The sequence below is a fragment of the Lepeophtheirus salmonis genome, chromosome 11 (genome assembly GCF_016086655.4).
Source record: "Lepeophtheirus salmonis chromosome 11, UVic_Lsal_1.4, whole genome shotgun sequence".
Taxonomy (NCBI): domain Eukaryota; kingdom Metazoa; phylum Arthropoda; class Copepoda; order Siphonostomatoida; family Caligidae; genus Lepeophtheirus; species Lepeophtheirus salmonis.
Window position 1 is genome coordinate 3,360,979 of NC_052141.2, and position 72,089 is coordinate 3,433,067.

The 72,089-nt window shown below is 33.6% G+C and overlaps 1 protein-coding gene, 1 long non-coding RNA gene and 4 other non-coding genes across 6 annotated transcripts; 2 read left to right on the plus strand and 4 right to left on the minus strand.

The window, feature by feature from the left end:
* Window positions 1-22,833: 22,833 nt before the first annotated feature.
* Window positions 22,834-24,564, minus strand: LOC139906565 (uncharacterized). Its single transcript, XR_011782191.1, has 2 exons — window positions 24,092-24,564; window positions 22,834-24,022 (listed from the first exon to the last, which is right to left on the minus strand). It is a non-coding gene; the product is annotated as an uncharacterized lncRNA (long non-coding RNA).
* A 15,960-nt stretch (window positions 24,565-40,524) lies between these two features.
* On the plus strand, window positions 40,525-40,597 carry TRNAR-UCG (transfer RNA arginine (anticodon UCG)). Its single transcript has one exon. It is a non-coding gene; the product is annotated as a tRNA-Arg (tRNA).
* Window positions 40,598-43,533: 2,936 nt separating this feature from the next.
* Window positions 43,534-43,606, minus strand: TRNAR-UCG (transfer RNA arginine (anticodon UCG)). The gene has a single exon. It is a non-coding gene; the product is annotated as a tRNA-Arg (tRNA).
* A 5,179-nt stretch (window positions 43,607-48,785) lies between these two features.
* Window positions 48,786-48,858, minus strand: TRNAR-UCG (transfer RNA arginine (anticodon UCG)). Its single transcript has one exon. It is a non-coding gene; the product is annotated as a tRNA-Arg (tRNA).
* A 6,278-nt stretch (window positions 48,859-55,136) lies between these two features.
* On the minus strand, window positions 55,137-55,209 carry TRNAR-UCG (transfer RNA arginine (anticodon UCG)). Its single transcript has one exon. It is a non-coding gene; the product is annotated as a tRNA-Arg (tRNA).
* A 9,687-nt stretch (window positions 55,210-64,896) lies between these two features.
* LOC121126066 (uncharacterized) lies at window positions 64,897-68,272 on the plus strand. The gene is made up of 4 exons (XM_040721352.2): window positions 64,897-65,440; window positions 66,194-66,807; window positions 66,873-67,409; window positions 67,469-68,272. The coding sequence occupies exons 1-4, from the start codon at window positions 64,963-64,965 to the stop codon at window positions 68,066-68,068; spliced, it is 2,229 nt and encodes a 742-aa protein (XP_040577286.1). The 5' UTR covers window positions 64,897-64,962; the 3' UTR covers window positions 68,069-68,272.
* The last annotated feature ends 3,817 nt before the right edge of the window (window positions 68,273-72,089 follow it).

The following is a 72,089-nucleotide window of genomic DNA, read 5'->3' on the forward strand; positions in this document are numbered from 1 at the left end:
GAAAAATATTTTGGCGACAATTTGATCCCCGCTCCCTTTATATTAGCTCAGATTTGCCCTTTCAAATGCATAAAATCATTCAATTTCTCATACATTTACTACACCAATCAATTTTGGGAACATTACACCCAAAGGGTTAATAAGGATAATTTGTAAATATACAGGGTGAGTGGACAAAATATGCCGCTTCAAAAAACAACAACTACAAGCTTATTTTATAATATTTATAGATAAAATAAAAACGAATATCTTTATTAGGATATAGAGCAGCTATCTATTCAATGTAGCCGCCTTCTGTGGCCAAAACCCGCTCAATGCGGCTACGAACCCGAGAACAAGCATTTTAGATCTGCGCTGCTTCTATCTCACTGAATTTCTCCTTGATGCAGGTCATGAGAGACTGCTTGGTGTCATAGGAGGAGCGGTTGGTCATGTTCTCCGAGAACCAGACAAAGTAGTCCAACGGGTTCAAATCCGGTGATGAAGGCCAAGAGGAGAAGGGTCCATTGCTTTTCAACCATTCTTGCGTCCGCTTAGCTTTGTGTCCTACTGCCCCATCCACGGCCTGTCGCTGACAACAGACTTGCCATGGTTCTCATGGAACGCTGGGGGTCCTCATTGATGATGTCCCTGACCTTGTTGATGAAGGTGACGTCCCGAACAATCCTGGTGCTCTTCTCCTCCTTCTTCTTCCTGTCAACAACGTCCATCGGATCCGATGACTCCTCCAGCTGCTTCCTGAGACTTCTGACCGTTCTAATTGGCATTGACAGAAGGCCAGAGATGTGAACATTGCTTAATTTCATGTGATCACTAAGCATAATCTGAATAGCAGCGCACCTACGATCTTTCTCATTGAACATAATGACTTTTCTTGGGCACTTAAAATGATACTATCGCTACAAGTGGTATACAATAACTAAAGCCTATGATCGGGAACAAATTTTAACACCAAAAACAGACGGATCAGACATCAGCTGATGGAGTTATGTCGTCTTTAATATGTGGCAGATTTTGCCAACGCACCCTTTAAAGTTAAAATAATTCGTTCAAGAATATAAATGTACCAGGTCCACTGTAATTATGTACCCATTTTAACACACAAAGTTGTTGAAATCCATGGCAGAATCCTGGATGAATTAGGAAACAACTTCATTAACTTTTAATTATTAATTGAAACCCAAAGAACATATTTTAGTCAATGAATCCACCCTCAGAATTGATTGTGAGCTCCAAGGAGTGACGGAAGCTTCTGCAGACCCTCTGCTGTACTCAGCGCTCATTGAGGCCCAGGTCTGGTAGACAGCGGTGTTTAGGGCGTAATTCTTGTGGCGTTTTCTGCAGGACTTAAACTACATGTGTGCACACCTAGCTGTAATAGTCTAGGCGGTTGATGTTCCAGAACTGCATGTTGGGCCAGAGCTATTCAAAATATCGTGTGGATTACGTTTATTTTCTTGATCGTGTGGTTCATTTTAGGATACAGGCTGAAGGCTAATCAGTACGTCAAATTCTGGACACCAAAGTTTCTCCCATGGATCAAATCTTTCGTCGGCAATTCTACCAGGATGTTTCAACAAGACAGAGGAGCTGTCCACACCGCAAAAAAAAACACATGAGTGGCTCCGGGACAACATGCAGTTCTTGGAGAAGGACATCTGGTTGCCGTAGAGCCCTGACCTCAATCCCTGACGCCAAGGCTGTTAATTTTTGTTACTGCAATAAATAGTCGCACAGATACATATATTTTCAATTTTAGCAATACCTAAAAATATCTGTCTCTAATGCCTTAGGTTCATATGGGTATATAATTATAGAAACCATAATACTAACAACTTCCTTTTTTATAATGCGTAACAATCAGCAGTAGTGAGGTGAGCGTGGTTTAATTTTCTAGAACTGAGATTCTAGAGTTTTCTTGGAAATACAGTCAGTTGTTATGATGCGTTTGAGCAGTTCGGAACCCACATTTGTCGTTGAAAATAAATATTGCTCAAAAAGGATTTGACATAATACGAGTTGGTTCATTGAAACATTATGAAGATATATGATCACTTTTTTGACAAAGTAATACCATTACAAAGTTACTCGTTACAAAGTAAATATTACTCTAACATAGATATGACAAAGTAACAGAATACTACTACCTAACACTGATAAGTAATGAATGCATGGTCAGGTCATCCATCAATTTCCCCCAATTTTAAATGATTAGCCAGTAACAAACTTTCCAATGTTATTTTTTCCGTTTGCAAATGAATGATTATATGATTTTGGAATCTTATTTTGTAGCATTTATGCAATGATTTATCCGGTAAATGATCAATCCAAGCATTAATTGAAAGTAAGCTGTAGAATAGGTAGTCATACAGGGTATTTTCATTCAGAGAAAATATATACATTGCACGTGCTTGTACCGAGTGGTCCATTAAAATCTGAACCCTTTGAATTTTAAACATCAACAAGATGTAATTTATTAGTTAAAAGCTTAATTTCAACATAATTAATACAATAAATAGATGTATTAATCTGAACTATCTTAATCATTAATGTAGACGCCCTTAGTGAGAAAATTGGTCTCCCACCCCCAGAAGGCTCTTTCCAACCACTTTTTTGATAGCTCTCTGTACAGTCTGGTGTGAAACCCCGATATCTCTTGCATTGGTCCTCATGGATTTGAGGGGATTTCCTTCAGCCGTTTTCTTTAACTCCTCTGGATCCACTCTGGACTTTTTGATACAGCCCTTCTTCCTCTCCAACATTTCAGAGTTGCTGACAGCGTAGATGGGGGTCCTGGAGACGCCCAAATGCTTGGAGTGTGCGAATGGTAATTTGTCCGTTACGTTCAATTGTCCTTTTCTCGACTTGTACGTAAGGTGGAGAGCTCAGGTTTGATCAGGATGTTTTCTTTAACTCATTCGAGTCCTGTTTGACCTTTTTGAGAGAGCCCCTATTCCTCTCCAACATTTCAGTCTAGCTGACGCTGTACACAGTGGTCCTGGAGACGTCCAACTACTTGGAGTGCGTGATTGGAAAGTTGTCAAACATGTTCAAGTATCTTTTTCTCAACTGTAATGTACGCTAGAGAGCTTAAATTTGTTTTGTTGGGTAACTAATTGTTTATGATGCAATATATTGGAAATTGAATTAATTTTAATCACTCAAACTTCATTAATTATTGAATTAGTAAGTATTCAGATCTAAATGTACCACTCTGGAGAGTGAAGTGTAGGATGACTGGTACTTTTGCCTTTAACTAATTTGGTTCATGACATTTTGCCTTAAACTATTTCGCCTTGGGGCATTTTGCCTTAAAACTACATATTTTGCCTCAAGTATATTTCACCTTTTTGGTTGAAATTGATGTTCCCTTTGAATTTTCTAAATCAAAAGACGTAATATTTATTACTATAAATGCATTAAATGTTCATTTTCTGTTGGAATAACAATGGAATTATGCTGTTGCCTTATATTATGTTTTTTAGTCGATCTATGAGTCTATGAGTAATCCATCATGTCCAGTATTAATATCTATTGGAGAAGTGATTAGCAATTATTCTCTTTGAATCCTTGCCGTGTTTATTTAGTTTTGTATTTCTTATTATATAATTTAATTACCTCCTTTGCTTCTAGTTCAAATCCATAACATCGTGAGATTTTGTTGGTGGATGCATTAACATTTTAGAACATGACTCCATCTTTTTCCCTACCAAAAATAACAATTTGATGCATTTTATAGAAAAATATATTACATATTTTGATTAAAAAATTGTAAGGGACATCAACTTTAACCAATCATAACAAAAATGTATTGTAAATCTCATGTATATTTTGACGAAATATCCTTGAGGCAAAATGGGTTAAGCAAAATGTCACAAGGCAAAATTAAATAGTATCGATTGTAGTGGGCACTTCTATTGCTTTCTAAAAAACGTCATTCGAAAAAAAAAAATGAAAGAGGTTTCTTTTCAAAAAAAATAAATTAAATTCAAATTTTCAATTTTTTTTTTAAATCTTTGATCTAGGGCCACTCATGCTAAAACCGGTCCTGGTCCAAGTTATTAATTATCAGATATGAAAAATATGATAATCTAAGGGCAGCGTCTTTTTTAATCGCAACATGAAAATATAGGTACTTTATATTTCAAAAGCTGTTATTTTTTTATTGTTGAAGAGTGAACTTACGAATATAAAGTAATCACTATTGTGTAAAAGACAAAGAGTAATACTGAACATTTTGTTTGAGACTCAAATTGTAAGTCAATATTTGAAATTGGAGTAATGATCTTGTTCAATACGGTATCCGGAAAATTCCCCCCTAAATAAACCAATTTCAAATAAACAGATAAAGTAATTCGATTTTTTTGCATCTTCTTTGAACAGGCGGAGGATGACCTAAATTATCTTGTCCGATTAATATACTTGTAATTGGGAGGATTTTCCTCTTAGTTGCTTCATGCCATCCAGTTCACTGGACGTTTCTGGAACTTTTAAAGGATGAAGAAAACTAAATCCACATGGAGATCATTCAACAACTTGCAGGTCATCCTTCGCCTGTTCAAAGAAGACGATTTCAGGATTGTAACCAACATATTGTGACGATTTTAAATGATTTTGAGTATCATGAAAAACTTAATTATTTACATGTTAGTGCTCATATTTTCAAATTGTATTTTGAATATTTATTTCTTTTAAAATCGACCCTTGAATATTTTTCTATTATCTCATGTTTATATTTACTGTTAATTTAGAAAATATATCGAAAATACAAAGTTTTATAGAAAATGGATAAGCAAAAAAATCGACTTACTTTAATTTTTGTCTTTTTATTTGAAATTGGTTTATTTATATAGGTGGGAATTCACCGGGGGGAATCTTCCAGGAATCGTTGATTACAGAGTGGGGCTTGTGTTTATTGCTTTCATCTCATAGTTGGTCGCAGCTAATTTAATTAATCATCCTGACAGCTTAGCTGATCTTTTGCCAAACATTCTTCAAATTGTCAAGGTGATCACGTTAATTTTCGATTTTTTTTTTAATATATACTGCAAGGTATTATTATTTGCATCACTTTTAATTAATATCCTTATACCCACTTGCATTGCACTTTTAACTCCCCCCTCAATCTATTGAATATAAATTCCTGTAGTAGCTAAGGCTGACCCGTGACTAGAAGTAAAGGTGTAGTGAGGAAAATTGAGTGTATTTTATTAATCGCCCGGTTTTTTTTTGTTTTTTTTAGAGTTTGGTAATCTGAAGATATAATTTTTTGTGATGATGTTAAGAGTCGTAGCATCAACTGGATACAAGATGCCCACCAGGTTGGTTTCCAAAGGGACTCCATGCTGACAGGTGCAGACTACTTGGACATTTTAGAGACTAGGGTCAAGTCATAGGTATTGAAGATCACCAAGTAGTTCCAATACCTCTTCCAAGAAGATGAGAAGCCTGCCCACACACTGCAGTAGGTACAGTCCTTTTGACCCAAGAACTTCTGGCCCAGAGACGAGACCTTTACTCTCTGGATTACATCACTTATTACTATGTAGAGTCCAATCCCTGTATAAATCGTCACAGCAATATTGATGACCTCAAAGTATCTCTGAACAAATTTTGGATGTCCTTGAGTAAGAAATGCATAATCAACGTGTGTAAGGCCGCATGTAACGTGTCGTTGAAGCCAATGAGACTGACAATGATTAAATTCTATTTAAATGTATTCAATTACAGTAAGTATTCCTAACAAACCCGTCAACCTGCATCAAAATCTCTCTCCTGGGCATACATAATTTGTTATGCCATAAAAACTGCAAACACTTTTGGAAAGTCAGGTATAAGTGTGGGTCCTTGTGTTGGACACGGAGTAATTCTTACGAATGTGCATCTTTATTTCTTTCTTCCATTCCTCCCTCGTCACAACTGTTTGTAGCTGATCTAATGAAACGTCATCAAAGCTAAGCTGCTCTCCTTCAATACATTCTTCAAATTGTCATGGTTATCGTATTGATTTTCGGTTTCTTTTTTAACATACCCAAAATACACGCGATTTTCATCACTAGTATGGTGCTACATCCGTAACTAAAAGATTATTGTCAAATTTGTCCAATAAAGAAAGTTTTTGTATATCACTTTTTGTTGACGTCATAATTTTGAAATGAACAATTTCCTGTATTCAATACCATTCTTTTTTGTTTGTTCGTTTTTTTATAACAATTGTAACTCTCAAATCTTTGTAAAAAAGTTATTTTTCTTCATTAATACAGATATTTTTTAAACTGGCTATTATTAAAAATAAAACTTTCTGCCAAAATGGTCAAAGATTTGGCAAAAAGCCTCCCCACCCCTGGAATAAAAATCCTAATCACTACCCTGCTAATAGAGGCCTACAAAAAAACCTTTATTTTTCTTAGATTTGTAATGTAAAAAAAAATTAGTGAGATTATACTCGCAGAATGGGGATTAACTGTAATTTTATAGGATTCTCCTTTCCAAAAAATTGAAAGTATTATGATTGCAATTCATTATATATATATATTAATAATATATAAGACTTCTCTGATATTCATTCGTAGATTATAACAGGAATATGCAAATTAACATATATTAAATGTATAATATATTCTTATCATTTCTTTGCAAGTTATTTTTTGCAGATCGAACACTACCTCTCTATAATATGAATATATATTGACAAAAAAAAAATAGAGTTCTTAAAGACCAAGTGCAGAGATATGGATGGCTATAATTGCGGAGCAATTATACTCTAAAAAAAAGAGTTGGAAATATTCATATAGTATATAATGTGCTGCTTCTATTTGAGAAGGGAATCTTCTCTATGGAACCATTCGACCATACTAAATACCATTCCAATTATAATATACATATATAAACGTTTTTTAATGCAGTGTGAAAATATCTATTATCTGAATCACTCTCTTTTTAATATAATTTATCTTGGGAAAGTGTTCATATAATGTTGCTTATGCGTCCGCTGGGGCTGGGCGGAGGGGATGTAGCCAAATTAAGGAACTTTTGCTTATAAAAACATTTTTTTATGTCATTCGGACATATTTTGTAGCAGAGGAAAAAAATTAAAATTTGAATTTTTTTTCCAAAAAAATTAATTTTTTGTTAAACGGTATAGATTATTGCAATTTTTTGCAAAAAAAAAAATAAGTTTTCGTAAATAGCTGTGGTTTTTGATTATTATTTTTTTTTATATTTAATATTTGAAATTTCATTTTTGAAGTAACTTTCCAAAAATTCAATTTTCTTTGAATAACAATGGATTTTAGATTTTTTTTCCAAACTATTTTATATTTGAATGTTTTTCCGAAACAATTTAATATTTGAAGTTTTTTTCCAAAAGATTTAATTATTATGTAGATAGCTGTGATTTTTTGTATTTTCTTTTTCAGAAAATTTAAAATTTCATTTTTGAAATGATTTACGCCCAATTTTTTTTTTTTTTTGCAATAAATTTCAATTTTCTTTTAATAGCTGTAGATTTTTGGGTTGTTTTTTTCCAAAAAATTTCATATTTGAATTTTTTTATGCAAAAAAGATTAATTTTTTGTGGATAGTTATGGATTTTTGAACTCTTTTCAAAAAAAAAATAATTCAAAAACCAAGCGTGCGTACTTTAGACATAGGCATTTTTTCTTTTTTTTACCCAAAAATCAACATGATTTAAAGAATGTTTTGGAGAGAGCAAATTGGTGGTATGGCATTTCATTAGATCAGGCACAATCAGCTGTGACGAACGGGAAGAGAAGAAGGAAATAAACAAAGCCATTGGGAAGAATTACTCCGATTTCAACCCCTAATTCTTCTCCAAGTATAACAACTATAACTCTCCAAAAAATCCTCAAGGTTACACTCTGTCTTTTATGGGCACACTCAAAGTTTCAGTCAGATTTGAATATAATTGAATGTAGGAGGACAAGAAGTTCACTACTCAGCTGTTAAATAATAAGGACAATAGTTAAGGAAAAGATAATTCATTCTGCAGATTACCAATGACGATTTAAATTATTACTTATGTATAAAGACGGCAAAGATTCACATTATTTTTGTATGTGGGTCGTTTCGGATCTTTGGACATAAATCTTCGAGTAAATTTTATATCCAGATCCAAAATCAAAATTAGATGGATGCTTCAGGGCTATACAGTAACCCTTATCCGACCGTCCGGACTGGCAAATTGTTTTATAGGACGGGTTAATACATGTTATATACTGTCCAAACGGACAGGTGGTCATAATTCCTGTAAACTAAGTTCTTTTTGAGATATGAGACAGTTGTATTATAGTATAATCATTGGATTCGGCTTTATTTTAACAAATTTTTCCTGCAATTATTTCCTGCTGCAGTCAGCCTGACTGCCCCTGCTGGGTCTGTCCTCCAGATCCCCCTGAAAATAGGATCTGGACGGGTTGTTTCAACCATAAGGTATATGGACAAAACTTGAACCAGTATATAATACTATATCAGGATATCATAAAAAACCAAGACTGACAAAAAAATTCTGTCAGAAACTTGGGTCCCCCCCCACAGGCTACAATAAAAAACTGGAAATTTACATTTTTTTCAACCCAAAAGGTACATGGACAAAACTTGCATCAATATATAGTACTATGTCAGGAAATCATATAAAACTAAGATTCACAAAAAAAAATCTATCCGAAAAGTGGGGTCAGACACCCCCCAAGTCGCCCCAAAAAACCTTGATTTTATAGTTAATTTTAATACATAAAGTACATAGACAAAACTTGCATCAATGTATAGTACTACTTTAGGGCATTATAAAAAACAAAACCGTGTCAGCTTTTTCCATTGTACCTTTGTCTGACCTCATGTTTCCAACCGATTTTTTTTTGTGAATCTTGGGTTTTTATGATGTCCTGAGATAGTAATATACAGTGTTACAAGTTTTGTCGATGTACCTTATGGTTAAAAAAACCGTCAGAGGCTATTTTCAGCGGGGTCTGGAGGCCAAACGCAGCAGGCGGTCAGGCTGACAAAAAAAATCAATGTTCATGGGGACATAAGAAATGTCAGGGGATCAAACCTTCTGTATCTTATGGGGTGAAATCTTCCGTGCCAGGCTCCCAGACTATGAGGAAATTTATTTACCTGTCCTAGAATTTGAAGATGATCTAAAAACTTCTGTAACACATTGTGTATGTGCACGATTCGTGCATTGTGCTTAAGCAGGAAATAATGGCTGTCGATGTAAATTTGTTAAAAGAAAGCCGAATGTCTCATATCTCAAAAAGAACTTAGTTTACAGGCTGACAAAAAAAAAATTCAATGTTCTAGGTGTAATGTCAGGGGATCAAACCTTCTGTATCTTTTGGGCTTAAATCTTCCGTGGCAGGCTCTCGGACTACCACATGAAAAAAAAAAATATCACATTAGAAAAAAATGAATGAAAGGCCCTTTAATTGTATTGAGCTTCAGGAATATTTTACCTAAAGTTCAAACCTAAATAAAATAGGATCCAGATGAAGGTACCACTTTAGCTTAGCTGTCATGTCGTTTTATTAAATCAGCTGCAAGGAGTCGTGAGAGGAAGGCAATATACACAAATTATCATCCTTATAACTCGGATATAAATCCTCTCAATTCTACTACGTGTTGAAAAAGGGTTTACGTTTATAACTCACGAGCAAACTCTTATTGTTTCTCTTCATCTTGTATATGTACTAGTCATTACTTTATACTTACAGTTCTCTCTTTGAGAATTAAATAATAATGAGAATAGCTTGGGAACATAAAAAAAAGTGAAGTTTCGGTTGCCAAGTACAAGCAATCGTATAATATTTAAAAAAAAAAATAAAATTAGGGATGGGGTTTTTGTAGAGAAAATAAGCATTTTATTATTAGAAAAAGAAAAACGGTTGTTATTTACTATTATTATTATTTTATTTTTTTTGGAAACGGTGGTCATTCTTTATTTTATCGTCGTGGTGTTCACATCTCCCTCAAAAAGAAAAGCTAGCCCTTCTTTTATTGTAACTTGTTAAAACTGCATAATATTTAAAATTATAATATATATTTGCAAATATAATGATATTAATATACTATCTGCAGTAATACTATTTTAAATGAAAAGATTATCCTTTCTGTTGCAGTAGTATATTTTCTCTCCACTCCTGCAAGTTATATAACTGGCAGATTATGTTATTAAGGGCTTTGATTCTGCATTACCATACAGCTATCTCCATATGAAATTATAAGCTATAGTGAGGCTTCTGACCATGTGCAGAGTTTGGGAAGATGTCATGTACAAGGTAGCACAAGCTATCGGTGCAGCGAAAAAGATTTTATTTCAACCATAATTTTCTCTCCGAGCAGTTATCAAATTAAAAGAATTCGGAAAGCCGTATGGATTCTGACTGGTTCTATATAATAAAATCACCTCTAGTCTGAATTACAGTCTCTATACGAGACCAAAAGCGCAAGCAGGGCTTCGCCACTTGCTCCCTTGGAAAATCCTCGAATTCCTTCTTGATCCAACTGATAAGTTCGTCATTGGCGTTACAGGGGATTAGGTTGATATGTCGTTCGATTGTGCGAGTCAAAAAAATCAAGCAAATTTAGATCTACTGAGTTTGGAGTCCAAAATTCCGGCGAAGATGAAGTCGTCAAAAAAAATTGCCCAACATTTAATACTTTTTTTTGGGAGTATGCCTGGGAGCCGAGTCGCCCTGCCACATGTAATACCTCCCATTGTTAACCATGTCTATTCAGGGCTCCACATCAGTCTCTATCACGTATAAGTTGTTACTCTTTGGTAGGATTCCAAGAAGGGTTCCACACACCAAATTGGCGGCATTGATAGTTTACGCACCATGGAGACAAGATATATAATCTGCAGTGATGCATAATACCCTATGTCCTGCTGGTATGTAAAAATAAAAGAAATGTGGTCAGTCCGACAATTGGAAGAATGTTGTAGAGGAGAGACGCTTAGCTGCCACGACATTTTATGGGATCCGCTGCGCTCAACCGTGGGAGGAAGAAAATAAACACAAATCTCACACCTTATTTAGAAAGGTTGTGGTGTGGTCCCAGTACACTACTATAAGCTGCCTTAGTGGCATTGCTCTTTTGGTCGGCACTCTAAGAAGAAAGAAAAAGCAACAAAAGGGAATAAAAGAAGGTCATAAAAAAGGTGATCAGAGAGACAGACAAACAGAGAGAGAGAAAGCGTGACAGTGACCTACTTTTTGACCGGCAGAATGGTCAACACAGTCAACAAGTGAAAGAGAAGCACAGTACATGAAATGGCTTCATTCATAATGGCGATAAGATAGAGAGAATGATAAATGAACACCTGTCCTTGTTCCATGGACTCTGTTATCCAATAAATGATTACAAACAAGCAAACATAATTAATTATTTGCTTGTTTTAATCATAGAAACAGCAATAGTTAGTTCTGATGTATACAACTTACGGCTAATGGAAGAGGTGTGCAGCAACAAATTCTGGCAGAGAAGGATGCCGGATTGATCCGGCAGGGAAAAGCCATAAAAGGCCGGATACTGGGTTGAAATTAAATCTAGTTGCCGAAACTCCTTGTTATATAGAAAAGGCATAAGTAAGAATTACTTTGATGCTGATTTAATGTTTACAAATCAAGATGAAGTTCCTTCATTTTAAGTGCTAATTCTTTTTTTATCAAACATTTGAGAATGTTGCTAATCGGAGGAAAGTAGAGTGGTTCTGATCGTTTGAGTATCCAAGGTATTTCGTTGGGCTACAACTTCTTTTTGACCATAATGAAAAATAAAGATTATATTCTGATGTATAGCTTGAGAGAAGGAACTCTAGTACAACTTTTGAAATTCAACAACATAACTTTAAAATTGAAACTTCTGGATCCCTTTAGAATGTTGTTAAAAAAAGTTATTTCGAATAACTATGGAGGTCAAAAGCGCCCTATGAAGACTGGAACTTTACAAACATAATATTTCATTCAAATACAACAGAAAATTGAATTAATAGCTCAACTAAAATCGGTCACCCTATTACACACGCTAAGATAAACTTTTTGAGAAGTTGACCTTTATGGTGACCTTGACCTTTTTATATGAAGGTCAAAAACGCCTTAAGTAGACTGAACTTTACAAACATAATTTTTTGATTAAAATACAAGAAAAAATTCAGTTAACAGGTCACCCTAAAGAAGTTGACCTTTTTCGTGACCTTTGACCTATTTATATGACCTTAAAAATGTACTTTATAAACTTAAAATTTCATATGTACATATATTGTTTTAAGAATCAAAAGTCTTTAATTATAAACAGTTAAAAAAAAAAGTTAAAGGTATTTTAAATCTACAGAAGTATATAGCATTATATTGTTAAAAGCTACAGCTATTTAATGTTGTATTAATTATTAATCTTTTTTTTTTTTTTTTTTTTTTTCTATTTTTTATAAAAAGTGGCAGGATATTATTTAAATCAGGAATGACCAACACGTGGGCCGCGGCTGCATTGCGCCCCACTTAGTATTTAAGTGTGGTCCACTACTTATTCTCGCTTCAAGTCGTTTTTTTTTGAAAAATTATCGATCTGGAAAAAAAAATTATTACATAACAGAGAACATTTTTTTAAAGGATTTTTTTCCTTTCAAAAGTTGATCATTCGATCAAATTATGCAGCGGAGGACATTTTTTTAAAATGCTTCGGACACTCATAAACAGGTTTGCTGGAATAGGTTTTTTTATATAGTTTGCCTTTGAAAAATTAGATTTGGCCTAAATTTGAGATAAATATGTTTGTTTTATAAACCCGTTTTTCATGAAATATAATTTAATAGGTTCTTAGGCCCATTAAAATAATTGCAGTGGCAATGCAGCCCATTATATTAAAAGGTTGGGCATCCCTGATTTAGATCTTCATGAAAGTCGTAAGTAAAAAAAAAATTCAAATTAATTATTTTCCATGGAGATATTTAATGTTTAAACTAGTTTAAAGTCAGAGGTGTTTAACCACTCCATCGGAACTAATGGCCATGGATTAAGGCAGGGTATTATGTTGACAAACGGGCTATATACAGGACACTCCGCACTAGCTGGACTAGTCATTTACTAGCCACGGACTAGTGTGGCTGTCAAGCCTTGACCATACGTGTTGTAACAATAATTGAATATTCAGAGGCGTCCACATGGGGTTGGCTGGAGGGGCTGTAACCTTCCCAAAATTAAGAATTTTTGTTTTATTCCGAAAAATTTAATCTTACAACCATTTTATAAAAAAATTCTCTGAGGATTTGGAATTTTTTTTTTTTAAATTTAATTTATGTATTTTTTTTCCAAAAAATTTGATATTTGAGATTTTATTTTTACTAAATTTACAATAATATATATAATTTATATTATATAATAATTTCAAAAAAAATAATATAGATAACTTCAAAATGACGTCAATTGAAGTGGATTGAAATTTAGCTCATGACCATTTTTTATTTATTTAGCATGTCACGACCAAACTATTAGACTGATAAATATGAAACTTTACAATTATGTTTAATTTAAACTAAATTCCACGAAAAAGTTTAAATTTTTAGTTACCACGACCTTAGTGACCTTTTTATAAGCTTTTCAAGGAAAGGCATCTTTTTAATTCAATTTTATCTCATAAAATCAGCAATAAAAATCTATGGCATCCGAGTCGAAGTTTTTTATAATTTGGATAAAAAAGCTACTATATTTGTTTTACTTAAGCCAAAATGGAAATAAAAGGTTGCCAGATGTCGTAAATTGATATGGTACGGCGTTACTTTGCAAACAAAAAAATCCACTATGTATTTTGTTGCCAGCTGTTGATTCATTCATCTCACATGTCCAGCACCGATTTTTTTTTTTTTTAGTTCAGTTTAAAGTGATTTTTTATAGACAGATTTTTCAGTCCAGACCGAAGTCTCATACCGTGGACCAATTTTTTTCGGGTTCACTTTATCGACCGATTTTTTTAGATCTCAATTTATGAATCAACTTTTTTGGTCTTACCATTCTGAACCTAAGAAAAAAACCAAAGCATACTAAGCATCATAAGACAGTGGAGTCGACTCCTTCCTTGAGTGGGAACTGGGAATCTATTCATCCTATTCCAGCCCTAAGACAATTCTCAATTCATTAAGGCCGATAGAAGTGAAAAATTACATTCTTCAAGAATTATGAGCAAAGGAAGAGAGAATCAAAGGATGCTACTTCTAACTTGATTATCCATCTCAAAAGATGCTTGAATTCAGAATTCCAGAAGAAACGACATCATCTGAACTATATCTGTTTAAAGTTTGTAGGACGTAATTGTTCTTGAAAACACAAATGTTTGAATGTTATAAATAATTTATCTGTAAAATCGGTCAAGACCGATTTTCTTATGACCGACCCCGACCAAATTTTTCCTTTGGACCGATTTAGACCGAATTTTCTATGAGACTGGTCCAGCCAAAGCTTTTTTGTAGGACTGAATTACTTCGGAACAGCAAAAAATATAACGGTCTAGGATATCCAGACCGAGACACAACACTACTTTGTACGTCATGGCTATTTCATAATTTATTATTTTTGAAAAATAAACGAAGTAATAAGCAATTTTATAATATGCTCCGTATTCCAAAAGGATAGGAATTCAATTTCTTGTTGATCTCTTGGCCATTTTATTATTTCCCTGAAGAAATTTTGGCTAACATATGTATGCAAATGCAACTATACAGCTACGCTTCTAATAAAATATTATTAAGCTATATTATAATACAGTAACAAATTAAATCAAATTGAAAAAATAGCAGTTGGTATGATTGACTTTATTTACAAACTACCAGATGATTTCGGGCCTTTTTTCTGTTTCTTATTAAAAGAAAAGCTGCGTGATACAATAAAGGTAACGACGTGTTCAAAGTCATTTAAGTTTATTTCCAACCACTCAACAATACTCCGCTGATTTCGACAACTTTCCCATCCCTAACTTAAATGTTTCGAGTTATGACCCAGAAACATGACTAAAAATGGGGGATGGGGTAAATATCTCCGCCCATGACGAAGATGAAATAGAGTGGATACAAATTTTGGATATTTAGATGAAAGGATTGTGATCCTCTTTTGTGAACCCCCTTTGTCTACTACTTCTTAATAATGTATTCCTCATTGTATATTTTTGATTACCATAGTAATGTTTGTAGTCTCTATGTGAAAGTACCGGGTGGTCCATTCAAATTTGAACACTTACTAATACAATAATTAATGAAGATTAAGTGATTGAAATTAGTTTGTATTTCCATATTTTAAAGTATAAACAATTAATTACACAACAAAGCATGATATTAAACAATAACTTTATTCAACATGTCCTCCCTCAGCAGCCACCATCTTCTACATCCTGCCCCTAAAGGATTTGCATGCCCTGATGACTTCCACAGAATCGACAGCATTCCACTCCCTCGTAATGGAGCCCGGGAACTTTGTGGTGAAGACCGCAGGGACCTCTTCTCTCTCCTTGGTAAGCCACCTGTCATTCTGGACGTTGTAGCTTCTGTCGACAGTCCAGTTCTTCTCGTCGGAGAAGAAGATGATTCTTCCTCCATGGCTCTTCAGGTCATTCAGGAGACGCTTACACTTTGGTGAGACTGGTGGCCTTCATGGATGCCGTGAGGATGTGTTGTTTGGTCATTCGGTATGACCTGTCCTCATTGACAGCCTTGGAGACCAGCTGCTTACTCACTCCACGGTTCTTGGGCAACCTGGACAAGGAAGTCCCCGGCGAAGCCTTGATGGACTTCCGGAGGCCTTCAAGGAAGCGGGGAGTGCGGATTCGGTCACTTCTCATGTTGTGGGCATTGCAGCAGACCTTCCCCTTAACCACTCAGGCATTGAAGACCTGGTACACCATGTCTTGGGGTAGTTAATAAGCTTGTAGATAGCAGAGGACTTGTGTCCCGCGCAAGCCAATTAGAGGATGGCGTCTCTCCTTGCTTGTTCCATGATGACTATTGTTTGTTGTCAAAACAATTGTGGTGGAAGTTATAGTGTATTGTTCAAGCAACCTTTTATATTAGTATGATTTAACCCCGAATATCCACATTATGGATCTGGATGAAGTTTAAAGTAGTTCCAATTTATCGTGGACACCCTGTACATACAAGTCGGGAAATAACACTTGAACATGATTGACGAATTTCCAATCGGGGACTCCAAGCAGTTGGGCGTCTCCAGGACCACCGTACACAATCAGCAAGTCCGAAACGTTGGAGAGGAAGAAGGGCTGTATCAAAAAGTCCAAAGTGGATCCAGATTAGTTAAAGAAAACGGCTTAGGAAATCCCCTCAAGTCCATGAGGACCAATGCAAGAGATATCAGGATTTCACACGAGACTGTACAGAGAGCTATCAAAAAAGTGTTTTGAAAGAGCCTTGTGGGAGTGGCCACTTTTGACACCAGTAATGAAAGGAACTAATCTCCTCCGTTACAAGATTCTTTTGAATGAGTCTTTTGAACTCTTTTCAGACACTTTTGGCCTCCCTAAGGCCCTGATACCAACTCCTCGAGTACACCTTTTAGGTGCATGTTGAGAGACAGGCCTGCAGTGCTCGTCATCCAAACACATAGGCCCTCAGAGCCACTGTCAGCCAGAACTTCTACGCCATGACAGAGGAATACATCTGCATCGCCGCCTGGAAGCCATCATTGTCACTCAGGAGGGTTACATTCATGATTAAGAGAGCACATCTATTAATAGAATTAATTTTGTTGAAATTCTATTGTTAATTAATAAATTATATGTTATTGAAGTTTAAGGTTCAAAGTGTGTGGATATTAATGGAACCACCCGGTAGTAGGATTTCCACAGCCACAAAGAAAACGAGAAAAAGAAAATCTACTATTGAAGGGAAGAGTAGTAAAAACAAATATTCTATTCCCTGAATTGATTGATATATTTATATTTAATGTAGTTATTATTATTTTTTTTCCAACTTTTCTTTCTTTACTCCTGATTGATTTTCGTCTAAAGCAAACAGCCAAAATAACAAATGGGAAGAAGAATCATAAAAGATGCTTCAGAAATGATCTGAAAAAAATATCTTGGGAAAAAATAAACAAATAAATATAACGGGAATGATGATTGAGGTGCTCTTCTTCAACAGGGTTTTATTATTTTTTGTTTTTTTTTGTTTTTTGCAGGAAAAAATAATAATTGAACATGTCAAATAATAATTTTTAATTATCACCATTATTTTAGTATATGATATAAGTCCATTTATAATTACCGGGTGCAGGGTTTGAAGTGGGGATTTTGTGAATTCTTTGGAAATTCAATCTTTTTGAAAAAATTAATTTGTAGGAAATAAATTTTTAGGAAAAAAAATTCAAAAATCCGCCACTATTAAAAAAAAAAAAAATTTAGGAAATAATTTCAAAAATTCACAAATTGTCACAAAAAAAAGTTCAAAAGTTCACAACTATTCACAAAAAAATTCAAAAATTACATTTCTGATTCTAAATTTTTTGGAAAAAAATTTCAAAAATACTCTCAAAAAATTAAACTTTATGAAAAAACAACTCAAAATTCACAGCTGTTGACAAAAAAAAAAAATTCAAAAACCCATAGCTATTCAGAGAAAAATAAATTTTTGGAAAAAAATTTACAAAATTAAATTTAATTATTTAAAAAAAAATTCAAATATTAAATTTTATTGTCAAATCAAAAATTCCTTAATTTGGGGCTGGAGGGCAACAGCCCACCCCTTGTGGACACTCTTGGGGTGTATCAAAACTATTTCCTTCTTTGGACCACCGTACTTAATCAAGAAATGTGTACTCTATGAGTCTTCTGTTGTTAGAGGTTGTCCCTTGCGCCTTTTCATCAAACTCGTTTAAAGAAAAAGGATATTCTCCTAAACTAATCATCCCATTTTAATAAAAAACCAATACCCAATGAAAGCCGAATAACTAAAAAATTATTCTTAGTCAATATTATAATCGCCTTTGGCGTTAATAAATCCCTCGGCTCGACCTCAGAAACGGGCGCAGTTCTTAATGAACCTAGACATAATCCCTCAGATTTTGTGTTGCTCAACTGGTGAACTGGACTCCGCACACAAAAATGAGCTCTGCGGCCAAACAACGGGTCCAACAAAGTAAAAAAAATAGTACATGTGATCAGCACCCTTTACTGTTGATTCAGAATCACCACCAGACTCTTCCAGTTCCTACCTGACTCTCCAGACCCAAGATCTATTATTTTGTAGTAGATGTATCTCCATCCGTCTGTCTGCTCATAAAATCATAGCAGGACTTTGGACATAAAATCAAAGTTGTTTAAATTTTTGATTTTTGTACCTAGGGCTATGGTTCATTCATGTAAGGGTATTTTGTATTTCCTTCCCCCTTGTTCTTCTTCTTATCGTCTTGTATTTTCTTATATTATGTATTAAAGTACTGTCTTTTACCTTGTATAAATAGTCTTGTATTTTATGTATTAATTAGAGTAGGTTTTTGTATTATAAAGAATACAGATGTTCCTTTAATAAGTATTGTATTATTCCTCCACGTGATTTCTTCTCATTTGTCTCACGGTCGTCCTGGATCTCTCCACCTATAAATAAGTTTGTGTCTCCTCTCCCTCGTCAAGACACAACAATTCAGATTGGACCAAATTCCTGGTCGATTCCCCGTGCCTCAAAGTTATTGTCTTTAAGATATTGGTTGTAGATTCGAAAATACACAGACAATCAAAATTAAATATCCGAAATAGGGAGAAATTATGTACATATATTCTTAAAAACATTGAGTACTCCTTGCTGGGAAATATATTTGAACTTTCAAGTGAACTTATTACGCTCTAACCAAAGGAATTGGATTTGGCATTGGGAATCTGTAATATAATCAGGGTTTTGTTGTTTTTTTAGAATTGTCCATTACTAATAAAAATGATAACATGATTTATATCACTTAAATATTGTAATTTAGCATCTGTCAGTTTAAGGATGGTGAATGTAAGCCGTGACAGACTCCCATTAAAATGTAAAATATTATAATATCATAGAAATCTCGAGTTGCATCGACAAATGAATTATATTTAACTTTTACATTCCACTCTACTTCGAAATATGCATCCCTGAAAATTCCATATCTAATTAAGTGTCCTTCCTAGAGTATAAGACTTCCTTAGGTCTTAATCATTTGAGTCGTTTAAACAATCAAGAAATAACTTCAGTACTCTTCCATTAATTATGGGAATTTAAAATACACAATATCGAAAGTCCGATATAGACCCAGATTTGCTGCTCAACAGGACATACAATATTGAAAACGGAGCTTTAAAGTGCATCATTAATTATTAGTATTACTCTGTTAAATTGGAATCATGTCTTAATGAAAAGAAGACTAATCAGTTCGATTTATTGCCGCTAGAGCGAGTATGAATCGCTCTACATTTTGCTTTCTATATTGTACATTTTTAAGATCTTATTATAATGTCAGAATACTGAAATTGTTTCTTCATTTTTTAACAGACTCGAAGGAATATAATCTTAGCAAGTCTGAGTTTGTAAAAAAAACCTTTAATGATGGTTCAAAGCTTCATTAATAGCTCGAAGCAGAATAGACCTAAAAATGATTTCAAATAAAACTGTTCACTTGCTACTCATTATAAAATATTGAAATGAATATGATATTCTAGTTTAATATGAAAATAATTTGTTAGAGCGTCAGCGAAAATTAAAATTTTCATAAATACCATGATTCGTGAAGGTAATGACCGCCTCAATTTAATGTTTTTCTGCTATAAAAGAAAACAACGTCACATTGACTATATAGTACTGAACGGTTACCAAAGTCTACATTCATGAAAGAGTGACCGCTTAATGTTTTAGGATTTAATCTAAACAGTATATAAATACCATCACCGTTTGTGGAAGTTACTGAAAAAAAAGAGGATTTTAAAAATTAAGACGAAGTACTTTTATATTCTGTAGTAATACAGATTGAGGTGCTAATGTCGGGGTAAAATTGAAGCACGTTGCAAGAACAGATTTTTTAGAAACTTTACAAGGTACTAGTTGAATAAATGTTCTGAGGACCATTATAATTTTTATTTGATCCATTACATTATATCCGTGGTTTTGAAGGCTACCTTGAGATTCCATAGGTTCCAGCGAATGGTCCGATTAATAAAAACAACGGATTGAAAAAAATAATCGATTGAGTGACAATTGAAGATATTAATTTAAATAAAACTGCAGTCAAAATCAATTCCACACATCAAGTAGTCAACCTATAGAATCATTAATAAATTCACTTTATATTAAATATTGCAATATGGACGACAATTAAGATATATACATTACCTTAACATAATGATGACCTAACATATTTATAAATTACTTAACTGAAAATTATAAATAGTTAATCAAGGAGTAACATTGTATACCATAATTACTCCTCCACAAAAAATAGTTAAGCATTTAGCAAAATCAAAGTATATAGAGTTAAGTATCTGTATTTAATTTAATACCTTTTCATATTGTGTACTACTTCGAAATATTGAGGAAGCTTCCATACAAATTGAAGGCCCTTTCTATAAAATGAGACTTAATAAGATCCTATTTAATTGAGTCTTTTAAAGAACAGAAATAGAAAAGTTTGAGTACTTTATCATTATGGGATCGTTAAAATATAGAATTTAGAAAGTGAGTTATGGAGCGATGCATACTCCATCTAGTGGGAAGATGTATCAAATAATAAGTACAATATGAAATTTATACTTTTAACGTGCATAAGCAGATTGCACAAGTTGCAATTCAAAATGAGATGAAGAATTACTCAATATAATTTCAGTGATAATAGTGGAATATTTGCGAATGATGGTCCATATATTAATAAAATAATCATTAAGTCTTTATACAATTAATTATTAATAGATTGGTATACATTTTGCACATATTACAATAATTTGAAAATACTCATTCAAGTATAGCGTGCGGAATAGGTAATACAAATTAAATTTAGAAATCATCATTATGAGTAAGTAATTAACTAAACAATTTCTCTTTATCGTTATTCCCGCAACGTAAATGCTTTAGACACTTATCTTTATAAATAATTTCAACGTCATGACGAATACGTATCTTTAATCCTTAGAAAAGGTGCAATCCAGGTTTGTGTCCTTTTTTTCCTTCATTGGGAATGGATCAGTGCTACTAAATGACGGATTTTTATCAGGTACAGTTAACCTTAAAACCCGCGGCTCCTAAGGACTTTATCACTTTTTGAATTGATATAAATTATAATACTCACCTCAACGGATATGTTTATTATTATACTATTGCAATATTGAGAAAAAGTATCCCAACTTGCTTTTATGTGATCGACACACGTATATCGGTTCTATACTTCTAAAGTTACATTGATATATATATATATAATTAAAACTATAATTTGTTTGATTTTATTAATTCTTTTCTAGCATGATTGAAACACTAATATATTAAAAAAAAATTATTAGAATTGCACGTTTAATATAAATTTACTCAATGTAAATCAAAATAGATGCTAGTAGAAAAATATGTACCAACCCAATAATTAAAAGACATTTAAAAAAAGCAAACTGAGACAATATTGCATTAAAGGAATTCTTTCAATAAGATTATTCTATCTAATTATGAAACTGAGTAAATTATTTTTATTTTAAGATTTAAAAAATCCTGCAAAATCCATGGCTATTTTCAGAAACTTAAATTTTTTGAAAACAAGTTTCAAATAATTAATTTTTTTACTAAAAAGCAAAATTTTCTTAATTTCCCGGGGGTGGGGAGGTACAGCCCCTCAAACCCACACCCTGCGGACAACCCCGATATAATAGTTTTGTTTTTTAAAGCCATTTTTCATGAAATAAAATTTAATAGGTTCTTTGGCCCAAAAAATATTTCATGTGTACATGCAGCCCATTATATTAAAAGGTGGCACATCCCTGATTTAGATCTTCATGAGAGTTGTAAGCAAATAAAAACTCTAATGAATTATTTGTCATCGATATATTTAATATTTAAACAAGATTGAAGTCTGAGGTGTTTAACCACCAAATCGGCAATTAAGGTACGGTATTATGTAGACAAACATCTTGGATAATAGCTCGACTAGTTGTTTACTAGCCACGTTAGTGTGGCTGTCGACCAATACATATACGTGTTAGATAACTTTACATTTAAATTTATTGGAGGTGTATCATGTCCCCTCAGTAGCAAGTATCCTCATTCTCCCCTATAGTAAAAACAATGGCAGAAATTACTTCGAAGTCGATCCCGATCCTAGTCTTAGCACCAACATAGACGTTCTATCCTAAACATAATCTTAACTTCCCAACCAATGTTGTATAGTTCAGAATGATTACAATATTAATTCATTATCTTCCTCAGTTTTTATCGTTGTTGAATGACGTAACTAATTTTCAAATTAAAAGAAAATGATGCAGTCCTTGATCATTTGCGTACTAAAAAGGTATTGCTACCAATAAAGACATGGAAAGAGTTGCCGATATGGATCTTTGATATTACAATATTAAATTGCCATGCCCTCTAAACATTAAAATCATATTAGCCTTTTAATTGCAAAATTGTTATTGCCAGCAATCACATTCAATATTATGGAGGACGTTCAAAAACAAAAGACAACCAATACTGTTTAAAGTATAATTATGATGGAAATTTCGGAAGTTTGAAAATTAAATAAAAATGATGTGGAATTTGAAATCAAAAAAATAAATTAATTTTATAACTCGTAAAAAAAAATATTTCCATTAGTAGTATAAAATATAATGCGTATATTATATAGGTAGATTAATTTTTTAAATATATTCATTCTAAGACTTTTGTACTTACAATTTTAATATTACATATTACATTTCTTATGATGAATTCTAACACGTTTTAAACAAAATATTATGCATGTATCAAGAACAAATAAATATAACAATTACATTTATTTTTTTAACATTAAATAACTCAAATAATAGTATTAATATTAATTTAACCGATAATGAAGGAGAAAAAGTCTAGATTTATGGCAAGGCTTTTAGAATTTTGCCATGTGGCCTTGTTGATATTTTGAGCATCAAGCTTATAGAAAATTCAAACTTCAACATAATAATAAAAGTCATATTCACGATAATAATTTGAGGGTTTATTCAAAGAATATAGTTGAATCAAGTCCTGATGCTTTTAATTTTATGTCGGACATGAACAAGATGCATGTCTCCTGCAATGTCCCACACCATATTGATAGTCATCCAAATCTTGTAAAATTCATGGAACTTTATACTGGTCCTTCTCACTACACCATCACAGTCAATGAAGTTCAAAGTAAAGTAACGTAGTCTAAGATTAAGAAAGAACGTGAAGGAAATAATGATCTTCTTGTCTTAGAAGAAACTATGATATTTCTGAAGTAAAAATTTAGTTTCCTATTGTTGATAATCGAAAACAATCGGTTACTACACCAAACACTTCAATTCAGTCTCAACTGTATGGATCAAAATAGTAATGCAATCAATAAATCAACAACGATAACATTATTCAGTCATGGCATATAAAACCTCTGTTACAGGGAAATTTGTACGCGCAACTTAAATGTGTACTGATGATTGATGTCATCACACATTTTCCTCGAAGTTATCATCAATAAAACCTACTAGTATCATTAGTTATTTTGCATATTCATTATAGATCCTCTTCATATTCCATAAATAACTATTAATGAATCATTTTAAACAGTAAATACTAAATATAATTAAAGAAAAGTATATAAATCCATTTGATTCAATATTCAGAGCTGTATGTGAGTCCACCTTTTCAATGTTTATGCAAAGTTCGAGTCCTCATGCTCCGGGTATATGGAATAAAAGTAAGGTATGACTGTCCATGTAGTCTTGTCTCAGGCAAGAAAAGTATTAAACTTAAATGTGTGCTGATGAATGAGGCCACAACAATTTTCGTCGAGATTATCATCAATAAAACCTACATAGTACAACCAATATAAGAAACCAAATATTAAGATATATTTTTTAATATGATACTCGTATCTACCTATATTCATAATTCCCATTAATTATTTTGTATTTTCATCTAGATCCTCTTCATATTCCATAAATGATTATTAATTACTCATTCTAAATATAATTAAAGAAAAGAGTGAAGATCCACTATTCAAAGCTGTATTTGAGTCCATAATTTCAGTATTCAGGACTGAGTCCTCTTGCTCTGGGTTTTTTTTTGGTTCCTAGTACAATTCTTCATACTCCGAGTACATGGAAAAATAAGTAATGTCTGCATATACCTGTAGTCTCGTGGAAGGCAAATTATTCCTTAATCTTTGACAACACTAATTTACTTTTGGACTTCATTGACTTTGTGATGGCGTATTGAGGATAAAAGCTGAAAGGAATAAAAGAATAATGATGGCAGCTTTGGTAAATAAAATCATATATTTATATAGGTAGGGAGCACTCTCCCCGAACAAACTGACAACAGCAGAAACCCGTCTTTTCTTTTATAATAGATTTTTGAACCTCTCGGCTAATTAATTATTTGACACGAAAAGAATTAGAATTTATTTTCATTTATTCCCGCTAGATGCTGTTGGCATCGCTATATATCGGACTTTCTATGTTTTACATTTTTTTGATCACATAATGAGAAAATACTGAATTTGCTTTTAATTGTTTAAAGGACTCAAATAAATGCACTCTTAGTAAGTATGAGTTTCTAGAAAAAATCTTTGATAAGGTATAAAAGTTTCATTAATCCTTCGAAGTCGAATAGAATAGATAAGAATATTAAATTAATTATTAAAGTTCATAATCATCTCCAGCCAATGATCTATGAGTGTCACAACATGTCAAACTTAATATATAATATAGCAACATTGTAACAGTGCAACTAATTATCCCTGTGGAGAAGGCGCCCTATTGGTAAACACGTCAATAATGCAGAGGGATTGACAAACTGAGAGTGTCTAATCTAATCCAGGCGAAGAACCTCTACTGGAGTGTGGTAACGCCTGGAAGTCAATTATCACCACACGTTAAATTTAGACATATTAATAGATGCAGAGTTGCATTTGTTTGACAAACTCTACCTTTCCAATAGTCTGAGCAATACATCTATCAGAATGATAATTTTAACAAGCCAGACTACATGATGGTCTAACCTTGTATTTCTAATAACCTTGAATCTTTGCGAATTAATTTTACTAAAATACATTACTCAATTTTTGATCATAAAACACATAAAATATTATATCATGGTGAAAACTTTATTATGAACCGAAAAAACAATCCTTCACAATTATTTCTAGAAAATAATCCCCTTCATATGATGGCAGCAACTGGCCTTTAAATTGTCCATTGTTTTGTGTCATTTTTTTATGACGTGTTCGAGCATTGTGACCGGAATCTTACAAATAACTTGCTCAATATTTGCTTCCAATGCTTCAATCGTCGCTGGTTTATCCACGTAGACTTTTGCTTTTACGTAGCTTTTAAAGAAAAAAGTCTAAAGGTGTGATTCACCGGGCCAAAACGTGAAATTTATTGCTCATCCAAATGATGTCCCAATAAGTCCATTGTTACGCACGCTGTGTGGCAAGTGTCACCGTCTTGTTGGAACCAAATATCGTGGAGACCATGTGCTTCAATTTAAGGTATCAAAAAGTATGTTACCATGGCGTGATAACGTTCGCCGTTGACGGTAACGTGTTGCCTACACTCCCGGCTACAGCCGCAATATTTTCTACGCTGCGAGCTGTACATGGCCTACCAGACGACGGGGCATCCCAATAAGTTCCTGCCCCTACAAATTTTTCGATTATTCTGCGAATTGTGGATTCTGAAGGTCGATTATGTGGAACATAAGTTGGGCGTAATTTGCGAAAAACTTCTTTCACAGAACGCTGATTTTCATAGTTCATTGAACAATTTGTACACGTTGTTGTGGCGTATATCTTTCCATGAAGAATTGTAAAACAATACTGAGTCAAAATGACGTAGGAAAAAATTATTCGATGTAAATTTATTGAATATAACCTTAATAAAATATTCATTTAAAAAATATGGTGGATCATTGATCACTACTACGCTACAGTATTCCTTAATATTAGTTTGGGGCAAACTACAGTGTTACACAATAAATACTTGTTAAATAATAATGTAACAAAACTCATAATTAATCTGATTACTGTTGAAAGTCCTGTAATTTATTAATTAGATAATAAATTTACAAAAAAAGAAGAAACACTACTTTGGGAGGTTGCTAACGTAATTATTATATTACCCTTAATAATAGAGGCTCCGGAATCTTAGGACTATTTTTATTGTCAAAAAAATAATTATAGTTTTTGAATGATGCACCACGCAGAGGCAGGTCTGTCGTCGAAAATATCGGTAAAATCATGGAAAATATATATAAATAGACCATCATGTGAGCAGTTGTAGGATCGCCTAGCAACTGAATATCGATCATTGAACCGTTTAGGAGAAGGATGGATACAAATAGAAACTCGACTAAGAGAGGGATCATGTTTCAGCAAAACAACGCCAGGGGGCACACATCTCTGATGACGAGTCAGAAGATCCATGAGCTCGTATATGAAAGTTCTTAAGCATGCACCCTACAGTCCGTATCTGGTACCAAGTGACTATCACATGGTGCTGTCCATGGCCAACACGCTTGGGGTACAATTTGGCCTCAATCGAGACCAATAAAAAATGATTGTCCGAGTTCTTTGTCAGTAGGGAAGTTGATTATTTACCAAAATTGTTATCATAATTAATTCATTCTTGAGAATTAACAGCGTAGGCTTATAGATAATAAAGAGTACGACTAAAGATTAGTTGATGAGTTGGAGAACTGTAAGTCCTTGTTGTACTCGGAGTAGAATTGAGAATCCACATCAGAGTAATAATTGTATTTGTTCCTGCAGATTTTCTTCTCCCTCGTCACAGCTACATAAAGTGGATCTCACTCCATTTTTACAAATGGATTTTTCAAATTGTAAGGGCTACCATGTTGATTTTCGATTTCTTTTTTTTTATCTTGCCCGGATTACAAAGGATTTTCATCAATATGTTGCTGTTAATTTTATGTGTTTCATTGGAGGACAAAAAAAGCGCCAAAATTTAAAAAAAAAAGGAAGAAAAAAGAAAAATGTATCAATTCTGAAATAAATAGGATAAATATTAAAAACTCAGTCTTGGTGATCATTAGTATCTATGATAAAAAATATATGACATTGAAAGAATGTATTGTTCTAGTTGCTACCTGGGAAGCTGTTATCATTATTTTTGTATTCTTAAATAGATAACAATAAGTCTAAAGTCATCATGAGTGCATTAAAGACGACAAGCAAAACTGAGGATTTTATTATCTAGAGCTGCTATTATTATTATGGGATTCTTGAGGACAGAACATCTAAGTATAAATCGATAACTCGAGCGTGTGCTCATATGAGAGTCTGTTGGAGAATTATCAGTCCTTGTTGGATTCGGAGTAGAATTAAAGATCGACATCGGAGTAATTCTTGCCAATATCCTTGTTCATTTCCTTCTCCCTTGCCACAGCTGATTGTAGCTGATCTAATGAAACTTCATGACAACTAAGCATCTCTCCTAGCAGAGCCCTATAAGAAGAGTTACGTCACGAAATTTCAGCGACTCCTTGTGACAGATATCAAATGAGCAAAAAGAACTTGAATACAATGTATATATGAATACTAAAATAATAATTGTATTGAGCTTACATACTGAAGTAAATTCTGGATGACTTTATTAGACCAAAGGCGGATTTTGGAATGTGAAGACTTGCACATAAAAATGCTGATTCTGTGTCCCACATTTTGACATCTTTCTCCTTCAACTTCTTCTCTAATTCCTTTATTTCTGCTACAGGGAACTCGGTTGAAAGACTCTTTCCACCTCTTTTTTGACCCTTTGGATCCCTTACATACCTGATGCAAACGCCATCCACTTCACCTTTTGGGTGCATGTCGAGGGGGAAGACCTGAAGTGTCTGTGATCCAAACACCAAGACATTGCAAAGCACTGTCAGCCTGTACTTGAACGCCTTGACAGGGGACTACATCCACAGCGGCGCTGCGAAAATTCGGGAGGGACTCTAAGGTTCGGTGATTGGAGAGTACGAGGAAAACTGCAAAGTACAGTAGAGTTGTAGCAATCTGAAAGGGAAAGAGAACGATTCCCTTTGTCTTCTCAGTAACCTTGTTTCTTGTTCAAAGAGAACGAAACAGACTGCATTGCGTTATTACTCAAAGTCGTATATCACGGAGTGCGAATTCATATTTTTAATGAATATCAAGCCAAGTGATGAGAAACATAACAACTAATACTTTTCCTTTTTCTTCATTGACACTTTCGCCGTTAATTATTTTGCCGTTCCCCCTTTTGGTATTTTCCCTCAAGAATATTCGTTTATATGCCTTTATTTTAATTTTTGGTTGAAGTTTGTTGTGTCTTGACGAGGTTGAAAGCCACAACTATTTAATACTGGGAATCCAGGACGACTCAGAGAAACAAGGAGAATGCGTAGACATCTTTGTTACTCGCCACTGCTCCCACAAATACATGAGAGACTATTTATACTACTAAGATAGAAGAGCTAAAACAGTACTTTACATATTCACATATTAATTAAGAACAAGAAGAGGGGAAAAAGAATCTTTGCAGTTTCTAAAGCCACTTCAAAATTGGTGTTCCATGTGAATTTTTAATTAAAGTATTTAATTTTTATTATTATTATAAGAAGCATAAAAAATGCTTGAATTACGCTCCACAATTTCAATGCATACTGAAATCTCATTATGTAATGAATTCAAATCAGAGTCAAAATCAGTAATAAAATTAGTATAATCAGTAAAAAAACAAGAAACGATTCCACAAAGAAAAATTGATCTTCACTTCTCTCATTCTCCAGTTATTCATTCATTATAATTAGACATGATAGATTATTCATGTTAGAAATGTCTTATGGATTGACAAACAAGTATAAGATGAGGCAAGAGCATTATTCCATCCTTATTTCAACAGAAAACAAACATTTAATACGTTAGATGGTAAACCACATTACATATGTGTGGCAATAACATAAAAGCAAGCTGGGATACTTTTTCTCAATATTACAACAGTATAATAAACATATCCGTCTATATGAGTATTATAATTTATATTAATTCAAAAAAGTGATTAAGTCCTTAGGAGCTGCGGTTTACAAGGTTAACTGTACATGATAAAAATCGGTCATTTTGTAACACTGATCATTAAAGATACTTATACGTCATGACTTTAAAATTATTTATAAAGAAAAGTGTCTAAAAGTATTCACTTTGGAGGAATAACGAAAGAAAATAGGGAAAAGCTGGTTAAGAACATCCCTCACCAATTGAAATTGATTATATTGATGATATCAAAATTTGATTTAAAGTTCAAATATCGCACAATCAAATTGACTGAACGAATATATAATATGGTCTTCCAAAAATTGAAACTAATATCCTTAATATTAATAACTTGTTGTAAAAATTTTCAGTGCCTTAATACTTCATTTGACTAATTAACAAATCCTCTTTGGTTTTTGAATGAAGTAAAAAGCATACTTTGCGTTTTTCTCTCAAAAAAATTCCAGATTGCTTTTATATTATTGCCACGCACATTTAGATTTATAAATTCAAAGAAAACATCAATTTGAACCTAAAATGAACAATAATGACGTATAAGGCGCAGTACTAGGAAAAATTTCCAGGAGAAAGTTCCCATCGAAGAAAATTCCCGGTTAGGAAAATTGCCCCTATTTTTTCTCAAACTTCATGATGAATAATAACACATTCTAAATTTGTTCAATATTATTCATGACAAATATAGAAATATATTTCTTCGTTCCATCCCCCAAGGGAGTACCTTCAAGTGTGAGTAATATTTTTGCAGTATAGGATGAGTAGAATAAATAGCTTAGGGCCTATTAAGTATATGGTTAAATACTCTCCACCCTCAGATTGGCCACTGTCCCGGAGGTAGGTTGGGATTGTTAAAAACGACCGCCAATATATCCAATGAACCCCTCTAACACCACAAACTAGTTTAAAGCCCTCGTGTTGGCCGGAGTCCCGTGGAAGGTATGGAATGGTTATATGGTTCGAAAGACAATATGACGTTTCTTCACCGTCTAATACACATCCACAGACGGTTTCAAAAGTTTAGTGCATCCAATGCTTAATTGTTGTCAATTGGTCTCCATCCTACGTTGTTTTGTTTTTAATTACATGATTTTGATAATTTTTATTCATTTGTTTTCTACCTGATTATTTTACTAATTTTATTCAAGATTTTTATGAAATGTGATAAACTACTAGAGAGTATTTTAATTATCGTTTGACTCAACGTCCTAATTAACTGTTGTAATGACTTTAGTTTAGGGTTTTAATTGTAAACTACAATGTTTATTTAAATATATTTTTATATACGTAACTTTTCTAAACGAATAAAGTCTTTGAAAGTATGGAATGGTTAAAAACCACACCCAATGTATCACATACAACGAAGGAAGAGAGGTTCCTTGGATGTATTAGCGGTGCTTTTTAAGGATCCAGGGGAACCCATAAGTACAGCCGGCAATTCCAGGGCTTGGAACTATTTTTGGTAATAGAGGGGTTCTTTGGACGTATTGGATGAATTGGCAGTGGTTTTTAGCAATCCCACACTATCCCTGGTCCAATCCAAGGGCGGAGGGTATTAAACCATATTTTAAGAGGTATTAAGCTATTTATCCCCACGCCATCCTTACAAAACCTCTTGATCCAATTCTTGGAAGATTGGATTGAATTTAAGAAAATCCAAGGAATGTGTATTGCAATACCATTACTCACATTTAAAGGTACTCCCTTGGGGAATGGAACAAACAAATATGCTTAGATATTTATCACAAATAATATTAAGAGAATTTAATTTGTGTTTTTATTCATCATCAAGTTTGAACAAAATATGAACAATTTTCCTAACCCGTAAATTTTTCTCCAGTGTAATCTTCCGCTGGCAATTTTCTCCAAGGCCGTTTTCTTAAGCCTCATATATTTACATATATGCTATTGATACTAAGCATATTAAGGCAAAATTTGCTCGAGGCAAAGTACCTCATTGCAAAATGTCCTTTGGCGAAATGGTTTACGGCCAAATGTTCTGAAGCAAAATAGTTTAAAGAAAAAGTATCGAACACCCTTTTAAACATTGTTACTCTTCGGCCTCCCTTCAGTTAAAACGTGGATATTATTTCGTAAATGGGGTGTGTTTGTTTTTTCTAACGTTATTATTTTTGTCATTTGGGACAACAGCTACCCCTTCCCCTCTTGTCTCTTATGTTAATTCCTCCATCTACTTCTTAATCTTATTAGCACGTCCAAAGATAATTCCTTTTAATGCTAAGAAGAAAACTTCTCGGATTTTATTTTTTTTTTTTTACTCTCAGTTAAGTTTTTTCTTCCATTCTTTCCATTCTTTCTTCCCCTGTTCATCTGAACGATCCTTCTTACTATTATTTTGAATGAAATGAATCCATTATTCCCTCTTCCTTCTATTTCCCCTACCTCTCAATCAATCCAATATGTAAATAATAAATTCTAAATATCCGAATCGTATTTCAAGAACCCTCAATCAGTTTATTTTACTTTAAATCCTTTTGTTTCTGAGGTTCCTACAAATATGTATATATCACATACCGGTAGTTGCATAAATACGCGGACTAATTTTTAAACGCTTATATCTCGAGGTTCCGTGATCGGAAATACAAAAACACGCCAGCACAAGTAACTTGGTGATTTTTTGCCTTTGTTTTTGTTTTTCTTACTCGTATCAAACAAAGTCGTTTACAATGAATGACGAGGCACAACGTCATATGGTTGCCACTCTCCTCCGCGCCGGTAGGTCTGTCAAGGAGATACTCAAGGATACTGGACTATCCAAGACTACTGTGTTTAAGGTCCAGAAGCTTGTCAAGGAGGGAAAAGATCTGAAGAAGGGTGTTCGGACCGGCAGACAACGGAAAATCAATGTGGAGGAGGTGAAGGAGGCCTTCACAAAAACATTTGGCCACCTCAATCACCTGATTTGAATCCTCTTGGGTACAGTGTGTGGTGGCAAATTGAGAAGAAGGTCTGTGCTACCCGCCACCCCAATTTGGACTCATTGAAGGGCAGCGTCAGTGAGCAATGGGCAGCCATGGAAGACCATTGCATCATCAATGTGTGCAAGGCCTTCCACGGGCGCTTGGAGGGTGTCATAGCAGCTGATGGCGATTATATTCAGTAATTATATTAAATTTAATATCAGAATATATAATTCTCAAAAAAATACGTCATACGAATTTTATTACACATTTAATTATTTGCCACAAATAGTCTGCGTATTTATGCAACTACCGGTAGATACATATATTATTTAATGTATAACAATTTATAAGGGATTTTTACATTTTTTTTTCTATTCCATCAACTCAATCAAGGGTTTCATTTCTAAAATGTAAGGAAGCTATCCAAATGTAGTGTCTTGCTATTTAATTGTTTTTGGGTAAGAAGAAGAATTCAAGCTATATAGCAGGGTTACCATTCACTTATCATTAGTGATGAAAGTAGTGTGTATGTTTTAAAAAAATGATATGGTAACCCTGACAATTTGGAAGTTATTTTGTAGGTGACAGAGTCCTATAGGTAGATTTACGTCACCAGTCTATCCGCTTTGATGATAGCTGACTTTCTCATGTGTTTGAGTCACGGGTCAAAACATTCAAAATTTAACAGTATATTGTAGGTGAATAACTTTAGAAAGGCTTTATATATTTTGTAAAAATACCACTTGTATTACCGTGGATTGCAGGAATTTCCAAGGGACGAATTCCTTCGAAAGCAATGGGTCCTAAAAATGAAAAGAAATCTATGGAAATCATCAGATAATTCTCGATTGGGCTCCTAAGCATCTTGAAAAAAAATCAATCCATAAGGAATTCCAACTCTCAATCCATTCCAACATGGTTTAAATATCTATAGCCTAAAGTTTTAAGGCTATACAAAAACTCCAGGAAACATTCGTGACGCTAAGCAAACTTAGTAATTAAGGAAATCTCAAGCAACTTTTTGATACTATTTTTTAGTTAAAACAAGATTTCCACAATTTCAGGATCATACATACTTTACTCCGTATTTGGAATCTCCTACTTCCGAAAATGGAGAAACAGACTCATTGGACATGAATCTAATTTTATCAACAATAGAAGATTTAATAATTCTTATAATAAAGGTAATTTTGTTTTTGCATTGTATACTTTACCTTTAAAAAATAATGAATGCTTCATAATGTATTACAGATATTTCTTTCATTTCCTGTATCAAAAGTGGCCTCTCCAACCTCAGAAGACTCTTTAGACTTATTTTTATGATAGATCTCTGTACAGTCTCGTGTGAAACCCTGAGATCTCTTTCAAGGTCTGGACTTGAGGTGATTGGCCTAGGCTGTTTTCTTCAACTCATACGGATCCAGTTTAGCCTTTTTGACAGAGCCCTTCTTCGGCACCATCGTTTTGGACTTGTGGACGACGTAGACGTTGATCCTGGAGTGCTCGAAAGGAAATTTGTAGATCACGTTAAAGTGTTATTTTCTCGACTTGTATGCAAGCTAGAGAGTAGATGGTTGAAGGGGTATATAGGACAGAGAAGGAAATTTTAGGGACTAGAACCCCAAGAACCAGAGTATACAGAGTCTTTCCGCTAAATCCAGACTACATTTAACTACATCCGGATCAATAAGGGAAGAAAGTATAGTTTTTAAATTTTATTAACAAGTTCTAATGATACATAAGAAAAAATTCATTGAATGTGTTTGCTATTTTCGCTGTTCATTTGCTTGATACGAGGCCTAAAGGATTTGCAGGCCTTGACTGCGTCCCCAGGGGAAGACTTTGTTTCTTTAATTGATGATGAAGACTTTCAATGAGTTGATGCTATTGTGTGAATTGGCAGAGATCTTACTTTCTAACTATCCGTATAAGAAGTAATCCATCAGATTCATATAGGGGGAGTTAGATGGCAAGATGTGGGGGTGTCAAAATGACACCTTCTCTTCTTTTAACAATTTTTGGCTCTTGCAGGCTTTTGAGAGGGAGTCGAGTCTTGTTAAAACAGGAGCTCGACATCAGCTTTAATCCAAGGTATCATTTGGTCAGAAAGGAGTGCAGAGTATCTTTTTGGCACCCACTATCTCATTTGACTAGAAGAAGATGGAGTGGATGACAATGCCGTTGCTCCCAATTACCCCAAAGATCATCATGCTGGCTGGAAACTTGGTTTTAAAGATGTGGGAGACATTAGCTCTCTCTCTCTGGCCAACCATCCGTCGTTCTGGATGTTGTGGGATCTGTCAACAGTCCATATTTTCTAATCCGAATAAAATATTATTCGGCTACCATGGGTCATAAAATCGTTCAGCAATTTTTTTCCGTGGGATGCCCGGGTGCCCTTCATTTTGTCTGTAAGGATATGGCTTTTGTAGAGGCGATAAGACTTAATCCACAAGGCAGTGTTTATGGCCCTGGAGACTGTTGTACGGCTTATTTTGAGCTTTTTGACAAGAACGTTAATCTGAGTACAAGGAGAGGAGTCATAGAACGTTTCAGGCCTGCGAGGAATGAGTGTGTGTTTTATCACTCAGGGGCTTATGGGCGTTTGTCTTATATGCACCTTCCTCCTTCCAGTGGTTGTAGACGTTATAGACTGTGCTTTTTGGATATCTGAGCATCTTCTTGATGTACGCTTGTTGATGTCCCGTGCAAGCAAATTCGACGACGATGGTGTTCCTCCGAGTCTCCTACATCGTTAATACTTGTTTTGAATTAAAAGTTGTCCTACTAATTAAAAGCTAAGGCTTAATCTCTCCCTTTAAAATTGAAATAATCGAATTAAATTCATTCATTATTGTTGAGGATGTAGTTAAAGATAGTCCGGATTTACCTGAATGACCCGGTATATACGATAATTAATGAATCACAAATAAAGACATATTGTGAATTAAACCTAGAGGGATTTCATACATTTCAAGTATCGTATAATTTCACACTATCCATGATAACAAAAAAATAGTAAAAAAATTGTATTATAACTCAAATTGACGGATTGGTTGGATGTGCAAATCGAAGACACATACAGGAAGTCACGTATTTCACTTGAAATGAATTTCTTCTTTTCGTTCAGTCTCATCATAGTGAAGTTATAACTCTTTATAAATCATTAGATACTAGTGTTGAGACTCGGTCCAAGACCGAATCGGTTTTTAGGTCTTAAGAGATTTTTATAGGCAGATTAGGACTGATATTTCAGTCTTAATATATAGAACGATTTTCACCAAACTTTTGATTTATTATAGGTGAAGTAAAAAGTGCTTAGCGTTTTTTCGCTTGACTTTGACAATAAAATTAATATATTTAGGATTTAGATTATTCCCTGACAGTTTTCTGACTAATTTTCAGTTCCTGGGCAATGGAATAAGTACTCAAATTCCGGTCTAAATCCACGATATTCATTATTTTGTCGAAGTTTTTGACGTCCAGATTACCAGAACAGGGGCTCTTTGGAACCACCGCTTTGCCGTTGCAATCGATAGGGCATTGGGTCCATAAACAGCACACAAAAAATTGATCACTTTCGCCGCCTTTTCAACTTGTTGTAGTGATAATGAAGAATCTATATATTTTCTTCTTTTACTTCCATTTTGAAACGCTGTAATAAACCACTGGCTCCAGCAAGCACCAAAATGTGAATTAACTTTTTTTTAAATTGTAGGCTTAACCTTTCATCATAATTTTAACTTTTTTTAATGCAACGTATTAGTCGTGAGATATAGCTCACTAAAGACATCTAGCGAAAAACGCTCAGAACTTTTTGATTAGCCTAATATATTTATGATGGTCATTTAACTTCACATGACGTTACTGTTGGCCGATATTCACAATTTTAAAGCACATAAAAACAATATTGCACAAAAATAAATATTTGCTTTTTTTACTTCATATCGAGGCCTCATCCCATCCCCCTACAAACCGGTCTTAACACAAACACATACTAAGGGAGAGTAAGTTCGGTACGAATCGTACTTTACCCCTTCAGTTGCTCAGTATGTGACCTGACGATAACGTACCTGAGGAATACATACCTTGTGCACTTTGGTGCATTTTGTGAAAATTTAAATGGTATAATATATAATGTGTTTTTAGCTAAAGCAGATGGTTGCACTACCCGATAAAATGTGTCAAGCAGGATGGTAAGGATCCACTGAGGATGATTTGATATCCCCAAGGCTTTGTTACCTGGAAGCGGCCAAACTTCGGTCCGAAGATCTGCTTTTTGGAAGATCATAACCAAAAAACAAATATATTTTTGCTGCAAACACAAAGGGTCAATAAAAATAATTTGTTCATAGAAGTTGAGATAATTCGTTCAAGAAAATAAACGTATTCGATACTCAATTTTTAATAAAATCATACTAGCTTAGTTTTGTGTGTCATCAACAGTTCATTTATTTGTAGAGTCGGGCTTGACCGAATTTTAAATGAGACTGATTTTTTTTTGGTAGACCCATAACGACCGATTTTTCTTTGAGATCAGTCCAGACCAAGCTTCTTTAAATGACAAATTATTCTAGGTATAACATACATTCCTCTATCTCCCATGGTTTCGACTAGTGCTGAGACTCGTTCCAGAACACAATCTACCCCTGTAGACCCAGACTTTAGTAGTTTTGTAATCATGGACCGATTTTCTTCCACTCCAGATTTATGAGTTGTACAGGGTGAGGCCTCAAAAATTAGAATCCTCTTCGAGGAGGTCTAGCCTCAGTTTTAAAAGTCTGACAATTTTGTAGTTGCCGCCATTTGAAAGAGCTCACAAAAGGTACAATTATTAAGTTTGTTTTGTTATTGTACGATCGAAAATGTACGTAGAAAAAGAAAAACGGAAGAGGGTATGCGATCTCCTCCGCGCACAAGTCGACAAGAGGACGCCGTTCTGAAGAGGAAAATGATCGCTTTTTGAAGAGCCCAGGTCGACGTACCCTTCAGGATCAAACATCCAGCTCATGTATTGGTCGTCGGCGTCTTGGCGTCCGACGCCATAATAATTTGTTCATAGCAATTGACAGAAATCCGTTCATGTATATAAACGTAATCCTCACTCAATTTTGAATAAAATCCTTCCAGTTTACTTTGGTTTTGATGGGCCACATATAGTGGCAGCATCAATTGATTTATAAAATCAGTCTTGACCGAATTTTAAATGAGACCGATCCAGATCGAATTGTTCGTTGAGACCAGTCAGACCGAACTTCTTTAAATGATCGAATTCGTTATATTAACTAAAAATCTTAACGGTATCAGACGGGTCTCAAATTTTCAAACCGAAACCCAGCACTGCATAGTAGATACGTCATCATATCATGCAGTAGTTGCCTCTTTTTCGTCTGAGAGAAAGTGTATGTACAGGGTGTGCAAGCTATTTACCCCACCACTTTTGTGAACACTCTTGGGTAAACACAGACACTTAGGCAGCCGATTTGTTAGATAGCTTTTTCAAGCCAGTACTAGATGGGGAAAAAATGGAATCAATTGACGAATTAGTTGTCCCAAATATCTGGAAAAGGCAGAGAACCCTCCTAGGAAACCGCACCAGGAGGAACAACATAACAATTTATAGAACTCTGGGAGTCTGTGAGACCTTCGTTTGCAAGATTCAGAGGGAATTTGAGCCCTCTAAAGGGCTTGTCTCCCTGCCACACCTCTAAGAAATAGACAATTTTGACAAGACAATTGACAATTGACAAGACAATTTTGACGACTTTAACTCGATGGGCTTTTGGCCGGATCTGAATCTGATGGATTTTTTTAATGTGGGCGTGATCAAACGATAAACCAATCGAATGTCTTACAACACCAAAGACAGTTCCAGGATTTGTCAAGAGATCAAGTGGTTAAGGCCTGTTAGCGTTTTTGGCCTCGTAAAGAGGCTTAAATTATGGATGGAGGTGATTTTATTGAGCAACACAAATCAGAATTTGGTTTCCTTTTTTTTAATTTGATAACTAGATGGAGAGAACATTAGGTTTACAAAAAAATCATTTTTGGGTATAAAGATAGCGGGCACACCCTGTACTTACTTAGAATCAAAAGCTACTCACACGCACAAATACCAAAGAAAATGAAATAAAATAAAATTTGCATAATATATACGGCGTTATGGCCATCATTATCATTTTATTGCCATTTTCATAACCGTATTAAATTATGAATATGAAATGAGGGAAAGAAAGAGAAAAAAATAAAGGCTCATAACGAAACTATGACAAAGGAAACGACAGCTCAAAATAATTCACATAAAAATAATTTTTTTCCCGAAATTGTCATAGTATTTTTATTAATTATGGAGAAATATTCCAATTTTTATTATTTAATTTGGTTGAGTGTCTTTTATTTATGAGATGGAATGTACATGGTATTAAAAAGTATAGAGGGTCATGATAATGTTCTCTGCAGACATTATTAATTAATTAATTTGTGTATTATCTCCACACTTAGTTCATAATATTGACCAGTTATCGGTGCTTGAAAGATGTACCATAATTATTTAGCGCGTTCAATACAAGGATCCTTTTTGCTAATCTTATATCTGTATAAATAAAGCCAAGTTTGTCTTTCTGAATGTTTTAATGTCTGTATATACGACAAAATGTCATTGGGGGTGCTGTATATAGTGCTCCATGAAGTACAGGGTAGGGCGGCAAAACGTGGACTCGAGAAATGGATTTAGAACTACATAGAAAATTTTATATTGTCAATAATAGTCAAAAAAAAAAGTAATGGTAACAATATATGTAAACAGGGATTTTGCAAAAAAAAATCACTCAATATGGCCACCTTCATAAACAATCATAGCCTTTACACGTCGCCTGAAGGCCATGCAGTAGTTGATGACAAACACATCTGACAAGTTATCGCATTCAGCCACTATAAAGGACTTCAGTGAGTCCACATTTGGATGTGAGGTCCTATTGGTTTCCCTCTCCAAATTGCCCTGTATAGAAAAATCCAGTGGGTTCAAATCTGCTGAGGAAGGGGGACATGTCTTTTGGATCATAATCTACCCATGTTATCCGCGCAGAACTTTTGGCACTTGGTGGATATGTGAGAGGGGGTGCCGTTCTGATTACAAACGTAGTTACCCTCCGGATAGTTGGTCTTCAGTCATGGCCAGATAATGTACCTAAGTATCTTATAGTAGCCCTCCTGACCAATTTTCTGTCCAGCCTTGAAAAATAACAGAGGGATCTTTAATCCATCAGATACCACAATGCCGAGGACCTTTATTTGGGTCGGATATTTGGTGTGGTAAACCCCATGGACCTCTTTTTTTTCCCCCCACATCCCAGTGGTCGTTCCAGCGGTTGTGGAAATGATCAACTTTGAAAATCTTCTTGTGCGAGAAAATTTTCAAAATTGACCCTTTTAGCCTTGATCCATGTCAGGATTTTTTTTGCACCTTTCGAGCCGTCGAGCCTATAAGCTTTCTTAATATTTCTTAAGTCAGGCTTCCCAAATGTTATTATACCAAAGCCCCCCTCCACTAATTTTTAGATGAGGGCCCTTATACGAAACATACGTACCATGTATGTGTTGACTGAAACCAATCCTCATTTCTCCAGCCTCCCCTCACGGCATCCACTTTGAAAACCATTGTCTTCAGCAACCTTAGTTTTCCTCCCCCTCCTGGAACTTGGGGCACTACGCACTCTCCGTATAGCTGCTGCCCTGTTTGTAACTAATATCATTTCTTGGGCCCGAACTTTCTAGCGACGTCCCATGTTTTAAGTGCTTATTACCAAAGTGAGCCTGTATAAAAAAGAACTTAGACCGAAACCGTTGATATGAAACTAAGCAAACCGGGACCGATATAACCACTGAACCGGACAAACCCTTGGGTATGTATTTAAAACTGTTTGTTAAAAAGAGATTTATAATATTCAATATACGTACTTTTAAATTGTGAAATAATTGTGTAGAGATATAGGCTTATTTTACATTTCTTCAAAAAACATTTGTATTCCTTTTTGATATCAACAGCCAGAATTAATGGTTTAAATTAATTAATATACCTAATTTAGTAGATCAATGATTCTGTAAGTCATTTCAACCAAATTTGATTGTTTTCGAGCATTAGCTTTCACTTCAAGGTTAATTTGATTAGAGTTAAAAATTGATAATTATTAGGAATCATCGCCTATGATTGGATTTTGCTACTGAGATGTACAATGTACACGGAATGTATATTTAGATTCCAAATAAATGGTTAATTATTGAAAGTCGCCGTAACTACAATTGTAATTAAAACAATAAAATATCTATAAGTTATATTCTCCTCCACCATCAAGATCGGCCGTGTGGCCTAATGGATAAGGCATCAGACTTCGAATCTGAGGATTGCAGGTTCGAGTCCTGTCACGGTCGTAGTATATTTTTTCTTTTCATTTAATTATGAATGTGATTAAATCTTAAACTATTTACTTTTAATCTTATATCAGCACTATAGGTAAAAAAAAAATAATATAGATGATTAAGGCGTAGGATATGTTCTTATTTTAGCTAATAAAAAGAGATTTATCTTTAAACTTATATTGTTGTTCTAAATATCTGTATTTTAATTATTTTAAATGTTTAATTGTTTGTTATAGGAGGTATTATGTTGCTCTTACTTTTTTGTGTTTAACTTTTGGTGGACAAAGGACTGTCAAAATTAAAAAAAAAAAAAATGTATTCGTTTTGAAATAAATTGGAAAAAGTTTATGAAATTTGTCATGGCGATCATCCTTATCAGTGATGAAAAAAATATGATTATGAAAGAATGTTTTTTTTTGTAGTTGTCATCCGAATAGGTTTTTTTAAATTTTTCAAAGCTGTTATCATTATTTTTGTATTTTTAAATAGATAACAATAAGTGTAATGTAATGATTAGTGCATTAAAGACGACGAGTAACCTTGAGGCTTTTATCATCTAAAGCTGCTATATAAAAGTGCTAGCTAAGCATTTCTCGAGGTAGAGGAAAATCACATGGAAAATGGTCAAATTAATTTAAAAAAATTTAAAAAAATATTCCGAAAATGCTTTATATACTAATAATTATCATATGAGTGTTTTGTTGTTGTCGAAAAAGATCCTGATAACTCTAATTATTTTGGATTCTTCATACATATCCGGTTAAGTAAAGTAACCTAAAAAGTCTCATGATCACGCCCCCTCCCCAAAAAAAAAAAAACTCTTATTATTGCCACTTGGATCCTTTGTAGTATTAATATTATTATGAATATAAGAACGTGTGTTAAAACTTGAAATAATATACCAACAAATATGCATCTAAAAAATTATTGAGATGAGAAGTACATTTTTATTTACTGCAAAAAATTCCCAAATCAAAATTCGCAAAGAAAATTGCAAAAAACCTTTTTGTAGTAATTTTGCAAAAAAAATAGTTAATAGCATTTATTGGAATAGTAAAAGAAACACAAAACTACCAATATTTTTTCCGTAGTTGCAAAAACAAAAAAGTTATGAAGAATAATGTTCTCGAAAAAATAATCATCGATAAATGGTTCATTTTTGCAATTATTGCAAAAATAATTTATTAAAATGTTTCGGAAGTTGAAAATACCCCCGATGTACATGTTGAGTTGGCATTTTTTTTTGTGCAAAAAGTATCCTCTTTTGGCATTTTTTCTTAAAAAACTAAAAATTGACGTTTGATGGAAAAATGGAAATAAAAAAGAGAGAAAAAATTGTAAATTGAATCAGAAAATGAGAGATATTTCAGTTGAACATCAATTTTTATGAGGTAAATTTAAATGCAAACAAATCTCCAGACAAATTTCAAAACTTTATTTCATTTACTAATCCCATATCCCATTGAAAGTTCATTTTTTTGCACCTTAAATTATAAAAAAATTCAATTTTCACGGATTTCTTTTTTTAGCCCATAACTTTTTAGTTATTCATATAGTTGTTTTTCAAAACGCCAATCACATATTGATAAATAACTCAATCCCCTATTTAGTCTCCTTGAGCTGCAAAAAACCATTTTTTGGGTTTAGCATAAGCCCCCCTTATATGACAAAAAGTAATTTCGTATATTTCACTTTATTTCAATGCTTATATATAAAGTGTTACAATCATACGATTCAAGCCGAGTATGCCCCGTTCTGTTCGATAACTTGTTGCCACTGTACAATCATTCACGACTGAACCTACCAAGCACCATACTGTCCAAAAAGTGTTTATAATATACACTCATACCTGCACAAAGCCTTGTCCAATGGTAGCATGTGACCAATAATGAACAACATATACTTAGTTTTTAAAAAAGGGCGGGAAATACGAAATTACTTATTCCCCAGCACATTATTTTGAAAATGAAATTCCTGATTTAGTTGATGGAATAGGGGAGGAAAAAATATAGGTGATTATATTTGTAGGAACTTCAAAAACAAAAGCAACATTTGCCATATGAATCGCTCCAGTTTCAAGGGGGATAAGATCAAATTATGGAGAACAGTAATAAGGAGCTTTCGAGTTATAAGTGTATATTGTAACTCAATGCATATATCCTTGCTATATACGGAGTGGGGTTTGTGTATATTTCCAACTCTGATAGCTCCTCGCAGCTTATTTAATGAAACGTTATGGCAACTATATTGCTCATCTCTGATTACACTGATTAAGTATAAGTAAACACTATAGTATTAGATTTCATCCATCCAATCTAGGAATCCATATACATGAAGTATATGGATTCCAATTGTTAGAGTGGCCATTGAAATTTTTGGTTTCTTTATTTTTAATCTTACCTGAAAATAATATTATTTTCATGTCACTAGCTGATGTATTTTAAAACGTCATGTATTAAAGATTATTCTATAGAACCCCTTTTGCGTACAATTCCAAGTCGTCTTTAAGATTTAGGACTGGATACGTTAAAATTGGTTGACCGAAATATCCCTACATATTCCCATTATTTTTCTACATTTGTGTAATAGGGAAAAATACACATTTTTTGATGCTCTTTTCTTTAGGTTGAAGGAGTCAAAAATACCATCATTTAATCACGCAGCCTTCCTTCTGAAAAGGAAGAGGGAGAAATGCCCAATATCAATCATTAGAAGTTAGCCAATTCTAAGCAACTATGTAATTATTATTAAATAATTGTTGGGAATTGATCACAGCTTAAAAAGAACTCATTCTAATTCAACCAATCAAGGTTCAGAGCCCTGGTTATAGCAAAAGAAGCAGAAACCTCTCCAGCCGACAACAGAATACCGTCAATATACTTTTATGTTAGTGAGGTACAGTAGAGATAACAAATGGTTAATGAAGAAGAAAAAAAATAAGAAAAAAACGACCGTGACAGGACTCGAACCTGCAATCCTCAGATTCGAAGTCTGATGCCTTATCCATTAGGCCACACGGCCGACCATGTTATAAATAGACTATATAACAAATAAATTATACATTGCAATTATAAACTTATTCACTATTATCATATCAGAAGTTTGACGCCACGTTGGCCCTACTGTAAGTAAAAAGATAAGCCTCTCAGTGTGTCTAAAATAAACCATATAAAAAGTAGTTTTGAACGAAATTAGAGTAGATAATTATATATCTGTAACTAATCAATTATACAGCTCATATAATAAGAAAACTATTGTTACATGTGTGAAAATTATCCAATAATGATAAAAAATAACTAATATTATCATTACATGTTCAAACTTATTTCCTTAGAAAAGAAAGGAACTTAATTTGCCCACTTTACCACCTTTCATATGTATGGAATACAATATCTACGATATTGAAAGCTCAACAAAGTTCCAACTTATTTACCAATAGTTGAATAGCTCCATTCATTCAACGTACTATGTGGATCTATCAAGTTGAAAATAGAACAGAGGAAATACGTGTCATGGTTGGATAAAACGATACAATTATACACGACAATCAGAGCGGGTTTAAGGAGGAATAGGAGGGGGGGGAAGAGTATCAGTGGAATAACTTCTTTTTTATGACGAAATGAAGCTACAAAAACTAGTGATAAGATCAATTTTGCTTTACCTATGTCAGTACCAGGGCTGTGGAGTCAGGAGCTAGAAAATTTGTGACAACTCTGGCTACAAAAATTATTATAATTTCATTTAATGTACGATTTATTTACATTGAGTGTTTGTAAAGTTTTTGGGTTTTTTTTCTCTAAATGGTTATAAGTTATTGGTAGTAAGAACTATTAATTTATGAAACTTGAAAGTTTATAAGTTTACTTCACAAATTTCAAACGTGCTCTAAAGTCTATACCATGGGTCGGATAACTTTTTGGAAAAGGAAGCATGGAACGCCATATATTTTAAAATGTAATTCCTTGAGAGGCATACAATATGTTTTATTATGAATGCAAGTGTGCATTTTATGAAAGGCAAACACTTTTAAGGTACATTAAGTCTCTGAATTCTTATTAATAAAGTGCGTAACATGGATGTTGCATTCACTGTTCATAACCAGGGGTATCCGCAGGATATTATATTTATATATTTTTGCCCTTAGCTTTTGTAATTTTTTTGAGAAATTTTTTGGAAAAGAAATTATTAAACATAAATTTTTCCCCCAATTTTCCCATGATTTTTTTTTCCCTGACAAATTATTTTTTTTTAATAAAACCCAATTTTATTAAAGAGCCACATCTGGGTCGGGAGTTATAGGTTCCCGACCTCTTGTCTACGCAATCACCATTGCCGAACATCTCTAAAGTCTAGATTATTATATTGGGTAGACCATAGCCACTAGCCAGCTCCAGGTACTGCTATTGACGGTGGCCTCGGACTGGATAATATAAATATGAATTTAAATACAGGGTGTAAAAGCCGAAACCAGGGGTTCAAATTTCCAGATTTTTCTGCATGACAAATTTGATGACAAAATTGCGAATACTTTTTTTTCCAAATCTGGCGAGGAAGGTGGCCATTTCTCTCTGCCTCTTTATCTCTCCAACCTCTTGGGCTTCATGAACTATGTCAGAAGGTAGTGTGGGGTCCTCATGTATGAGGACAATCCTAAGTGGCCCTTCACAGCCTCCTGATGGTCCTAACAGCCACGAAGAAGTCTTGGGTGATGCGATTTATGGATTTGGTGGGGTCTTCCTATATCTTCTTCACCCAGCTGAACAGAAACTCTGGATCCCTCTTTAAATTGTGTCCTCCACTTCCTTATTCCAGTCCAGGAGAGTTTTTCTCCATCATTGAAAACCAGGCTCCTTGAGAACTTCAAAATGTTCATAATCCTCTCCAGGATATCTAAAATACGCGTCCTTTTGGCCACTTGCTCACATATGATTACGAATTGACAAATTTTTTATGATAGTTTGCTTATGTACAAAAGAAGCCTGAACCAGAATGTAATAAAATAATCACTAAACCTTCCTATACTAATGAGAAAATTAAAATTAATTAACAGTCAACATTTTGCTGCCCCACCCTGTATTTTGCTATGAACATCCCTTTAAATAACTTTTTATTGGAGATGGGATTTTTTTAAGATGAATATTAGAGTTTGATTCTCCCACAATCCACAAATATGTCCCATGCTATTTATCATTTTTTAACGGAGGTGTGTAACATATTTGAGTTAGATGTCTTTTTTATTCATAATTAATTTAACCGCCACGTTACCTCTTCCCTTAGAATCTCTTTAGTGTACTCTGTCGACGATTAAATTTGAAGAGCCCATATTTATTTAAATAGCCCCATTTTAAATATATATTTGAGGTTGTTGGAATAAATAAGCTGTTTATAAAAAGATAATGAAAAAAGTCGGATAAGAAATGGCGAACTAGAGGAAAAACAGCAACGGGTATCAACTCTACACAGAAAGTATCAGTCTAAGCACTGTGAAATGTTAATTAAGGCGGATTAAAAAAGGCAATTTTGATATATTAAGCCTTGAAAGAAAGTTAGGATCAGGGACAACTCCCTATGTTGTAAATCAGAGGTCGTCAACCCAGGGCCAGTGGACTATATTGGCCCACGAGTTAATTTTGACCGGCCCGTCATCTTATCTTGACCAATCATCTAACTATAGGCATACCAATCCAAAATGAAAGTTGTCTAACATTAAATGGGACTATGAAACTTCACATAACCATTATAAAAGTTTTGCTCCTCTCATCGACTAATATTTCAGCTGATATAGAAAAAATATCACAAAATTAGCAGAAATAAGTGGTCATTTTTGTAAAAGCAAGGAAGAAGTTGCTTTATTTGTCCAAGATCTGACGAAGGAAGATACTTTTTCTCTCCATCTAAAGTATCAATCTAATAGATCATCCAAACTATGGCCAGAACTTTGTCAATTGATTTTTGAAAATACATATGATTCCTATTTACTGTAAAGTCGGTTAGACCCATTTTTTTGGGCCCAACTAGACCATTTTTTCAATAGATAGATCTAGACCAAATTTATGTTCCTTTAAATAAAATATGTCCAACAAAAGATATAATGGAAGATGACAAAGCATGATATAAGTGAATCATCTTGGTATCATAAAAGCAAATCTACAATTTTCAAGACGATTTTTTTTATTATTAATTTTACTTATACTAAGAAAAAGACTTCAAAAATAATATTTTTTTTTCAATATTTATATTTTGATGACGATAAGTAAACTTTAAAAAACAAACAAGAGAAAAAAGCGGGAAATTTAGAAAAATTGATCATATCTTAAAAACACAAAGCCCTACAAAGTCAATTTATACTTCATTGAATAGAACATATTAATGCCACATTAGTTTGGCTCAGACTGTTTTTGAGCGACATAATTTGCATTTTAATGTTATTGTGGAAAAAAATCTAAAGTTTTTTTTGTGTAATGCTTTGTAAAAGCAAAAAGTAGGTGCAATTATTTGAATCTGACAGTTTTTTCTCTCAACTAAAGTATCAATCTAATAGATCCTAGTATATGGGCAGAGCATTCAATTGAATTTTGAATCGGTTCATACTACAAAATCAACTTCATCCTGATAGTACCATTTGAAAGATACATTTATGTACCTTTAAATAAAGTATGCATTGGCCTTGTAGGTCTTAGGGTTTTCAAGAAATGACTAATTTTCGAGGCAAGTCAATTTTCCACGTTTTATTATTAAATATTATATATCTTGACTTAGAATCTGTAGTCAAGTTTTTTTCTGATTGAGTAATGATCATTTGCCGTTATGCTAAAAATAGTATTTTAAAATTTTGTGGTAATTATTGATGAGACGATTATGGGTATAAAAATGGGACAATCGGGTGTTTTTTCTGGAATTGACATCGGGAAACTAATGTTTACGATTTACAAGTCCAATTCTTAATTTTTTAATGTTATACATTATTTTTCTAAGTTATGAACAAAAACAAAGCACTCATCCCCCAAATTATTTTTTTATTTTATATCAAATAGAAAATTTCATTTAATATTTCCAATTTTTTTCTACAAAATTTAATTTTTTGTTAATAGCTGTGGATTTTTGAAATTGGTTAAAATGTCAAATTGTATAATTGAAAGTTGTTGTTTTTTAAATTAATATTTGAATTTTTTTTCCAAACATTTAATTTTTAAAAAATTTCATAAAAAAAAAAATTTCATATTTTTTTTCCAAATTTTTTTTTTCCACAAACATTAATTTTTCATATTTAAAAAAAAAAAATTTATTTATTTTTATTTTTTGATGTTTTTCCTCAAAATAAGCCCCCTCCCCCACCTGCCAAAATATAATCCTGTGGACGCCTTTGATAGCAAAATGGTATTTTTTAACTATTTTTTAAAATATTAAAGAATCGGAATCATGAATTTTTATTAGAATGTCATCACAATCGGCATCGGGATTTTTTTTTTTTTTTTTTTTTTTTTTTTTTTTTTTTTTTTTTTTTTTTTTGTGAATCGTTCCATCACCAGTAGTAATCATCACAATTTGAAGAATGTTTTGGAGAAAAACAGCTTGAATGTCATGAGACTTTATTAGATCAGCCTCAATCAGTCGTAAAAGGAAGGAAATAAAAACACAGGTCCCACACAATATCTAACAATGATATAGTCAGGAATTACAACGACCTCTATCCTTAATTATCCTCCAATTCCAACAAGGACTTTAACTTATAACTCCCGAACAAATCCTCAGTGTTAATCTTCGTCTTTCATACACTTGTGATTACTTTAGATTTATCTCTTCAACAGTATACAAATAAGGATAACAGCTTCCCAGGTAGCAACTAGAACAATACATTCTTTCAATGTCATATATTTTTCATTCCTCATACTGATGATAGCCGAGACAAAGTTCATCATAATATTTATCTAATTTATTTTTAAAAGAAACATTTTTCCTTTTTGATATTTTGTCCCCACAAATGAATCTTAACTAAACATTTAAAATACAGATATTTAAACATTTTAAGTTTAAAGATAACTCTCTTTTTATTAGCAATAATAATAACATATCTTACGCCTTCATCATCTTCTTTTTTTTTTAACCTATAATCTTGTGAGGAATTTAAAAATAAATAATTTTAAGATTTAATCACATTCATAATTAGATGGCCAAACAAAAAAAACAAGAAAAAATAACACGACCGTGACAGGACTCGAACCTGCAATCCTCAGATTCGAAGTCTGATGCCTTATCCATTAGGCCACACGGCCGACCTTGAAAGATGCAGAAAAATAAAGAATTAAGATATCCTGTTTATCCAACCACAACTGTACATTGGCCAACTTTCAATAAGTAACCATTCATTTGGAATCTTCATATAAATGACGGGTACATTGTAGATTTCAGGAGAAAAATACGATCAAGCACATTAACTTTGAATTGAAAGTCAATCTTCAAACATGATAAAGTTTGTTTGAAATGTCTTTCCGAATCATTGATCTACTGATTTAAATAATTATCGCTAAAACCTCCCCTTGCAGACTGCTGGTACCAAAAAGGGATCCAACTGTTTTTAAGTAATATAAAATTAAAAAATAAGTGTAGTTGATTATTTTACAATTAAAATGAAAATCTAATGAACATTTTAAATTCCTTTTTAAAGCGTAAATATTTTTTAAATTCAGAATGATAAAGAATTATTTATTAATTTTTAATTTGTTATAAAAAATGCAGGGGGGGGGGAGAGAGGCTTAGTTTTTGGAATATTTTAGAAAAAAAAATCCTTTTTCGAAAAAAAATTTGAGCGAGTAAATTTTTGGAAAAACAATTTCACAAATTAAATTTCAAATATGAATCACAAATCAATCTTTATGAAAAAAAATTACATATATTAAATTTTTTAGAAAAAAAGTTCAAAAATCCACTTTTTTTATATTGAAAATTTAAGTTAATGAAATAAAATTCAAAAATAAAATTTAAAATATAAAATTTTGTTAAGAAAAATTTCATCAAATTCATAGCCTTTAACAGAAAATTAAATTTTAGAATTTATTTTTTTTGAAAATTTACATTTAATTTCAAATATTGATTTTTTTGCAAAAAAAATTCTAATATTGGAATTTTTTAGAAAAGTGAAAAATCCTTAATTGGGGTGGGGGCTATAGGCAAGCCCCTGCGGACGCTCCCGCGTAGTTAAGGTGAATAGAGGTGCATATATTTTATATTGATCATCGAGCCATCAAAACTAGGAGGCCCATAATTCATTTATGATATGATAAAATTATATATTTTGTTCTGATTATTAACATTTATTATGGAGGAAGTCCAATTGGGTATTAGAGAAAAAACAATAATAACTGGACCATTTTACTTACCCAATGATAAACTTCTTAGTCTAATTTTAAACTTAAAAAACCTATAGTACAGTAGTTTTGAAACTTTGGGGAATTTACCACTGGTGGGGAATGACGGAGTTGCCAAAAGGGGAGATTAGCCAGTCGGATAGAAGAACCACTACTTCAAAATTTCGCCATTTTCAACCAAATTTCAAATCACAACCATCTACAGACTATTTTAATATCAAAAACCACCAATATATGAGTTATTGTAAGATATATTTGAATATAAGTTACAACACTGTTCGCTTACAAATGTCATCAGCGGCTCCCTGAAAACTCCCATTATAAAGTATGCGTTTTCATAGTTATTTCATTTATTGGGGGCGTGTTCTGATGACTATTGGATTTTAAGGGTTAAGATTTGTGAAGGCGCAGGGAAAAGTGAGTGGCGGAAGGCGCCTGACGCATGAGAAGGAGTGGAAGCTCATGAGAAGGGACTACATTGGCAAAGTATGTTCCACCTACCGTGGCCGCTTGAAGGCTGTCATTGAGAGCAATGGAGTTCAAATTCATAAATAATATCTGTCATTGTGTGCTTATTAAATGTCTTTAATTTATCTATCACGTCTGTCTTAATTGAGAATCAGGAGGAGCAAAAGTTTGCTCATGTTGATTAGTGGTACATCCAGTTCGCACGACCCGGCATATGGGCCAAATAAATTGAGGAAAATACTTACGAATCTTTTCATATGTATTTCCATGTGATAACTCTTAGTAAAAATATAATATTTATATAAATAAATAAAATAAAAGGTGCAAAACGGGACACAGGTTAAAGATAAAGTATTAACGTACTTATGTACTACATGTGATAGAATCATTTTGTCAAAGACAGATGGTCTGGATGGAAATGGAGAGTGGATTATTAAAAAGTGGAGAATTGGAGAAAAAAGGTTAAGACCCCCTTCTATAGTATGAAGATGGTTGAATTAAAATATTAGCGATCGTGAAAGGACTCGAATCTGAAATCCATAGATTCAAAGTCAATTGCCTTATCCATTTGGCCACAAGGCCGTCAATGTTAATCCTGTAAACAATTCTTAAATATATAACCTTAAATCTTCATATTTCTTCCCAGAACAAGCCTAATAGAAATACAAAGTTATACCATTGCGCGTTTAGGACTTATGTTTGACTTCAAGCACGCTTTTAATATTGACGTCATAGTAGATGAGTGGTTGAGTGCTTTGTCAAAATCTGTTTTTCTTGCCCAGCAGTTGGTACGATGCGTTATATTGAAAATTCTTGCAATAGTGACGTCATATACTATGAGAGGTTGCGTGCTTTGTCAATCTGCCTGTCTTGCCAAACAGTTGGTGCAATACATCAGATTGAAAATCCTAGCATCCTGATTACATAATGGTCTAACCTTGTATTTCTATTAACCTTGTTTCCAGACAAAGAATCTTGTATTGTAAATGTTAAGCATTTTTAGTGTGCAATTTTTTTTATTGTTGACAATATGAACACTATTTGTTATTTTTTAACGCTGTTATTCTGTTATTCTTGAGGACTGAAGATCTCAGTATATGTAGAGTGTGTGGAATCATTGACAATGGAGAGCTACACTGAGGATTTGATGATGAGTTATCTCAGCAGATGTGTGGACGAGTCCAAGTACAACTTGAACTTCAAGGCCGAGTCCCGAGTCTCACTGAAATTCAAGTTCAATTTCCGAGTCTAACTGGAATTTTAAATCAGAGTCCTGAATCTGGAAGTCACATACTTTGATAGATATAAAGGGGTGGGTTTTTAAATCCTGGAAAAAATTAAATATAATGTAATTCACAAATATTTTGATCTTACATGCGTAGGGATCCATAGTGAAGTAAATCACTCAACCCAACCAATCACAGCTCCAACCAAAGCCTCCAACCTGGCCCTGAACCAGGCAACAGGTCTTGATGAGACACTCCTCGTCCATGTTGGCCTCTGCCTCTAGAATGAAAGCCGATTAGGAATCAATAGTTTTATGTGCACATTTATTGGACTTTTTTTCTCCAAGACGGTACACACAAAGTATTCCAAATAACATAGTTATTTGCGTCCTTGGACGTGTGCCTGGGACGGAGGCATACAATAATGTCTGCAACACGTTTGTATTTAGAAAACATCTAAAGGGGTTTCTTTTTTTTTCTGATAGAGTTTTGTCAGTTAAATCTAATGAGGACACTTTCATAAACATAAATCTTGGGGTTACCAAGAATTCGAGGAAAATATGAAGAATACATCGTTTTAATTTTCATGAAAACCGAAGGTAAACATTATCTTTAAATATACATTTTCTTTTCGCTTATCAGGATTGTCCACAGGGGGTGGTCTAGAGGAGCGGTAGCCCCTCCCCCCTCAAAAAAAAAAAAAAAAAAAAATACATATTTCCTTTAAAAAAAATCTCCATTTATTTTTCCAAAAAAATTTTAAATTTTATTTTTAATTATTCTAATATTCTGTGAATAGCTATCGATTTTTGAAATTTTATCCAAAAATTTAATATTTGAAATTTTATGTGAATAGCTGTGGGTCCTTGAATTTTTTTTCCAAAAAATTTCATATTTATAATTTTGATAAACAGCAAAGGATTTCTAAAAAAAAAATTCAGAAAAATAACTGCAGATTTTGGAAAAAAAAACAAAAAAAATCTCTGAATATCTATGGATTTAAAAAAAAAAAATTAAATATTTTAGTAATAGCTGTGGATTTCTGAATTTTTTTAGATTAAATTACATTTTGAAATTTTGTGAAAAAATTGAATTTTTGTGACCAACAATACACTTTTGAAATTTTGTAGCAAAAAATATAATTTTTTGGTGAACAGCTCTGGATTTTTGAATAATCCTGCGGGCGCCCAGTAATATAACTTAACCTGATATATATATTTTTTTTTCAATACTAAAAATGCTTGCAATTTACAAACCTACAAATAGCAAACTCCCATACAATAATTCACTAAATAAAGTTACGACCGTGACAGTACTCAACCTGCAATCCTCAGATTCGAAGTCTAACGCCTTATCCATTAGGCCACACCGCCATCCTATCATTAAAAGTAAAACGTTTTATTTTGAGCAAAGAGTGTTAATATTAAGATGAATTTTTTAAAAAATTGCCATTTTTTTCAGTCATAAATTTTGAAAAAATTCTCTATTAATAAAAAGAAAAATGAATATTATACTTAGAATCTACTTTTGTAAAAAGGTGAAGTTTGTGTGATTAGTAAAACTTGTTAAATTTTGTGACAGGGATTTTGCAATGAAATAAATCATGTTTTCAAAATATACAATATTTATTAACAGAATTAAAATAAAAATAAGACTCATAATTAAAAAGCATTTTTTTCAAATAATGATATAAATAAAATTAATGTTTCCAAAAAAAAAAAACTTGGTCGTTTTATTTAAAAATTCTGTTAAAAATTTGGGAATATTTATATTTTTTCAGATAATACACACTGCAAAAAGTTTTGAAACCCATGGATAGAGTTGTGTAAAATAAGACCAAACGCTTATGATATTTTTTCCTGTTTTGATTATCCGATGAGTGTTTCATTTTATTTTCATAATCTATTGCCTATGGCCGTGTATAGAAATGGGCTGGAAGGGATTTATCCCTATAGATGAATTGATGCCGTTTTCACCCAAAAAATATCATTCGGGAAAAAAATTTAAAAAAACAAATTGGATTTTTAAAAAAAATTCTTAAGCAATGGCCATTTCATAAAATTCAGTCTCGGCCCAAAAATTATAATTATTACCATGATTTAATTTTTGAAGACAGGACATCGAAGTACCGTATGGTCCATTGAAATATGAACACTTACTAATATGATAATTAATTAATGTTGAGTGAATTTTTTTTGAAAATTTACATTTAATTTCAAATATTGATTTTTTTGCAAAAAAAATTCTAATATTGGAATTTTTTAGTAAAGTGACAAATCCTTAATTGGGGTGAGGGATATAGGCAAGCCCCTGTGGACGCTCCCGCGTAGTTAAGGTGAATAGAGGTGCATATATTTTATATTGATCATCGAGCCATCAAAACTAGGAGGCCCATAATTCATTTATGATTTGATAAAATTATATATTTTGTTCTAATTATTAACATTTATTATGGAGGAAGTCCAATTGGGTATTAGAGAAAAAACAATAATAACTGGACCATTTTACTTACCCAATGATAAACTTCTTAGTCTAATTTTAAACTTAAAAACCTATATCTTAAGCAATGACCATTTCATAAAATTCAGACTCGGCCCAAAAATTATAATTATTACCATGATTTAATTTTTGAAGACAGGACATCGAAGTACCGTATGGTCCATTGAAATATGAACACTTACTAAACGATAATTAATTAATGTTGAGTGATTGAAATTAATTGATAATTCGATATATTAAACCATAAACAATTAATTACAAAACTGAACAAATTGGAGCTAGCTAACTTACCTACAAGTCGAGAAAATAACACTTGAACGTGATTGTGATCTGTTTACACCGTCAGCAAGTCTGGAACGTCGAAGAGGAAGAAGGTCTCTATCAAAAAGGTCAAACTGGATCCGGAGGAGTTAAAGAAAACAGGCCAAGCCAATCACCTCAAGTCCATAAGGGCCCAGCTAGAGATCTTGGGGTTTAACACCAGATTGTCCAGAGGCCATAAAAATAGTGGATGGAGGTAGAAAACCATCCCCTCCGTTCCAAGACTCTTTTGATTGAGTTTTGAAGAAGTCCTTTGAGTTCTTTTTAGTACTTTTGAATATTATCATATCATTTCATTATCATATTTTTTTCATCACTGATAATAGGGATCGCTAAGACAAAGTTCATAATATTTATCTAATTTATTTTTAAAATAATTTTTTTCTTTTTTTGAATTTTGCGAGTTTTTTGTCCCCAAAATTAGACACAAAAAAGTACTAGCAATATAATTACCTCCTAAAACAAACAACTACACATTTAAAATACAGATATTTAAACATTTTAAGTTTAAAGATAAATTTCTTTTTATTAGCAATAATAAGAACATATCTTACGCCTTCATCATCGTCTTTCTTTTTTCAACGAATAATCTTGTAAGGAATTTAAAATTAAATAGTTTTAAGATTTAATCACATTCATAATTAGATGGCCAACACAAAAAAAAAAATTATACGACCGTGACAGGACTCGAACCTGCAATCCTCAGATTCGAAGTCTGATGCCTTATCCATTAGGCCACACGGCCGACCTTGACATATTAGTAAAAATAAACATTAAAGAAATTGTGTTTATCCAACCATAACTGTACATGAGGCAACTTTCAATAAGTAACCATTCATTTAGAATCTTAATATAAATGACGGGTATACTGTAGATTTCATGAGAAAAATACGATCAAGCACATTAACTTTGAATTGAAAGTCAATCTTCAAACATGATAAAGTTTGTTTGAAATGTCTTTCCGAATCATTGATATACCAAACACTCAAAATATTTATACTAATTTATTTAAATCATCAACACTAGAACAGCAGTTGTATAGTACCTCTCTTTGCGGACTCCTGGTACCAAAAAGGAATACAATTGTTCATGATTTACTACTCAACGTCGTAGTCTCTTTGCGTACCGCTGTTCTTAAAAATGACCTTACTAAAGTTTCAAAATTACAAATTGAATTCAAACAATCTTGCAACAATCCCGATATTTTATACTTTTTATTTGAAACAATGGTATGGATCTTGGTAAAGTTCAGCAAAATTATTTTTTTTAAGTCAAAGTAAAAATATAATATGTTTATAATTTTACATAAAAATTTGAATTCATGTGGAGTAGTTCGGGAGGATAGAAGTGCAAATATTTGATAATATTCATTAAATAAGGAGGCCCATAATTCATTTAGAATATGATAAAATTATATTTTGTGCTCCAATTATTAACATTTATTATAGAGGAGGTCCATTTAGGTATTAGATAAAAAAATAACAAGAGAAGTTCACTTACACTTACTTATAACGGGTGGCCCATCTAGCAGTTGCATTTTAAACTACCACTTTTTTTGACGTTTGACAGCTGTAGTAGCATTCTCATTGTGTCTAATATTTTTTAAAAGGTCTTCGGTTTACAAAATGGTTAAGTTTACGCTCAAAGAAAATTGGGATCTTCTAACGAAACTGCAAGAAAATTACATCGGTCGAAATAAAGCGCTTTCCAGGCCAATTGTGGATAAATTTGTGAAGCATGTGCGCGAAACTGGTTCGTCAATGAATAAAACAACGCGTTCCCATGTTCGTCCAGTGCGATCAATCGAAAACATTGCTGCTGTTGCTGAAAGCGAAAAACGAGAAAACGAGCAAGGAGCTGTCGTTACGGTCAATGGTGAGCGCTATCGGGCCATCTTGAAAGTTTTTTTGTTTCCCCAAATAGAAAAGGAAGACATCGACGACATTTGGTTCCGACAGGATGGCGCTACGTGCCACACAGCCAACGTTACAGTGGATCTTTTGCGCACTGTCTTCGACAATCGCATCATAAGCCGAAACGGCAACGTCAACTGGCCACCTTGTAGCTGCAATTTGACTCCGTTGGACTATTTTTTGTGGGGAACCGTCAAGGATAAATGTTACGCCAACCATCCAGAGACGATTGACGATTTGAAACACGAAATTAGAGTTGCCATTGCAGCTATTGAAGCTCACACAATCAAAAATGTATTGAAAAATTGGGTCGACAGAATGAGCTACTGTAAGGCCAGGCACGGCGGCCATAGGAATGAAGTGGTATTTCATTATTAACCGGAATGTTGAGGCTTTCAAATAAAAAAAATTATTGAAAAATATCCATCCGTCTATTTTTTATAGCGATATCAAAAACAAAAAGTTTCTTTAAAAAAATAAAAAAACACGACATGAAGTCTGATGCCATATCTATTAAACCATACGGACACTTCATTAACATGAGTAGAGAACTTAGCTAAGGCTAGCTACATTACTATTGAAGAGAACTTAGACACACATCTATTTTATTGGATAATTGTTTGAAATTCTATTGTTAATTAATAAATGATATCGTGTTGAAGCTTAAAATTCAAAGTATTCAGATTTGAATGGACGACTCCGTATAGCTACACTTACTGCTATGTCCATCCTTATTTATTCGGTACAGCCGTACCTTCGGACTGTTAGTACTAGAACTGATTAAGAAAATAAAAAATAAATTTGAGTAACGTCATCAAGGACTGAACTCTATACGTTTTTAGCACTGATATGCAGGACTGAACTGGGACCGAAATGGAACTGCACGGGACGTCAGTCTTTAGTCCTAAATAAGTATGAACAAATCACAAATTGGGGCCCGTGCTCATGAAAGACGGAGACTCGCAATGAAGGATTGTTTGGGATTTAAATGTGCAACTCTTTGTTGGACACGGAGTAGAATTAAGGATCGTCATTAAAGTAATTCCAGCTTTGACGAGAGGGAGAAAGAATTAAAAATTCTTTCGATGCCGATCCTCAATTCTACTCCAAGTCAAACAAGGACTTAAACTCATCACTTCCGAGCAAAACCTCAGGGTTACTCTCCGTCTTGAATACAATAATGAATGAATACATCTTAGGAAAATAAAAACACATGAGATTACCAGCTACAAAATACATCTCACACGTGTTAAGATAATGTATCCCTAACTAATCATCTGGTTTTAACCAACGCCAAATGAAATCTGATACCAATACCAAAGTATATCATCCTTTGGTGTCAATAAATGCCTCGGGTCGACCTCAGAAACGGGAGCAGGGCTTGATCACCATAACAAACAAGAAGAAAAAAAGTATATTGCACGCGTAAAGCTATATTTCATACAACTCTAATGGTAACAGCTTCAGAAAGGAAAAAAACATGGATTAGGTGCTCAAGAGCAACAAAATTTGCATGCTAAAAAATGCTTACATCCTTAGTTAATAATCATATTACTTCTTGACATTTAGTACATAAATTACGATACGCCGTTCTTGAAGAAAATGTATCATTTTTCTTGTTTCCTTCAAATCCAGGCATTTCCTGAGGAATGTGCCAATAATACCTATTGATTTTTGATATAATATGGTAAATGTATACTTTAAACTACATAAATATATATACCAATATTGAAAAACGGCAATGAAAATTGAAAGGTGACTCGAATATGAATAAATGATTATTATTAGTGTTGGGTTTCGAGCTGGAACCCCTTGACGGGTCTGAGAGGGATATGATTTTTAGTGGGTAAAACTAATTTGTGCTTTTAAAAAAAGTTGGCCCTAGTTCGGTCCGAAAGTAAAAATCAGTAAAGATGGGCTCAAAAAAATAATTCGTTCTACCGGGTGGTTTATTGAAATCTAAACACAAACTAATTCAATAATTAATAAAGTTTGAGGGATTGAAACTAATTCATATTTAGATATATTTTAGCATAAACAATGAGTTACAAGACAAAACAAACATGAGTTTTCTTGCTTACGTACATGTTGAGTAAATGACACTTGAACATGATCGTTGAATTCCCTTTCGCACACTCCAAGTGGTTTGGCGTTTCCAGGACCACCGTCTACGCCGTCAGCAAGTCCAAAACATTAGAGAGGAAGAAAGGTTCTGTTAAAAAGGCCAAAATGGGCCTGGAGGGGTTAAAAAACAGCCCAGTCGATGACGCCGATGCAAGAGATCTCGGAGCTTCACACCAAACTGTCCAGAGAGTTATAAAAAACTGGATGGAAAAAGCCTTATGTGGGTGGAGAGGCCACTTTTGATACCAGTAACGAAGTAAACATGTCTCCTCCGTTGCAATACTCTTTTGAAGTCTTTTTCGACACTTTTGCCCCCCTTACAGCCTTGATGCCAACTCCTTCGACTACAACTTTTGGGTGCATGTCGAGGGGAAGGCTTTCAGTGTCTGTTATTCAAAGACCAAGGGTTTTTCAAGGCCATCTTCAGTCAGCAATCAGACACCATGAATGAGGACTACATCTGCAGCTGCCTGGAAGTATCATTCCGGCTAAGGATGGCTAGAATAATGATTCAGAGAGCTCAGACACACATCTATTTATAGTATTAATTTTGTTGAAATTCTAATGTTAATTAACAAATTATATCTTGACGAATTTTAAAAACTCAAAGTGTTCAGATTTTAATGGACGACTCGGTAAATATGCTGTCCAAGATATTTTAATGTTTATGAATTATTACTTAATTAGTAGCTAAATTTACACAATAATTAAATTTAATTACATTTATTCTAATTTTACTAGAGGGGTCCATATTACTTTTTGAGCATGGGCTAATTTTATCAAACTAGGCCTGTAACTTCAAACTTTTGAGTGGTTGTAAAACAAGAAGTGCTAATAATTTTTAATGCAGAACATGAAGGTCCTGTGGTGTTCTTTACTAAACTCGTCGCCAGGCCAAGGGCCAGGAAGATAAGAACGTCGGAAAGAAAGAATGAGGATGGATGGGATTTAACGAAAGGGGTAATATATTATGTATAAGGACACAATAGACAAGAGGACTGGCAACATCCTCGTGGAGATTCACACAGTGAAAGTGCATAAGTAAAACAAAATAAAAGTAAATAACATTTATATTAAGGGGTCAAGCGGGTCAAGTGTGTAGACACTACAGGTACATCTACTCTGAAAGTTCTAGCTACATGACTATAATAGATTATTTTGTAAAGCGTATCAAATCACTCCAGTTACCCAGATACTAACTTGTTGCTTTTCGTCCGAAAATCCTAGACCGGTCTGTGACCGTTACGATTTTTAGTGGATCGAACTAAGAAGTTCGGTCTATACCGACCCAAAAAAAAATTCAATCTGGATCCGTGTCATTTAAAATTTGATTAAGAACAATTCTATAAATCCGTGGTTGGGAAACAAGGGGTAAATTAATAATGAAAATTTTGGGGCCAGTGGAAGTGGATGAAATTTCCATACCATAAAGAAGGACTTTTACTTCCTAGTGTTAAATTAAATGAACATCGTTCCACTACAGGGAAGTACGCAGGGGGTGGGTGGATGGAATTCTTGTGAGAAAACATGGGATAAATTTTTTTTAAGGATTTATTTTCTTAAAAAAAGGTCATTCGATCAAATTATGCTTAAGAACAAATAGTTTGAGTATTGAAATCTTTCAATGAAGCCCCCTTCCTAAAAATAATCTTGCAAACACCCCTGCACTAGTTTGAGATAAATTAATTTCAATACAAGTTCTTTTGGAGTAATGCTAAAAAAACTTACCTTTCCTGCTTTAAATGAACTATTGATGAAGCCAGTCATATTTCAAAAATTGTGACCATTGGAACAATAACCTTGTCACATAAAGTTAAATGGCTTGACTAAACTATATTTGTACATGATCTGGACCAAAATATCAGTGCAAATCGGTATGGGAAAAATTACTCACGACTGAACCAGAATAAAAAAAAAAGTATAAACCAGTCTCATAGAAAAATTCACTGTAGATCAGTTCAAAGGAAAACAAAAAAATAGATTTAGACTAGTCCAAAGGAACAAATCAGTCAAATTTGCTGCAAAAAAATCGAGCTTATTTAAAATTCGGTCGATACCGAATTAACATATAAATTGTTTATGACGTCATTTATTTGTTTCCAATTATGAACACGGTACAATGACGTCATACAAAGTTGAAACAGAGTTAGCTTCGATGAATTTCGGGTATCCTGTATAAGTTGACCCACACGTCATACATTCTCCCTTCTATCCCAAAAGTGGAGACAGCGACAGAGGATAGTTGAAATTTAATTCTCGCAACCTTTTAATGATAAGGAAATAAATTTGCTACGTCAAGCTTTGGGACACGAAGTGAAGGGAAGAATTTAATTGGCTGAGGAAGAGAAGACGAGAAGTGAAGGGAAAGGATCACAACTTTTCCGAGTTGTTCGGTTAATTCAGCCTTGGTTTTTTGAACTTTTATAAAAAATTTCGAAAATCAAAACTTTTTGCTCATCAGCATAATTTGATCGAAAGACCTCTCTGACAATAGTTTTTTTCTTTCTTTTTTATCCCTAATTGTTCAAAGACCCTCCATCCCTTTCCCTACGGACGCCCCTTTATTGGCTTGATATTTATTTCATTACACTAGAAAGTAAAAGTCCTTCTTTATTGCATGGAAATAACTTCAACCCGTATTACACCCAACATTTTAAAAATAACTCCATTTGGTGTAATTTACCCCCTTCCCCAAGAACTGATCTATATTAATAGAGCAAAGGTTGTCTGTTTGTCAACGTCTAATATCTTCGAGAAATCTCAGGTACAACTCCGAGTATCGAAAGGCATTCTTTGTACGATATTTCAAAATATCAAGCGTCTAGTAACAAATATTTAAGGGATACGTCAGTGGAAAAAACATTTCATTGAACTAAAGTGATTCAGAATTAAATCTTCACTCGTTTAAGTAGGATCTTCAATGAATTTAAGGATCTTTATGATTGATAAGTACGGAAAACACACACAAGGAATTGAAAAGTATCGAGCACAACTTCCTCTTCTTAGACCCTATGAGGAAAAGGGTCATCAATTACAAATGAATCATAACCATCCCCACTTTCCAAAAATAAAGCAGACATTTTGTAGAAGAGTATAGAGCACGGTGTCATATTACTTTCTTCAAATGAGGATTTTACAATCCAATCATTGGAGGAAGCAATAAAACTGGAAGGGTAATAAAAAATTTAAAAAGTGGGATCCAAGATGAAGGAGTCAAGTTAGAACATATGGGACAGTATTATGGTCGAGTTCAATATTAAGGTATTGATTTCAGTCCTTTACCGGGTGGTCCATTGACATATTCAATAATTAATGAAGGTTGAGTGTTTGAACTGCTCATAGACATATATTTTTAGTATTAATTTGGTTGAAATTCTATTATTAAGTAATGAATTTTATCGTTTTCATGTTTCAAATTCAAAGGGTTCAGATTTTAATGGACCACTCAGTATTATGAGACTAATTACTTTTTAATCACAATACAATTTACGCCGGGATTTTCTTCTTTTCTTGATTTTTGCTCAATATTGTTTTTATATTGACGCATCATGTATTATAGGAAATTAAATATAGAGAGAAACCTATTTGACAAATTCAAAAGTTATCAATGTATTTTCATAGACGGAAAACACCGTGGTATGTGTTGAATCATTCAATGCACCACGTTATGCAAAATCCATGAGGTTTGGAATTCAAACTACAGGACCCATCTCTCGACCTTTGCCTTCCACAAAGAAAGAATAATCATTTACCCACGGAGCTTTTGTGTACTCTAGAAACTTTTATTATCTTTTAACATCGTATTGTGAAAGAAGAACCATTAGAAAAAGTAGCGCTTTACTCCATGCTGTTGTCATTTATAATGCAAAATACGTTCCACACGTAGGAATAAAATGAATGATGACTGTGGTGTAAAAGATGTTTTCAGTTGATCATTAAGGTATTCTCATATTATTAGGTATTCATGCATATACAATTAGTAAATAATAGTACGGTGTCGTTCGCGAACGATTATTTTTAAAGGCATCTAGTGATTTGTTCGTTTTATACAGTAAATTTTCCATATAAAAAATATATCCTTCTTCAAATATTGGTATACTACACCATTGGCAGTTTGGCATAGCAAGGCAACAGTAGATTTTACATAAATATTTACAAGTTTCTATAAAAAAACTCGATGAATTACGAGCTCAACTCCTGTCTCGCTTGAATACCCGTTACTCGCTTGAATACTTGTTACTTTCCTGAACACTTTTTGCTCACCAAAAGCTCCTCAGTAAAAAAAAAATCATATTTTTTAATTATTCAAACTTGTCATTAAAAAATTAGTGTAGTTCTCTAGAGGCCTCTAAATATCTTATTGAATATATAATATATGTACATTTAAAAAGATCTTATAATAAATTTTATAGGTAATAATATATAGTCCTCATGCTCCAAAATGAGTTCAAGTCATAAGGGCTTTAACCTAAGACGTCACTGAGTACGATACAAGTCCATTAAAATTAATATATATTATTAAAAATCAACTGTGACATCTATGTATTATTTCTTTCTCTATGTCAGTGGATCCCAAACTTTTATAAGTTGGACCCTTAAAATATGTAGCTAGACGATGTGCGACCCCAAACCCTCTTATTGAAATATGGATATAAAATTTAGAGGGAATTGTATGCAGGAGAGACTTGTAAAAAATATTACCATTCATTATATTCGTTGTGTCCTCATCGTCCACTTTGGGAGCCACTGCACTATGGTATTCAATTTGACTATTTTGCCAAGTTTTGAATATATTCCAGTGAAGGAGCATATATTTTAATAACACAGGGTAATTCATTGAGTTTGCTACTTTCAGTGTGCTCTAACTTGCACACACGTATAGTGCATACCAGTCATGAAAATCGTGCGTAATATGGGCATGTTAAAAAAAAAAGAAACGGAAAATCAACATGGAACCCCATGGACAATTTGAAGAATGTTTTGGAGGAGATCAGCTTCAATCAGCCGTGTCAAGGAAGGAGGGGGAGAAGGAAATAAATAAAGAACTTAGCAATGAATTACTTCGATTTCGATCCTCAATTCTACTCCAAGTCTAACATGGACATACAATTATAACTCCACAACAAATCCTCAGGGTTACTCTCAGTATTTTATGAACACACACGAATGTTCAAACAGGTTTTGAATATAATTGAATCTATTTAGGAAAAAAGTCACTACTCATGAATAAAATAATAATGACAACTGCTAAGGAATAGAAAATTAATTCTTCCTAATTACCAATTCCAAAAAAAGGGGGCAGCTAAGAAATTCACATGATTTACTTCACTCATTATATGTATAGTACGTACAAACGAGGGACTGCATAGGCGCCAACTTCTCAAAATGCTCAGCAAAATTAATTCTTTGGCCAGCCTCGACAATTTATTTTTAATAACATCTCTAAGCTTTGAGAAATGATCACCGATTGGAAGTTAACATTAGTAAACGGAATTCTGCTTCTTTTCAGAGAACGGGCTCTCCTCACTAAAACAGCCGGCTCCCAAACGGTTCTTCATATTTTTTTGTTTCAAATTTCAAATTTTTTGCTCTGTTGTATAATTTAATTTAGGCGGAGCCGGCTCCTGATTCGTGAGAAGCCGGTTCCCGGCGTTCACTTCAAAGAGCCGTTATGTTTGCAAAGGACACATCACTAGTGAATATTATCCTAATCAGTTGTGAAACAAGCTTGGAGGTAGAGGGGACGAATTCCCTGAGCCCACTAACAGAATGGCCCATTTCAAGTAATTATTAAACAAAAAAGACTGCTTTAATAATATAGAAAGTAACTTCCCCAACAAATCCTCATTGATACTTTCATGAGCACACTCATACCCAGTTACTCAATAATCCCCCTCAACAATTAAAAATTAGTAATAACATGTTGATATATTTTTTAAGTATGATTTGATGTGCAAGAGAGTACACGTTATACAGTTCAAATGCAACGATACGATTATTATTTTTATTTGAGGGGGGGGGATTGAGTTCACTTAAAATAATCACAATTCCTATCACTAGTACATAAGTAAAAGTACTTGCTACTTGCATCATAGAGATATTAAAATAAATGAGTTACGTCCTTCCTTAAATTTTCCCTCCATTTCTTGACGTCATAATAATTTGAAAATTAGGGATAGATAGCAAGTATAAAGGTACTCGATTTCATTCTTATAATAGAGCTATGAATCCCTATTTGGATAATGGGTTGATTATCCTATATATATATTATACTTTATATTCATATAAGTAATTATAATTAATGAGATGCGGATAATTACATTGTTTAACTCCGGAGTTAAACAATCTACCGTTATCTCTACCGAGTAACATTTATTTAGCTAGCAAGAAGCGGCGTCTCTCTAGAGTCTTAACAGGTTAGGAACTTGTACAAGCTGAGTCTGAAGAGAAGTTACAAATTGATGAGCGTGGAAGGAACGATGACGAATTGGAGTATTGGTGATTTGTGCGTTGCAGTTTACTCGGAAGATTCCCTTGGATACACCGCAAAGATCAATGATATTAGTGAAGATGATGCGGGATCCAAGTATGCGATCGTGGAATTCGTGGGCTATGGAAATCTAGAAACGGTTTGGCTGGCTGATTTAAAGCCCCCAATTATTCCAGAAACGGAATTCTCGAAAGGAGCCTTTGCTCGTGCTCTCTCCCCAGAGGATGGACTGGAACATGAAGTTGAAATCCTTGAAATGAATGGAACTGAGGTGATAATTCAGTATCTTGGGACGGGGTCCACGGAGGTTGTGCAGGTAGAAAATTTACTCGCGTCCCGAGGGGAAGTGGCTCAAGAGGCTGAGAGAAGCCGTTCTCTAAAAAAGGAGAATCTACTCATGGACTCCAATAATAATGAGTCCTTTGACAATAACGTGACTCTTCGTCCAGGTGCGTGCATTTAATTGATTAAGTAGTAACATAGGTACCTATGCAATTTGAAAACAATCGTGAACACTAATCAAGAAAATGAGAAAATCCCGATTTATCATTTAATTTCATTTATGTTTTACATAGAGCACAATAGTCAATTATTAACCTTCTATTCAAATAACTTGGATGAGTGTAGATACTTCAGAATTTTGGCTATATTTTAGAATCTATATTTGATTTAAGAGACTTATATTGGCCCTGATGTGGCCCCTTTCCTATTAAAATGTATCAATTTTTTTATTATGACTATCCATTTTGGCTTTAGAGTGCATTTTAATACGCACACAAAGGTTTAATAAGGATAGTTTGTTGATAGAAATAGACGATAACTTTCCATCGTAAAACAAAAATACCCGAAGAAGCCACAAACTTTCAGAGGGACTTTCCTTTATGAGTTCAGATATACATACAGTCCAATGTTTTATGAACATATTTCAGTCAATTATAAGCTTTGTACTCAAGTTTGTGGGATTATTTAAGATACACAATAATTTAAGCTATAGTTTCGACCCTTTTCTTTTTATTTACCCGACTTGAATCCATCCCAATATAGCCTCTTTCAAAGTATATTAATCGACTTTTCATTCTTTTATTATGACAGTCCATTGGACTCATTTCGATGCAACTTGTGGATTAAAAAGAATAATTTGTTTATAATAATTGACGAATATTCGTATAATGACTATTACTCTTTAAATATTTTAATGATAGTTGATGTGTCTACCAATGCCTTAAATGACGAGAAATGCAATGTGACTCTTCACCCCGTGGATCTGGACCTGAGTGATGATGTTAAAGACTCCACACTTCACCCATGCGAAATCTCTATTGGAACATCAAAGGTTGCAAGGGAAATTGACTCAAAGCTTGCACTTATTGAGTCTTTTGAAGAGGTAAAGGCTGCATATTCAGCTCTTGAACTTAAACATTCTAAATTGGAATCGAATTATTCCTTATTGCTAAAAACATATGACGAGGAATGTATTAAATTAAGTGAATGTGAGGATGAGAAAAAAGTCTTGAGGGGTGAGGTGGAAAAGGCAAAGAGTTTGTATACCTCTGAAAATCTGGAGTTAAAAAAACGCTTGAAAGATATGGACCTACTCCAGAGCGAATGGGCAGCGGAGAAAAGAAAGTTGGAGAATCGAACTTTAACTCTGTCCTGTGAAATTAATAAACTGAGTCATACGGCTGATGAGACAGTTGTGACTTATAAGGAAAGGATACAACAGTTAGAATTTGAGATAAATGAGGTTAGACTGTCTTCAAAGGAGTGTGCCAACACATCCGAGGGGAATGAGTCTAAAAATGCTTTGAGTAGTCAAGTAAGTTGATTCTAATATGCTTTTTTTACTATGCATTGATTTTTGTTTTGTTTTTCGCCCTGTAGAACAATAACAGTTTAAATACAACGATCAATCTAGATCGAGACGACTCAGTGACTTATATGAACTCTCCAATAAGAGGTAATCATCCAATAATACCCTTGTCTTTAGAGACTGAGCGTAATTGTGCAAGGCTCCTGAATGGAGGACCAGTCACAATGGGACAGTTTCAATTGCAGCCTGTTATTTGTTACTTTCCTATTTTGGGAGGATCTACTCTAGGACCGCAGGCCTACAACACTGTTAATCTGAACCCCTCATTAAATACTCCTGCAGCAATCCCAGAGGCAACTCCGTTCGATACTCCAAAGACGAATACGGAGTCTCGTATTTTACGTAGACCAATGGCTTCTACGGAGTTCCAATCAAAATATCCCATTTCTTCAGGAAGGCTCAGATCTATAAGTAAGGATGAGAGTGGAAGTGTGGCTCTCATAAAAGAGATTGAAGATTCTGAAACGACAAAAAGCAGAATTAATGATATTTACGGGGAATTAAAGGATTGCTTGTCGGAAGTATCCAACGACAGATGGGGTTATAAAGTGAGTTGATTAGGAGGATTCCTATATTAAAATTGCTTGGTATTTTCTTTATTCCACAGGTGGTAATATCCCTGTTGTTGGTGAGCCCTTCGGTTCTTTGTCACTCCATAATTCAACAAATATGGGAAGATTTTCACTCATATATGAAAAGTAGTTATGGAATATTCGTTATTTTGAACACTATGAACAAAATGTCTTATTTTGATGGTGATGCCTCTCTAGTTGAAAAAGTTATTTTAAACTATGGTATACTTGACTTGATGCTTCATCAGGAGGGCTATCGCATCATTATGTCGATAATAGATCATTTCAAGCCGAATTATATTTTGGAAAGTGTGAATAAGAACGTAATCAAATTATCCCTCAACGAACAGGGGGGTCAAGTTTTAGCCAAGGCTATCGCCTCATACTCACATAATCAGATTAGCGTAGGGATGAATCAAGTCATTTCTAGTTATATACTTATTGAAAAGGATGCTCCACGTGGGATATCTATCTTTGAAAGTATTTTAGAAAATCATGTGAAAGAGGGTATTCTAAAAGATGACTGTGTTCGTCAATTGGCAACTTCGCTGAGTCCTAATTTCAAAATCATTTTGAAGAAATTCCTTGACACGACTCCTTTAGGATCCAGTTGGTTTAACTCAACTACGAATTAATATGTGTACATATTACTACTTTTTGTGTAGTAATTAGGAATTAATTAAGTCTCTCTCCTTTTTTTTTTTTGTATTTGTAAATATTTGGATTAATATCTCTTGCATTTTATATTTGGGATATAGGTTATCCGTGTCCATTAGCTCAGGCAATCAGAGTAAATTACTTATATATGTTGGTAAAATAAATAGTTAAAACTTGTTAAATTTATGCCCTTTTTTCACCCTTTTAAACAAACTCTTTATTCAATTACGAAACTATCCTCAAATACATATAATATTATGGGACTTTGCGCAGGATTAGAATAATGATATTAATTACTCTTTGTATGAGTTTTGTAGGGTTTAATCCCTCTCCTCCTTTAATTTTTATCAAATACATAATATGAGTTTATAATTTCATGGAAGGCGGGTTAATTACCCTTCAAGTTTCTTTGAAATTCTATATGGAGGAGAACACGTTGGAAGTCCTTAATCCGAGAGAGAAAGAATAACAATTAACTACTTTTTTAATAGACGATGATAAAAGATGGATGTGTGCGTTGATAACATCTCTCCGTCGCTCTAGGGTATTTTGTTATTTTTTCAAGCTTGTATTGCATTGAATAACAAAACAATAAGTCAAATTTGTACAAAATAAATCTTTCACCAGGAACGAAAAGAGAGTTAAATATATGTTCTATTTCTTTTTTCGTTTTGCCCCATTAGTCTACAAATAGTAACTTTGAAATGACACACATAAGATGAACAAAGGGAACGGATTGTACCTAATAGATGTTCACGAAAAATAACACGTGGGAGCAATTATTGGGTCAAAATTTCTACTAATGACAGGAAGCCAAGAATGTAATTTATATTTGAGCAAGGAATCCAAAACGGATCTCAGCTTTTATTTGGATCATCGGGTTTTAAAAAAATCTGAGATTATAGTAATTCGGGACTGTTATCGTTCAGTCATTTTTCAGAGAAAGAAATCATGGCAAATAATCTTTATTTTCCAGTACTATGATCATGAAGGAGACAAGTTTGTTTTCTAGTATTGAATGAATGTAAATGATTTGCACCGGTGACGTGGCGAAAAAATGATTTAATAGCATCATTGCCAGCTTTGAATGTTCATAATTAATTAGTTTTTATTGACGTTATAAATCATGGGCGTCAGCAGGGGTGGCCTGGAGGGGCTGTAGTCTCCTCAACATAAAAATACTTTTTTTTTTCAAAAGAAAAAAGAATATTTGAAATTTTTCCATATAATTTCATTTCTCAAAAAATTAATTTTTTTTAAATAGCTATGGATTTTTGAACTTTTTTTCCAAAAAAAATAATTTTTTTAAAATTATTGTGGATTTTAGAATTTTTGTTTCAAAAAATTTAATATTTGAAATTTTTTCCGTAAAATTTCCTTACTCAAATTAATTTTTTTGAAAAGCTGTAGATTTTTGAAACTTTTTTTCAAAAAAAATTAATATTTGAAATTGAATTTTTGATATTTTTCAATTTTCTCTGAATAGTTAAGTATTTTTGATATTTTTCAATTTTCTCGGAAAGAACCTTGTGAGTGTGGAGAGGCCATTTTTGACACCAGAAATGAAGGAACCCCATCTCCTCCGTTGCAAGACTCTTTTGAACTCTTTTTTGAGACTTTTAGCCCCCTTACAGCATTGATGCTAGCCCCTTGACTACATTTATTGGGTGCATGTCGAGGAGAAGGCCTGCAGTGTCCGTCATCCAAACACCGAGGACCTCAAAGCCACTATCAGCCAGCACTGGGACGCCAAGACAGATGACTACTTCTGCAGCGGGTGCCAGGCCTTCTGCCGCCACCTGGAAGCCATCATTACCGCTAATGGTGGCTACATTAATGATTAACAGAGCTCAGACACACATCTATTTATAGTATTAATTTTGTTGGAATTCTATTAATAAATTATATCTTGTTGAAGTTTAAAAGTTCAAAGTGTTTTGATTTTAATGGACCTCGGTATGTATTCTGATTTTATTTTTTTTGGCAAACAGTTCATTTTGTAGAAAAAGGACAAAGTGGCTATTCTTATAAATTTTACGGATCTTATAAATTTTCAATTTGGATAACTTAAGTAAGAAATAAAAGATTTAAAAAATTGTTAATCTAACACTTTTTTCATACTTCAACATTTATTATTTGGGAGGAAAAATCAACCCTCAGGAGAATTACAAATTCTTTGATGATGGGAAGAAAAAATATACAGATATCCATCAAGTTCTTGTAAATATAGGTACAATCTATCATACCCAAATACTAATGAGTCCCTACTCCAGGCTATTTATCCTATAATTATACTCAAATATCTGTCATTGATGGTCATTTATAAAAGTATTTTTTCTCGGACATTGTTGATTCTGAGGAGCTCATAATTCATACCTTAAATATCTAATGATATACGGGGTGGAAACTTGAAACTTACACACTTGGGAAGAAAAGAGAAATTAGTATGAAATTCTTTAAATATACCAAAAATTTTATTAATCTTTTCCTGATTTTTTCAATTTTATTCATTCTATTTGGCGGCCATTAGCCTCATAGATGCCAATTAATGAAAAGAGTTCCAAATATTGCGATTAAAGTTCGGGTCCATGGCAGACCACTCCTCGTCCACGGAGTCCTTCATGACTTCAACGTTCGGGTGACGGATACTACAGGCCCTCCTCTCGATGTGCGGTCGTAGAGGGGGATTGATATCTGGACTATATGGTGGTCACATTCTCTTGTCCCAGTAGGCGATATTGTCCGATAAGAAGATCTGAGTACTTTAGGGAGTGTCAGCGGGGCCCCATCCTGCTGAAAAACAACGTTGCTCTTCGGAAAATTTGCCTGGATCCAGGTGAGTAAGTTGGCCTAGAAAATGGTGATGTACATGGCTGCCATTAAGATGAAAACCTCCTGGAACCAATCAAGGGCGTCTTTGAGGGCATTTGCATTACTGATAGGCTCTTTCCGGAGCCCTTCTTCCTCTCTATAGTGTCGTTGTAAGCCATTTCCATTAGCTTTACCACCCACCTCTCTTGTATTGTTTCCTACACGAAAAAGAGTTGATGCGCTAAGCCTTGAATCTCGCTACAATGACATTCCTCGTCCGATTTAAAAAAAGTCAAAAAGCAGGAGGTGCTTAAGATACATGGGCACCTATATAATTACAAACAGTTCTAATTTCCTCACACATAACTTCTTAAATAAAAAAAATAATACAATTTTGTAAGTTTCAAGTTACCACCCGGTATGCATATTAACATGTTATTGTTTTTTGTTATCTAAGTAATAATGGGGGTCATAATAAATATGTATTCATAACTTGTGGCTATAAAGATAATTAATTAGCGTTTTGAGGCAAAGTGGGTCATGAGTCAAATATCTTGTGTTATTGAGTTCCTTCTCGTATCAAAAATCAATCTTTGTTGTGGGGATGCTGTTGATACGTACGACTACAAGGCGGACCCATTTTGGAGGGGTAGGGAGACACGTGTTTATCACAAATGGAATTATAATCATTTGAACAACAATAACAAAATAGAACCAATTATGCTGTAAAAATGTTATGTAGGTTTAAGCTCAAAACAATTATTTTAATTGATTACATTGTTTGTTTTATTAGAAAGTGCATTTTTTTTCTGAACATCATATCTGCGCCATGGGATCAAAAAAGCTACCACAAAAACAGAGGAACAACTGAGGAAGGAAAAACCTGTTGGAGTCCCATGAGTGTAAATCTACAGCTTTATTACCTCCTGAATGCTAGTGAGGCTAGGTCAAAACTTAAAGCAAGTTTCGAAAAAGTGATAAATATATGTCCATAGTAGTGGTATACGTGACACTTTTTTTGTCCACCATAGGCATTGAGGAACTAAACGGGTCATTCCAAGCCAAATCAATTACTCAAAAATAGCATCATCTTCGATTTTTTTTTTCAAATTTTTAACTAGTATTTAAACATTAGTAAAAACACAAAAATCCAAAATTTCAGCCTTTTTTGTCCTTTGATTTAGAGGC

Coding starts and splice junctions, on each gene's coding strand:
- LOC121126066 (XM_040721352.2), top strand. CDS start 64,963: ATGAGCGTGGAAGGAACGATGACGAATTGGAGTATTGGTGATTTGTGC. Junction 66,808..66,872: donor AAAATGCTTTGAGTAGTCAA/GTAAGTTGATTC, acceptor TTCGCCCTGTAG/AACAATAACAGTTTAAATAC. Junction 67,410..67,468: donor ACGACAGATGGGGTTATAAA/GTGAGTTGATTA, acceptor TTTATTCCACAG/GTGGTAATATCCCTGTTGTT.